This window comes from Amblyomma maculatum, chromosome 11 (assembly GCF_055883805.1).
Source record: "Amblyomma maculatum isolate TAMU_Amacu chromosome 11, ASM5588380v1, whole genome shotgun sequence".
Taxonomy (NCBI): domain Eukaryota; kingdom Metazoa; phylum Arthropoda; class Arachnida; order Ixodida; family Ixodidae; genus Amblyomma; species Amblyomma maculatum.
In genome coordinates, this window is record NC_139354.1 from 129,031,963 (window position 1) to 129,104,051 (window position 72,089).

Consider the following 72,089-nt stretch of genomic DNA (forward strand, 5'->3'; position numbering starts at 1 on the left):
AAGCATAGGGCAATGTCATGCAATAGTTTAATTTTTATCAAACCTTACCCGCTGTTCTAAATCACCTGTACCTTACTACTTGTTTATTATTTTCCTTCCTTGATTACGGCAAAATACGCGTGACTTCCTGGGAATGGACTTCCAAGAGAATAACGCCGGTAAAAACATCTATTTTTGTTAGTTCCGAAGCATTGGCACGAAACTCGCGATGCGCCCGAACTTCGCTAACTTGCCGCACAGTTTAGGGTTCAGCCGGAAAAACTGCAACGCGTTGCCCGAAAGTGTGATGCCGTCTCCGCGATAAAAACACAAAGAAATGCTTACCCAACGAGCACGCATGTACGCGACGATTGGGCACCGTCGAAAAATCAGTGAAAGCGATGTGCGCCCCAGCTATCGCAGTCGCCGTAAACGCACCGAGAGCATTTTCTCGCACCCGATGAATAACGCTTAGCTGCGCTAGAAGTAGCCAGGCGACGCTTTTCGTCATTCGTGCTACGTCTGGTGGTGGCTGTATAACTGAGGGCTACAGTGCAGTAGCAGCACGTACTATCATGAGCAATATGAGCAAGAACACACGAGCGCGAGGCAGATAGCCTCGAAACCCACTTGGGGCGATACGGTGCGGCCGCTGTGGGAAACAAAAGGGAAAGGGCGCTGCGGTTCCGTTAACTGTTGTCACTCCCGCCTTACTAGCATTACTGCGAAACGGCAGCTGATTGCGAGGCACCGGCCGCTAGCGATGATAATGCGGTTTTGAAGCGCATATTGTGAACCGTGGTATCTGTAGTTCTGCGCCAGATACCGCTGTTTACCTTTTCGTTTCTTACTTTTTCTTTCTGGGAGCATGCTGCAATGAGCTTTTTCTGGTCGACGTTTTTTTAATGGCCTATGATATGGCCAGTCACACGCAAACGTTCAAATCTGCGAAGAACGTAAAAATGCCTCATCACTTCCGACAGGGTGTCTTGCAATCAGCTGCCGTTTCGCAGTAATGCTAGTAAGGCGGGAGTGACAACAGTTAACGAAACCACGGCTCCCTTTCCACTTTGTTTCCCACAGCGGCCGCACAGTATCGCCCCAAGTGGGTTTCGAGGCTATCTGCCACGCGCTCGTGTGTTCTTGCTCATATTGCCTTTGATAGTACAAAGAAGAATACAGCCGGAGGCAAACACGGGCGCTAACAACATCGCTCATTGTCTTCAACTGGCCTATATAAACAGCAATTGTAGGACAACGAAATACAAAAAATGGAAAAATGGAAGGACAATGAATCCAAGAAGAGGACTTTGTCGTGCTGGCTGATGCATGTTGAATGGAACGAAGAAACAGCGCTAACAGACGGGACGAGTGGAAGACTGGAGACACATGCGCTGACTAACAAAGAAATGGTTTTATAGCAACAATGGGAGCAATAGAAAGCGGCTAGCTAAAGCGCAGATTAAAATAAACAATTGAGGTACAATAATGGTCGTAACATATATACCGAAGCTATAAAACTCGTCCTTGATTAACATAGGTAAGCTGTAGTGGGTATAGAGCCACCCACGGTTGGTTGACGCATGTCGCCAAATTCATTTGTTTGAAAAACCTATGATCACCTAAGGCGTGAAGTGTCATCTTTATATTTGGCGATGATTGTGGTCGCTTTAAAAAACGCCTCATAGTCCTTGCAGTCGGCAGAACGAATGAATATTGTTACGAAAGAGAAGATCGACAGTGACGCGATAGGGGCCCTCACGCTAGGCCAGCCATTAAATCATCTTTCATCATGTCGTATTTTTCTGCCGCCTTCTTGCTTGCCGCCACTTAGCTTTTGGTGGCAGGTTGCGGTGTACGTAATCCTAATCCCCGCCTTTGAACCTAGAAGCTATTCGTGTACCGGTACCATCGGCAGAGGGCCCGGGTATATCGCCGCGCAGCTTCACCCCAGACAATCCTGCCCAGACCCGGCCAGCCGCGACTACCTCCGCCCCACCCCCAGCCCGGATCTGAAAACAAGACGCACAAACGCACTGACAAGAGTCGAGACCAGAGTAAAGACCTGAAGGAACAGATGGACCCGAAGGACATGTACATGCAGCCCCCGCCCAGTCGCCCGACGCGACCACGAGCCATCGGTCCCATCGACTTTGGTGGCGGATGGTTGAAGAGCAACAAGGAAGGTGGATCCCCCAAGCATCATCGTGTCCATCGTCATCGTGCTGGAAAAGCACATCATTCTCTTTTGTCTGTTCTTCTACACCTCACCATCATGTCACCGACGCCTTCAACGAACCGCTCGGAACGATCGCGTGGTGGCCCTGCGAAGTGTTACAAAGAAGAAGATTGGCAGTGGCGCGAGAGGAGCCCTCGCGCTAAGCTAGCCGTTATATAATCTTTCATTCTGTCGCCATGTTCTGCCGTCTTCTTGCTTGCCGTCACGTGGCATTATGTTATTTCGGTGCGACTGGCTTTCTATGTCTGTTGCGTGTTCGCGTAACGTTTACTGACGCACCGTCTAGTCTCCTCGATGTAAAAGCGGCCGCATGACAGCGGAATCTTATATACAACAACCCAACAATATTTGACAAATTTTTTTTCAGTGTTTATTCTGACATGCGGTCTAATTTATTGATTAAAATTCCAGCTCAACCCTTTTGACTAATTCCTGGCAGAAACAAAACTGAGCTTCACGCTGGCTTTGCTCACATTCATTTTCAGGTTCTGCGAAACTTTGTTAATATACGGTATAAACGCCATGCCCTTATTATTTAGATCACCTGCAACCTTCCTAATTCTACTTTCTGCTAGTATCAACTCTACTACGCTTGAAAGTGTCTTCTTCCGGTACCATGCAATGGTAAGCCTAATGACCTACGCGTGAATGCTGGCTTCCAGTTTTATGTATGCATGGCCTATACAAATTGCCTTCCATGCAGCGTGTTGCTGTCCCGCGCTAAAGTATATATAAAGCACAGATCACTAGGCTGACCACTGCAGGATACCTGATGAAGATCCTTGCAAGCGTAGTTTTTCACTTTCAATTGTTTCTCACTAAATATCCAGGTAAGTAAGTTAAAATCCGATACCATCGATTAGCTTTGTTCAGTCTATGTGAGCGGCGTATTGTAACGTTCATGGAACCCTTAGTAAACATTATGCTGCACATAATGTATATTTGTTGGTATTTCTGTTCCTGTTCCAGTTAACGGGTTCGTTGACTGCCATGTAACGAACCCTACAATATATATATATATATTTCTTAGGCTTCCTGTAATGCACTGCCACGCTAACGATCTCGAGACTTGAATTGAATACGCAAAGAAACTGGTATGTAATATGTCAAAAACATTTTATTTTTTTTAAGTGCTAAAGGGCCAGGTTTACATTCTGAGGAATTTATTCGAAACCTTTCCGCCACGTGAGCCAGCAGCTCTTCTGTGCGTATTTATCTTCTGCGAGGAAGGAAATGGTAGCTACACGTGCTCATATTTTTTGCAGGAAATAGCAAAGGTACACAACCAACAGAGTTAGTAACCGCACGTGCGACATCGCGTATGGGTATCTGTCACATGTGGTGGAATCTCTTGAGTTATGGCCTCATATCTACTGCTGCTACTATTTAGGGACAATGGAGCTCATCGTATAAAAGTACGAGCCTTGTTATTCCAGCTTCAAACACTCTCAGTATGAAGCCAATACTCGTTTCTCTCATCGTGGTGGTTTTTGTGGCCGCCGCTGCGTGCGCCCAAGTTTGCCGTAAGATTATACTTCTGTAACGCATTATCTGTCAAGTTTTAGCCTGAAAGAAAATATCCGCCGTAAAAGCTCCGAAGTTATTATCATTTCAAAGCCTTAATGACAGATCAGCAGGATTTTAGAATGTTCATGGCTGCGAAACAAAAACTTATTCGCGATTCTCTCATATCTTGTCAGATTTTGGGGGGCAAAAAATAATTTTGCGAGAGGCTTGATTGGTGCTAAGTGCAGATGGGACGAGTACTAAAATTTGAATGTATACAAGTAAACCGTCGAGCATGCTCAAAGAAAATTTTGGTGGAATGAAAGTTGTAGTGATATTGGTAATCTATGACATTTAATAAAGTAAGTGCTACCATCAACCCGAAATGGTAGCTTCACCAAGTGAAACAACAAAATGTGGAAAAAAAGGTATTTAAAACGAAGTAATCATTTAGTTTGAGTGAAGTAATTGGTCCGACCTTTCAGCATGTTCTGTTCCTTAATTGGCCGGTATCGCGTTGCATAGTCGAACTACGTACAGTCGTGAGCAAAGGTGGTATACAACACTCAGCCAGTGGCAGAGCTCGAAAAAACTGCATTCCAAATTTATCCAGCAACAGCTATCTAAGATCGAGACAATAGAGGTGTTGCCCCATTTTATGCACGTGCATGTGTTGGTGTTGCTGTCCGTGTAGCTGTAGCTAGATGGCATTTCGACGCAGTTTTCCCAGCTCTGTCACTGCCCGAGTGTTGTATACCACTTTTTCTCACGACTCTACATTAAAATCGTTTGCACACGGTGCAAAATTCCGAGGTGACGAAGAGAAAACAAGTTGTAAAATTTTTAAACATGATTATAAGACAAGCATAAGATATAAGGTGTTATCCCATGGAGCTGAACTGTACACAAACCGTATACACGCAATATAGAAAAAATAAACAGTAGATAAGATAGGTGGTGCTGACAGTAATGTAGCGTTAGAGTTCTCGGATTCAAGGACACTCATTGCTCTCGTGGCTCCAATGCCTAAAAAGCATAAATGTTGAAGACAAGCGGTTCTAGTTGGTATACATGAGGACTAGGTGCGGTCTGTCAGGCAAAATAGCAACTTAATTTACAAGCATTTGGGCACTGTTTCAGCATGTTCAGAACAAGTATTCTGCTCCATCGTTGAAGTAAAGAGATATATCGCATCTAGGTTGGTGGTGTATTGTTTAGCATCAATTCCATTCAGAGTAGCCTTTGAAAATCACTTTTTATTTGCTTTTGTTTCAGCTGATCCACCGAAATGCATCTACCCAGATGGTATGTGTTCCAGTTTTAAATTACGGCCAGTGTTCATTCGTACAATGCATTTTATTTTATTAATACAAATGTAATCATGCTTTGTAGGGCTCCTAAGAATTCCTACTGAACAGTGGCTTGGGCCGAACTCAGAAAAATTACATTTACGACTTCTGACTGCATACTTGAAAAGAAAATATAGGATAACAGTTACCAGCACATTCAAATTATTAGGAGTTAAAGGGTATTGTACTCGCACAGACATAAGCGGCGTAAAAGCAAATTCTTCCTATCGTTTATAATAGGTCTTTACATAACTGAAGGCGTCACTTTGAAAGTTTCACTTTTTTTCTCGCGTAAGAATATTTTTGTAATCTCAGCAACTTGAAACTAAAGCGCTCTTGAACATTGATTTCTGCGTCAAGATTTTCACTGTCATTGATAACGGGAACACCTCAATACAAAATTCGTATTTGTAGTCAAGGCAAAGGACTGGAAGAAAACTTTCGTGCCGTTACAATGTGTTGTGCGCGGAACATTGGTAAAACCATGCATCGGAGACCACAGGTGTCTTGGTTATATGAACGTCTCCATTTTGCTTACCACTGGTATTCTTACTTTGCATTAAATTTTTGTCAACCACGAAAGAAAGATTATATTATCAAATTGTTTAGACTGGCTTTGTCTGTGAATATGCGCAGATATAAGCGGCATGAAGACTGGAATATCATTTCAAATGTGTAAGGAAGAGTAACACGCCGCTACAAAAAGACTCGCAGGCCACTGGAAATCAAATTAGTGGCGTGCTTCGCTATTATTATTCTAGGAGAAAGTCTATTATGGCATAAAAATATGGCAGTAGTGCAGTTTTTCTGAATAGGGCCACAAGGTGAAAAATTGTAATTGAAGGGGCTCAGATGCTACTTGGACAGGTTTAACTGCGTAGTTTTGCAGGTTGTTGGCAATAAATTGTTTTCCCGCGCAATATTTTCAGTCATTTTCAAACACAAATAGTCTATGTACTCGAAATAGGAGCCGAAAATCTAGGTTGCGTTATCTTCCAGGCTCTTTTATTGCAAACCTCTGAAGACATAAATATAAAATAAGTAAATGTGTAGAAAACTTCCCAACCAAACCAGAAGCCGACAAAAACAATTGAAAATGACAGAAAAGGAGCAGACGCAACTTTAAGTAAAAATTTAGGAAACACCTATTAGATAAAAAAGCAAACTAGCCCAAATTACAAGTGAGAAAAGTGTACAGAGAAGCTGCTAATGAAAGAAAAACACTACAAAATAAGGCTACATCCAGCCTGCACAGAAGCTTGACGTGTTCTTGTAGATGCCCAGGAGGAGGTAAGATGGGGAAACTGAGGGAAGGGAAAGACTCACAAAAATAAGACAGGCGGATTAAAAAACGGAGGGGGAGGATAAATCGGTCGAACAACACCGAACGTTATTAGAGCAAAAAAAAAAATAAAAAGAAATACAGGCTTGAGAAATATAAAAAGGGAAAGTAACAAGTAGGGACAGGGGAAATGATGCGCAACCAACGAAACAAAAAAAAAAAAAAAAACGGAAAGTTACCATCTCAAAAGCAAAAAAAATTAGACGATCTCTCAGAGGTCTCTTAAGAGGAGAATGGCGGAAGCCTACCCTTCCTATCCTATAATTTGCCTCCCATCGTTAGCCTCTTGTCGGCATTCGTTGCAGTGCTACATATAACTATAATTTGTTTACAAGAAAAGAAAGGCGCAGTATTTATCACGCTTTCTCCAGCAAGTGTGCGTTTGGACAGTACACCATCGCTCCTTTCGCGTGGCGTTCCTTGGAGCTCGTTCAAGTGTGACATTGCAGATGGCAGGGACGCGTCCCGCCTCGGCCAATCAGAACACCGCAAAAGCGGGGCATGCTTTGTCCATGACAACATGAGCCATTAAAATCATTCGACTTAAAATATCACTGAGGAGAAAAAATAAAGAAACCTGTCAATCTAACAGGTATTCGTAAAAGGTACATTAGCAGCAAGAATAAAAGAAAAAAAATTACTTTGGCTACATGAAGGGCGAGCAAATAGTAAAGCCCCATGTCCACATGTCATTGGAAGGACCGCGGCCCACGAAGATTGGCCATTTGAACCCACGACAACATAAGACATGAAGCAGACTGGCACGTAGGCCTATGAGCGGTCGGGGCTGGATTGGAGACGGTTGACAGGTAGGAGTAAAGATTAAACGCGAACAACAATGTGTTTATTCAGTGCACGAGAACGAGGGGAAGAAATTAAAGAGAGGAAGTCTTCACGAGAAACAAAGATTGGATAGCCAGGAAGCCCCTCTGCTATGACTGCGGTGAGCGGCTAGGCGTTACGTGATGGAAGACATCCCCCACAGCGCCACCGAATAGACAGAAAGGCGAAGAGCGAAGTGCGGAACGATGAAAGAATGAAGGAAATTGGGCGTAGCCTTCTTGAAAGGAAAATGAGAACGGATCCGTGTAGGAAAAGAGAGCGGGAGACGGCGGTTGGGGGGTCACCAAAACAGACTAGAGTGTGTTAGAGTTATCCTAGGTCCAGGTCCATACCGAGAGCCTGAGGACTGTGGAGGCCTGGATTTTCACAAATATTATTGACAGGAGGGGTGCCTAATTTTTCTCACGTGGTCGAGACAATGCCGAAGGCAGTGAATGAGGAGCCTGGAGTTGCGCTCAAATGGACACTTTATTTGACTGACGTGCGCTCGCAAAAAAATGTCTTCCCCTTCGGGGTGGCGCAGTTGTTTGGGCGCTCGACTAATGTGCCCAAGGAATGCGTGATAAAATCCCAGCTGAGACGGCCGCTTTTCCATGGGGTCGAAGGGAAAGGCGCCAGTGCGCTGTGCGATGTCAGTGCACGTTAAATAACCACAAGTGGCCGAAATTTCCTGCGTCTGTTACTACGGTGTCCCTCATAGCCTGAGTCGCCTTTGGATGTTGAACACCAGAAACCAAATCAAAGAGAAATCTGCGCCGTCTACAGCAGCAAGCCTGCTACGTGGTTGTCACTCTACGAATGCCTACTGCGCTGAATTTAAATTTGGAGCAGAAACATCGAGATAAAACAGCTAAATGATTGTCGAAAAAAGCCTGGCCTGATTCGGAAACTTTAGTGCTTGCCTACAGTCATTCCAGTCTAATCTTGGCATATATCGAGCTACAAAGAAAGTGAACTCATGTCTCGTGACACCGAGCGTGAACAAGCAATAGGGGCATGATTTTGCCGCGTGCTTTCAAAAACCGCTTGCATGCGTCTTCGATTGGCAGCAAACAATTTTTCGGCTTGGTGGCGATGAGATTTTCTTTATTCTAGCTTATTGCTCGTATGCCGAAGGCTTTGTGAAGATGATGATACTAGTTGCGAACATAGGATTTTATTAGGATATTTTCCGTGCGCACTGATTTCAGAACATTGTAGAAGTGACAAAAACACCTTCCTAGGATACTTGAATTCTAAATTACGCTTCATATATTTTTTTTATAATAAGAGGTATACCTCTTATTATCTGTACGGATGCTTCGTTAACAATTGTCGCTGCAATATACTTTCAGCTGTATTCGTTGCATATTCGTGGCTTATTTACCGGTAATCTCAGATTGCTACGTCTATATTGTCAATCACGTTTAGTGGGAGCACGGCTCCGCGTGGCTGCGCTCGCGCCGAGCACCACCGCACCAAAAATAGCGGACAGCACAAAGCCCCACTTCACGGTCATCGTACTCATGAGTAAAACTATACCAGTTTGTGACCTGATTATGTGCAATGGGGCAAAGCACGTTCCTCGCTACGCGGAGCCATGTTCACGCTAAGTGTGAATGATACAGTACAGCTTAGTACTGTGCACTAAGCTGTACCGACAATATCTAAACAACCCAGAATTTGGATCATTCGTCCCCGTTTCTTATCATGGGGGTCATAGGTATTTCCGGAACTGCTAATAATGAAGAGGTTTTGTGTGAGCAGTCAGCCTATAGCGCTGCTTTCGTAAGGACCAAACTGATACGCTGTTAACACTCAGCGTGTATCTAATATAATAGTATTTCTGTGCAGGTTGCAAGCAACCACAACAAGTTGGGCCTTGCAAGTCGATTGTGCCGAGGTATTGGTACAATCCTGCTACAGGGAAGTGTGAGCCGTTCAAATGGGGAGGATGCTGTCCCAACTGCAACAACTTTGGAACGATTGAGGAATGCCAAAGAACGTGTCTGATTACTGGATAACAGATAATTTAGAGCTGCATTCCAGCGAATAAATTTTCAAAGAGTAAGCAAGCAACGAAAATGGAGAAAACAAAATCAGGCTTGAAAGTTTGATATTTGTCGCATGCGCTGGTGCTACTTCAGCCGCGCACGTCACAACGCTCAAGACTGAATAAATCTGGCAATGTTATTATTATTTTACGAGCGCGGCGCTATGAAAATAATCTAAAGACGGTGGCGTTCCGCTAAGACTATCAGGTGAGCTTATAAAAGATTGTGATATCGTCGGCGTTTTTCACAGTACCTTGTTAATCTGTAGTACAACATGAAAAAGTTTAAACATTTATTTCACAAAAGAATAAAATAAATAAATAAATTAGTCAGTAAATAAATCTATCTTCTGTATTGACTAGATTCTCTGAGGAAGTGCACAGTTAAGCAGCATCAGACAGGAAATCTACTGATTAATATTTCTGAAATTTGCGGCATTTGCCTTTTAGATGAGTCCAGGAGAACAGGCTTCGCGCGGTTCTAATCACTACAATTTATTCCACGGTGGTTCCTTGTGTGGAAATGCTGTTAGTACTTTCATAAAGCGGTATCGGAAGTAGTTGGTTTTTCTATGGTTTTTCTACAATCTACGAGACAACAGTGTTTTCTACTTTGCCGCAGCTGATTCTCCAGTTAACCTAGTGAGTGAATGTGAAAGGCAAAAGGCAAAAGGACAAAAAGAGTGCCTGTGTTTCTACTGAATAGGGGAAATAATTTCAAGGTAGCGGGCGTTGTATTGTACTCACGCAAACTGCCTCTCTATACTCAGAATAAAATAAATATTTAACCTTGTATGAGCAGTGGTGGTGTAGATGTAAAGCAAAAGGGTCGTTGTTCGAATTCCGGTGCCGCGCAATTCTACAGCGGATAAAAAAATCAGCGTGACGATGGAATTGCATAAACAAGTTTAGGGTGCGACCTGATGCCCAGTGAACACCTCCAGTAAAGCCCTCCCTCATCAAAACAGGAGTTGGCCAACTTGGTGCAGTAAGTGGCCGCAAACTCCCATGATTAGTTTTTCGAAACCCCGGCCCTCAATCATCAGCGGCTGCGGAGCAACTGACCATGGCGGAGGTCACACCTTCGACGCAGCGGGGGGTGCTAAGAATATTTGGCTTCGTATAGGCCACCTTTGGAAACTGACCATGGCAACGTTTAACGCCAGTACCTTAGGTAGTGAAGTACTTTTAGCGCTGCTGATAAAGGAGCAAGAGGGAATGAAATGGGATGCCATAGGGATTAGTGAGGTTAAGAGGCCGAATGAGGCATATACTGGGCGGGCATATACTCTGTTATCGAGATTTACCGGAGAGGCGAGAACTAGGGGTACGGTTCCTTGTCAATACGTATATAGCTCGTAATATAAAGTTCTATAGCATTAATAAGAGGGTGACAGGCCTCGTTATTATGCTTAATAAGTGGTATGATCTGAAGGTTGTGCAGGCCGACGCCTCTTCATGTAGTCGTGATGACGAGGCAGTTGAAAGCTTCTACGAAGATGTAGAAATGGCAATAGGGAAAGGAGAGACGCAGATTACTGCACTAATGGGCGACTTTAATTCGAAGGTATGAAAAGAGCAGGCCGGAGAACAGCCAGTGGTTGACTATGGCATTGGTCAGACGTTCTTCCAGTCACGAAGGACGAAGTTAAGAGAACATTAGAGAGTACGAAAAGGGAGGAAAGCAGCTAGAGAAGATCGGCAACTATAGATTTGTTGAAGGACAAGGGAGATATCGTGCAAGGCTCAACTTTCCCCGTTAGAGGCTTTAGATGGAACTCGAAAACAGTCTCCACTGCAATACGAGTTGGTACTGTGTTACAGAGAGATTGAGGTGAGCACCGCGTCCAAAGGATACACGCCAAGCCAGAGTTCAGGAAGTATTCAATTGTTTACTGAGAAAACAGCTTGAGTGTAGTGTAGGCCTTCGACCATCGCATTCTAAATCTGGCCGAAATGTAAATACGTTGAAAAAAGTACGCTGGCACACGGTCATGAAGGCTTGAATGAACGCTCGGTTTGGGGGAGTGGGTAAGCGAGTGGTTTAAGCAACTGAGGGGGCGGATCTCAGGTGAAGATCAAGCAATACATGGCAGATGCGAATTACTTTTTGTTTTTCCTCACTGTTTCTTCACCTGCTCAGGATAGGCTATGCTCCTATCGCTGTTTAAGTTCGACCAGCCGTCCATTACATTTCTTCTTTTCTTCTGCCGTTTTCTGAGTCATGATCCGAAAAAAAAACGCAACTACATGTTTCGGGTGCGGAGGCGGTCGGACTGTACACCGGTGCGGATTGATGACACCATTACTTCATTTATTTCCCCTTGCCTTACGTGTTGTTCCAGGAGGCCACCTCAAGGCTTCAAAGGTGCAGCTCACACTGATACAGAAATTGAGTGAGCGCATGTTCAGTTCAAAGTAATGCGGAGTGTGACGGAACCACTTGCGCTACAGAATACCGCGACTAAAGCCTTATCACCAATTTCGGATTTAGCCTAAGTCCCTTTGGGGCGTTAAAACACACAAATTAACAAAATCTTTTTAAGCCTTGTGAAAAGTTGTCTCTAGACAACTTTTTCCTCTCCTGCCGGCGGTTGGCTTCTAGTCACCTACTTGAGTCAAGATTTGTCGCAACAATAACCCTATCATGGAAAGTGAATGAGATGTCTGTATCATGGTACGCAAATTAGATACCTATAATTCTAACCACCTCGAAACTGAACGTGACTGAGACTGCTTTACCATTCAGCTAACAAAAAGGAAAATTTCCTAGATTATTCCGCAGGCAGTGAAAGTAGGGCTTTCTATGCTCTCGGCTTTCAAAAGGTCCGCGTCAACTATGGTCGCAACTTCGTTGCCGTCGATGCCGGGGCCGTCCCCAACTGGCAGCCTTAGCTTGTGACAGAATCCAAGTCTTGCCTCTACGTCAAAAATAAAGAAACCAACGCAGACAAGGCAGTCTGCAAACTCCGACGAGCCGTCCTAGCATGCTTCGCGCCACCCTCCTCATAATTTCGCTGTGGTGCCATAGACCATGTCATCGCAACTTGCACGCTGTCTGGGCCGGCCATGAAAACGATGTAGACAGCAATGTAATCCTGGAAATATCCGGTGTATAACTACGCAGACAATTATGTGACAAATGAACCTCGCTACCAAAGATGGGCAGCAAGAGAATGTAGTGGCCTCACTACTTGCCTCCTCTCCTCAGAATATGTCCCATTGCGATGAGTGCCGTACAGCGGCCATCCAAAAGCCTCCTGCTGCCTATTAACAAAGAAGTGCCCCCGGCGGCCCTACCGGCAGCTAGCTCTCCTCATCCGTACAGCAAGAGCCTCCTTTGCCGATGTTCGTGTAGAAACCCACACCACCCACCCTTGGACCACGTAGAGCTCCTCCTGTTCACGACAGCAAAGACGTTGTCGCCATGGTCCAATCCGCCATAATTTGAAATTTGAAAAATTTTCTGCTCCTGAGATATGACGCACGCCAGCTATGCGACGCAACCCTGGCAGCTCAACTGTTGTTGCAACGTAGCTAACACCCGCATACCACGATCGCGGATATGAGAAAAAACAGCTATTTTCTGCACGGCCACCACGCGGATTACTGCAACTCCTACCACGCTACAGTTTAATTGTTCTTGTATTTCAAGAAACATACGCTCGCAAGCAGGAGCTGTCACTAATAGGCTTGGTTGGAGATAGCGGGCCTAATACTTGTGCCAACGAGGTATCCGACTCTGTCCCCTGTTGTGATGCGGTGCTCCGCATGGTCGCCATGCACCGTAATATACGTCTAGAACGATACTCCGCCACGTGTCTCGATCTGCTAGAAATGCGCATGTTTATTTTTCGGTGTCTCGAGCCTCTAAGCCACGTTTAAAGAATGCTGTGTCATCACTGTGACCATGAGTGATGTGGAAATTGCTGTACCAGAGTCTGTGCAACGCGACACGCCTCGGGACACTGCTTCATTTTCTCAGAGGTCTATCAGGAACACCTTGAGCAGGCTCCGGTAATATGTGGCGTCTTTGATGCGCACCGTACTCATTGCGTTGTAACTGCGACAGTCGTCGACGGAAGGAAGATTTAACTGAAGTTCAGAGCTCGGGTCTGCAAATCTGTAACTTAAGCGAGCCAACTCATATCCAACGAGTGGGTCAATATACCAGCATCGACTTCACGTTTACATCCGTCGGCTACACCTACCAATTGAAGCGTGACCTTGTCACGCAGGGATCACATCAATATCTCATAGTCCTCACCCCAGTGTGCTGTGTACCTACCCCATATACAACCTACAGTCTAGTCCGACAAGGATAATTCTTACTCCCTCTAACCACAAAAATTTTTTCCGCCACACACGCCCATGTGAGAAAAGTCGGATTGAGGTATTTAAAAGTCGGAATAAGACTAATAATTGAAGCAAAGGACGGCCCGTATCAGGGGGCTCCTACTCTGGCTATTCGAAATCAGCTCACTGCTAAAGAAGCTATCATTGGCCACCAAGTCTTTAGTCTGCTCCCTCGCAGCCAACACTGCAATAAGAACTCCTAAGGCACATATTTCGACAACAGCCTAATGACGTCAAGCGCAATTGCTGTCAATGCTTTTCTACTTCTGCCCATGTCGTATGGAAACGTCCAAAATATTGTAAGCTTTATCATCCCACTGCCATCCGCCAGGCCAAATACATCAACTAGGTTTTTCCAGCGTTCTTCGACAGCGCAGGCATGCGTATTATCGGATATTTTTGGATGCACGCCGAAGAGTCAAGATTTACGGCAGTCTACGCCATATGAACGAGCACCCGCCTAAGCCTACGTGACAGTTTTTCAGGCCAGATTCCCACACAGATGCCTAGAGCCTCTTTTTAAACACTCAGTTTGGATCGATAGCTGTGCCTAATCATTTCGTTCAGAACCCCTTATACATTGAATTAAGTTGTCATTTCCGGCTTAAGTAGCAATGATGTATCAACAAGCTTTCAACCAGCGTGATTATAAAAGTATAAATGTACAGGCTAATGGTGGTGCTTTAATATATGTTTTACGATAGACAATTTCTATTGTCAATTTGCGCATATGTGTTATTGCAATAATGAAGTTGTGAACAGGCCGCTGCGGTTGCACTTCAGTGCTGAAGAAGATAACCTCGTGGATAGGATATGGACATTGTAGGATTTCAGAATAACAGCTTGATGGGTGAGTTGGTGCCGCATGGTACCCAGAAATGAAGCGAAACACACACAAACACGTGAATAGAAACATAACACAAGCGCAGACTGCTAACTATACTATAAAACTGAACACGCAATTCCCCTTCACCACTCAGCCACATCTTCCTGTTCTGCACCTAACTACATCTCACTCGCACACCTCTTCTTTGCTAAGCAGTAGTTTATCCCATCACTCTAATCATACAAGCATGACAGTTATACATTCCACCACACAGACATACACTAGAAAAACCACACCACATCTGTAGCGGACCCATGTAATGTTCACGTTCACTCTTTCCCTTCATGGATGTCAATCTTTCGAAACGTCCTCAGTAAGAAAAGCCCGCACAAAAGCAACCCTAATTAAGACAAATCCCTCCAACACCTCAGGAGGATTCCACAAGAAAGGAAATTTCTTTTCTGTGCAAAGACAGTGAGGCATCACTTACACATGTGCAATCTTCTTTATTTGCCCAAAACACCTCTAAAATCTCCCGGCCATTCTTGCTTACTCTTCCCTAAAATCCTGGGCCTAATCAACAACGGCTCAAACGTACACTTTCAACAATGAAGGTGTAAATTTGACCCGTCCTATTCTCAATGAATTTCCCATGATGCTTTTTTCATTAATTTATGCACCTCCCAATCTGGCTTATATATACGTTTCCCACATCAGTGGACACTCATAAAATACTCCCACCACACAGCCTATGAAACGCTTGACATGCTTCATATCACAATGTGCTTGCTTACTCTTCCCTATTTTTTCACACAAACCACCCAGTTTTTTTTTTTTTTTTTGGCGCAGAAAACACTACCGGGACATCACGCCTGCCTGGAAATTTTTTCAGGCAATGCACCCTTCTATGAATGTAAGGAGCTACTTGTGGGAGTTTATTTCTCAACTCTCCTGCAAGCCTTCTCTTGCCTTTCATTCTCTGAAGAAGGGTCTCTGCCACCCCATAAATAACCGCAACTGGTATTCCGGCCACCTGAGGCAATATATTTGGTTAAAAAATTGGAGGCTTATCAAGGTTAAGCCCAGTGGATGCGAAGCATGTTAAGCAGCTGCCTCATTGTGGATGGGGCCAAGTAACGGAGACGTGGTTTTAGGTTAATCGTCGTATTTTATTCTTTGCAGCCCGACAAACACACTCTTATGGTCCCTAAATGCATGACTCTTGGTTTGCACGTCACTTACGCATACACGGCCGGCGCAAAGACGCTGGCGCGGTTGCGGGCACAGAGACTGACGCGACGGCGGGCGCACACCGCTTCATCCCTGGCGTGACGTCACATATCACGTGATGCAGCGATGGTGGCGCCGCCGCCGCGTCGCGTGCGACGGCGCGAACCGAGGCGTGGAGGCCTCCGCCGGGCGACGTCCGACTGCGCGATATGAGGCCCCATCCAACGTTACTAGACTAGCTTCAGTTGTCAAACTCGGCGGCGCCGCGCGGAACCGCCACTCGCCCGCAAGTTCATGGCGCTGCAGTCGCACACAGCTTCACTTCGTCGGTAGCCGTCTCCGCGGACTGGCGGGAAGTACGGGACGCGGTGCAGAGTTGTCTTGTTCTGTGGGTGTAATTTGACGGCGCGCTTCAACCCGCATGCCGTTCGCGAAGCGTTAGCCTTCGCTCTGTGTACTACCGACAGCAGGCGATGCCAACGTGCTGCGTTCCTGGCTGCACGAGCGGCTACCGGAACGATGTCAACAGTTCGGCGCGTCATTTCTTTTGTGCTCCCAGCAATGATACGCTTCGCTCGGCGTGGGACAGAGCGATTCCTCGGGCAGACCGGAAACTTTCTGCAAAATCCAAGGTTTGTGATTTGCACTTTCATGAGCAAGACATCCTAAAGAATTATGTGCACGTTATCAACGGGCAGACAGTTGAGGTACCACGAGGCAAATGGACGCTTGATGAGGGCGCGGTGCCGAAAGTGTTCCCGAACCTCCCTTCCTACCTGTCGAAGCCGCCGGAAAAGAAACGCAAACGAAGAGAACACAACACTGAACAAGCAGTAGGTATCACCCTTTCACCTTCAAGTGCGGGTCAATGTGAAAACGCACAAGAGCAAATCGCCTGTAACCCATGTTCGGGTCTGGAAGCGTTCAAGGAAGTTACTTTAAGCGACATGGAAGGCATCCGGCTACGGCATTTGTGGCGGACGCTTACTCTCGAGGACAACACTGGCCAATATATAGTCTTCTTCACTTTGAAAACGCAAAAAAGGCTCCCGCAAATCGAGAAATGCGTTGCGGTGGGTACTGAAAATACAGCCACTGCAAGTGCTCTCGGCCGCGTGGTCGCGGCCTTCAAGAGCGTAAGCATCCGCACATTGAATGACCTAGCCGTGCTAATAGACAGAGTTGACGAGCTCAATGTCTGTCACGGGATAGAAGCAGTGAATGGTACGAGCTTTGCACGCAGGTGCAAAGTACTCTCTTCTGAAGCGACGTGCAAGCCGTGCTAAAAAAAATGAAACAGCAGAAAATGCAAATGCTTCATAAGCAAACAAAGGCGTTGCAAAAACAGAAAAAGGTAAACAATCTTCACAAGAAAGCTATACGAGCTGCATCTGCTAGAGTTTCTTTTATGACTGAGGTTGAAAACCTAACGAAGCAGCTTGCAAGCCAAAAATCAGTTGCGATCGAGGAGGCACTGAGCTCTCTACCACCAGTGCAACAACTTGCCTTTCAGACATCACTAAAGCAGGTGAAGGCAAAGGGTCCTCGAGGTGTCTGATACACAAGAATGTGGGTTATGAACTGCCTCCTACTTCGCATCGCAAGCCCGAAAGCTTACAACCTTCTGCAAAACACGAAGCTGCTTCCCCTTCCAACGACCAGCCGCCTAAACCAGATTCTTTCAGGTGTACCTTGTGAGTATGGGTACAATGAGGTTTCACTTGAGTCCATCAAGGCCTTTTTCAAATATGTACGTCCTGTGGAGCGGTGGGGCACCCTTGTATTGGACGAGATCAAGCTGCGGGAGTCGGTCGATTTCAACAAATCAACGTTGAAGTTTGATGGATTTGTCAACTTTGGAGGTCATTCAGGAGAGCAAGTTGCGGCTGACCATGCCCTAGTGATTATGTTCGTGCCCCTCTTTCACAGGTGGGCGCAGCCAGTAGCCAGCTTTGCCACCAGAGGCTCTGCCCCAGGCTTTGAACTGGCCGAAATAGTTATGGAGTCCGTGCTGAAACTTGAGCGCTATGGTGCTACCATCATAGCTGTCGTGAGTTATGGTGCAGGAAACAACAAGTCAATGTGGACTCACGTTGGTGTGTCAGGCAAGCTGTCTCAGCCGGTCAACAAGATTCCGCACCCGACACTTGAAGAGGGACGTTCTCTTCACTTCTTGTGTGATGTGCCACACATTGTAAAATGTGTGGGGAATCATCTCTTGACCCACACGTATGGAAAGGTAATGTCTGTCCCCCTTCTCAAAAATTTCTAGCACCTGCGACAGTCACGATGTTTTCTAACCTAAATTCTTGCTTTTTGGTGAATCTTTTGTAGGCTGGTTCTGACTTGGTGGACTTTAAGCACTACAGGAAGCTTCATGACACTGAGGAGGAAGAAGAACTGAAGGTCGTTCCAAGGCTGACGGCATCTCATGTCAATCCGAAGAAGCTCGAGAAGATGAACGTCCGGCTTGCAACGCAAGTATGACAATAGTGTACCTTCTGCTTTGTATCGTTTTGTGAAGTTGCACTCTTGGCACGGAAACAGCAAAGCATATGCCTTCAATGTAGACTGTCTACTCCGATTATGGGCTTTAGCTGAAACATTTAATTGATATCGAACACTATTTTCAGCTATTCAGCAGGAGCGTCGCTGTGGGCTTGAAGTTCTACCGGGAGCAACGAAAGCCTGGCTTTGAAGGCACGGAGAACTTCACAAGGCGGATGAATGATCTCTTTGATGCTTTAAATGCGAAGTGCCCAGCCGAAGGAATACGCAAGAATTCGCCACAAATCAAGGTGCGAAAATGTTCTTACGTACTCAGCGTTTCTTACTACTTGAAGCAGACATGCAACATGCCATTTCACTTTGCAATCCAGGTGATCATTGACTTCCTCAACATGCTGAATTCAACAGAGAAGGAGAGTGTTAACAATAACACAAAGCTGTTTGCCTCCCAAATGACGACCGAATCACTTCGGGTGACACTAATGTCGGTCCTCGACATTATAACTTTGCTACATGACAAGGGCGTCAGATACGTGTTGACTGCGAAGCTTAACCAGGACCCGCTAGAGGTAACCCTTATTACACTTCTTTGTTTGGAAATTACCACTTTTTGGCTACTCTGTTCAAAGATACACCTCCCCTTTCTTTTTTGTAGCGCTTCTTTGGCGTGGTGAGAAGCTTCGGTGGGGACGAAGACCACCCTACAATTACACATTTTGGGCAGATCTTCAGGCTTCTAAGCCTGTACACGCCATTAAAAATGGCATTGAAAGGCAACTGCTCCGGTGATGCAGATCCAGTGCTTGTGACTGTGGAGGAGAGCCTAAGCAGAAGAAAGTTGGAGGCTCTGTCCCGAAAAGACGATCGTCAGCGGAAGCTGGCCGCAATTATCAACCAGATTGACCTGCAAGAGCAGGGAGACAGTGACTCACTCCAACGCAGCGACAGCCACCCTTCTGCATCTACAGCCGAATACACGACAGAATACGCTCTGTTGTGTTGGGTGCTCCTTGCACTATCAGGAACTCAGTGCGCGCATCATTCAATTTTATTTAGCCACGCGCATGCATTTCTATGCTAGGTTCCTGGAGCAGCGGCGGGGAGCCAGCATTGAAGTGAAGGCAGCGAGGAAACGTGCCAAGCTGCTGTAGGTGCGAATGGTTTCCTCATGAGATCAGATCATTTGGCCTAGATTATGTCTCGCGATAATTTTGGTCTTGGTTACATATGTGAGGCATACAGTTGTTTCTTTTACTTCATTTTTGTTTATTAAAACATTCGTTGCTTCACAACAAAGTTATGCTGTTATTTTTGTGGCGATAAATTTTTTGCTGGCTGGTTCATAACTGCCCACATCAACGTGATTAAGCAAAGGCACAACACGCAGAAATCGTCCTGCGACTTCTCAGCTCTCCATTCGCTCTGAACTGGAATCGCCATAAACAAGCGAACGACTGCTGGAAACCTGCTTCTGTCTCAAGGGCACGCGAGACCAGAACCCTAAAGCATGAATGGTGATTTGACGAAGAGAGCTTTAACGCTGTCAGAGAATATTCTCAGTCTTGTCGGGTGCTCCTTGCAATTTCAGGAACTGTGCGCGCATCATTAAAATTTATTGAGCGATATGTATGAATTTCTATGCTAGGTTCCTGGAGCAGCAGCGGGGATGCATTCTTAAAAAAAAAGCAGCGAGGAAGCGTCCCAACCTGCTGTAGATGGATATCGCTTTTGCATTGTATCAGAAATTCATCAAGGGATAACGCCAGCGAGCGTGAAACGCGCGCAAGCTACAAGTCCGCACGAGCTCTAAGCTGCGGCGGGGCGTCTGCTGCGGAGCTGGATGGAGCAGCACCGCCATCTGGTGGCGTGCAAAGGAATGGAGACAGCGCCGGTAATGGCGCGCGCGGAGAGTTTGACAACTGAAGCTAGTCTAGTAACGTTGGCCCCATCTGCAGCCGGTGTGACGTCATCACGTAACGTCACGTCATGTGATCTAACTTCAAGGTCAATGGTGACCACCGCCGGGCGTCGCGCGAAGGCCCGAAACCTACGTTAATATGCTTCGCATAAAAACAAGCATTAACAATATGATCACATGCCTTTAACAAAGCTGACTCCAGACAAAGGGAAGCTATTGCTTTTTTACGAGTTTTTCAATAAGTTTACATATACAGAAGTAAATCTTTTTTTAGGACGGGTAAAATACTTCTTACACGCTCTGACATCACAATTGTATATTTTTAAATCTAGGAACAGCAGCCTTTTATCGACATGTAGCTCGTGGGTTAGAACAATTCCTTTCCCTTTGTCCTAAAAATAGAAAGGACACTTTCCACTCCGTGCGTAAATGCAGAGCCCTTCCTTATTCATGATCAATAAGAAATCATCAACATAACTAAACATTTTATTATATGGACCATTAAGGGATGCATCAATTGCTTAGTCAACTGAAGCTAAAAGGATTCTGTATAAGACTGGGACAACACATGAACGAATACAAAGGTCCCTTCTCTGCACATATCTGTCCCGAAAGGTACAAATGTGGGCTTAAGGTAAAACTCAAGAAGGAAAGTAAAATTGCCAACATTAAGTCCAGCAAATTTCTGTAAAGCTACAGTGTCTTCTGGTGCCACGAATCACGTTCACTCACAATACATGAAAAAGGCGAGTCCGGCTTATGAGTAGTAACAGTAAAAAACACATCAAGGCAACCCTTCTTGGTTTCTCTAATCTGGCCAAACTGATAAGCTGCAGATCATTACTTAATGCGATAGCATGATATCTGCTATCTTCTTCATAATCACAGAATTCTTAATTGCAACTGTCGCTTTCTCTTCGTATAATCCAGCCGGAACCACAGCAAAGCTCCCTGCCTTGTCTCTTTCAAGTAGATAAAAATTATTCCTCTAAAGAAGAGTCGCTTCTGCAGTACATTCCATTGGTACCAGGTCCTGCTTCCGAGACGTCCTCAGGATACCATCCAGCCCATCCAGTAAGCATATTTCATGATCTTCACCAGCTTTATCTGCTATCTTTCTGCTCAGAAACAGAAGCTCATAAGCTGGAATCTTGGGCGTTACACTATATTTCGGGCCCTTCTTTAAGGTATCGGCAACCTTTCCTCGTATTGAGGTAACCCCGAGAACAATCAGCTTTCTAGGCTTTGCCTTATGCTTTTGCATCGTTCTCGTCAACAAAGCCACATTACGTAGCCACAAAAACGCCGTTGTCTGGGTCAATAGACGCCATATCGACCTTAAAGTTTTCTTCACAACCCACTCAGGGTGTAATGCATAGCATATAAGACAAATCCAGTCTTTAAAGATCCGAACCTACCTCCACGCCTCTGATTTCAAATGCGGCAAATCCTCTTGACATGACCAGCAGATGTGTTCATCCCACACACACAAACAAAAAGCACTCACTACTGCAGGAACCATTTCCTTACGTAAACAGGAAGAAAGGACTCTTGCCCGGCATGTCGAAGAAGTGATGAGAGCAATGAGCACATGTACTAGAGTGTAGGTAGGATCCAAACACCTAATGTTTGTCTATGTAGTGGAAGGGGTGACTGTCATGCTTGGACGATGTGACTGATGGACTTGGACGATTTTGCTGCTAACATTTATTGTTGGCTACACTTCTGCTTGGAAAACAAGAGGTGTGCGAGTGCGACTGTTTTGGGAATAGAAGAGGAAGTTGTGCCTGACTGGTGAAGAGGAAGTACTTGTTCATTTTCATATTACAGTTGGTATACTGCGCCTATGTTGTGTTTCTATTCACGTTTGTGTGCGTTAGGCCGGATTTCTGGATACTATTGTAGGAGTATACCTATAGCGCATTCTGTTTCAAAAGTGGTGGAGATATTTTTGCTAAAGATGTAGCGATTATCCGGTGAAGAGGCATGAATTACCACATTATCTTGATTCCAAGCGTAGCTACCTCAAATTTAAAGATGACAGTGTAAAGAATTTATGAAACACAGAGCAAGCCACTGGAGAAATTCGAGTGAATTTCATTTGCCTTTGACAGACATACAGAAATAATGTGGCAATGTTTGTATAATTTCTATTTTGAAGTAACCAAAAATCAAGTGCTCTGTATGCAAATATCTCTTCAGGATTTTAAGCTGGCAAAACTGGCCAATTGTTTTTTTCCACCTTGTACTGCTGGAAAACCTTTGTGAATAGTCTATATCTCTCCGATAAATGTTTTCGCATATCATGTTCCTACTTCATGGAAACTTGAGTATAAATGCATTGGTTGCGAAACACCCAAAATAATGGCGCATTCATTTCACCTCGTTTTCATTGATATTGGGGCATTAGAGCGCAAGCTTTGAGGAGTTCAAATCTGAAGGCCCCATGGTGTAAATAGGGTGAAAATTAAGTTGCTGAAGTTGTGCATCATCCTATTTTCTTATTTTGCCATTAAACATGACTATGCTTACCAAAAAACCACATAAGTGTAAAGAAAAACCGGATGTGTGGTTTTAAAACTCCTAATTGTATGTTCAATATTTCTCGTCACTTTTCGTTTTCTAACGAGTGATAGGAATGGTAAAAATTGTGTAATGTTTGAACAGTTCACTTGAAGCAAAACCTGTTAGAAAGAAAGTTGCAGATACCGTTAGGACAAGCAACTGGAGCGTTGGCAGCACATAACGCGACATTTGTTGTTCTCAGCGGAACTTTCGTCGTCTGACTTTAAGCACAATTGTCACCAGATAATGAATGAAATCTCTAACATAATAGTATTATTTGCGATATCAATGTTACTTGATAAAGGTGTACCATTCAAGTTTTTGCCACATGATGTAAATTCCTTGCATGTCGAAGCACATACATGAAACTATTTTACCGCTATTCTGTAAAACGGCACCATGAGCGAAAGCGTTTTTCAAAAAATTCGTATACAGGTCATGCCAGAGCCTTTATCTGTTGTGCGGAAAGCCCAGGGAATGTTAACGGAGGTGTTGTACTCTAGAGGTGAATTTAAGTAACTTTAAGAATGGGGAAATGCCCATATACGTTCTTGTTACTTATCATGCACTGCAACTGAGCCGTAATTGAGACTCGAATGGACTGAAGAGGAGGTCATTTTTGCTTTTATATCTGCTAAAGGCGAAGGCTTACTGGAAAAGTACTCGGACGACATTACCACAAAACGCGAGCCACGTGAAGGCTAGCTGCTCCATGTTATTCGTCCAGCTGCTGCGCGAAAACAAATACTGGCTAGAGATGTGTATTTTGTTGTTAAAAGTCTCAAGGCCAATGGGAAAAAACTGTGCCAGCATTTGCATCAGCGCACAGGCTGGTATAGCGCACGCAGTGGAAACATTTTAAATATATCCTTATATATACTTTTTCTACTGTTTACGTGGGTAAGCGCTAAGGGCATAAAAAGCTGAGCCTTTCGTTCCAGTGTAGTACTCCGTCATTAGCCGCCATGAATGCATCATTTCTTTCAGCCATCGCGTTGATTTTCTTCACCGCTGTTGCATCTGGTCTAGACTGCGGTAAGTTTGTACTACCAGAAATGGTACTTTTACCACGTCTATGATAAAACAGGCGCAAAAACAATGAGATGATTATCATTCGAACCCTTTTGATAAAGCTGAGCAGTGAATACCCTGTATCGCATGAAGTTTGCAACACATCGAAATGCAAGGACAGCTTGCGGAAATGTGGATGACATGATCATTCTGATCTTCTCTCTCAGTATGTAAAAACATGGTATTAGCTCAGTCAATGTATTCATGTCTTTTTGAATCGTCCGTACTGCCTTATGTTTCGTAATGCTGCAAAGTATTTGTGCAAAGAAATAAAGATTAATTATCGCTTGGAATTGGAGTAGTATATTTTCGGCTATAAGACGAAAGGATAAACATCGCGGAAAGTCAGGGAATTTTCACAGAGCGAATGTCAGAAAAAAATAACATTTTTTTGGATGTGGAACTAACAATTTCAGGCCTGATTTTTATTGTGTTCAAAATGTTAGTTGTCAATAGTAAATTCTGTACGCATAAAAAATATACTCGTCATAAGGCAAATAAAACATATTGTATATAGTATGTTATAGATACGTTTACGGTCTGTAACAAGGTCACTTTTAGTTGAACTGCAAATGTTTATAGATCATACCTTTGAGAGATACAGGCGCGGACGTAAGAAAACGGAGCACGAGTTTATACTCAAATTACAATCGCGGCTTCTGTATCAAAAATTATCCGCGTCAAAGCGCCCTGGCATATAAAAAGATTTTCGTCACACTACAACTGCTAGTTTCATTTATAGCACGCGTGGAAATTTTTAGAAGGAAATAGCTTGCCCCGTTTACATTAATCCACATCGGTACGCCTTTCAAGCGGTCATATTTAAAGCCACAATGCGGTCATCTAACGAAGAATATAAAGGAATATTTAAGTATTTAAAAGAATCTATTGGCGGTTTTATAGACCAACACCGATCTGTGACTTAAGTATGATGCGACGGCGCTTCTCTCGCCAGGCTGGGCCGACTTGGGGTGAAAATTAGGATAAGCGCCCATAGGAATATATGGAACCGAAAGATTTCAATACGGCTTTCTCATTCCACGAGGCACCCATGGTGTCGTTATTCGGCACAGAGCAACCATGAACATCTTAGAACAGATCGTGAAAGTATGAAATCTCATTAGCGAGGTGAAGTATTTTAAAACACTGCGGAAAGTATGGGGGTGCGAAATGGGAGGACGACGGATAGAAACACAAGTAAACAGAACTTGCCGCAACACTTTTCTCGTTTCGCAGAGCACCAGAAGTGATAGCCGGTCGTTAAACGTTGACCAGCGCTTTGAAGAAGTGAGAGACAAAATATGCTGCTTCATTGCGGAGGCAATCTACGTTTAAAAGCCCTCGTTGTCAAGAATCTGAGTTAAAAATATATTGCGGTAGCGCGGCTCATGCAAAATATGTATAAAGAACGGTTCTAAACGAAGCTGAATCAAAGAAGAAAGCAAAAGCAGTCGTTTGTTTAGAGCTGGTGCATTCTTTCAAGATCATGAATATACGTATGCAGCAACTGTTCGCGTCCGACATCTCTGTAAAGAATATTTACGGCGCTTGTCTTGTTGTAATTCTCTCTATGTACAAGTTCCGTCTGCGCCCTCTTATCCATCATGAACAGCTTTTAACTAGCCCACTTTCCATTCTGCTTTATCAATAAATATTGTGCTGCGCGTTTCCCGACGAACGTCCCCGTCTAGGAGGCGAGTCGACCGAGCGGCGTTTATTTTGGTGAACGTCTTGTGCCACGCACCGGCATCAGGTTGCATGGCGGAAGAAAAAAAAACATTCCAAGTACTGGCGACGCGCAAGAGGCGAGTGATGGTGCCGCCGTCACAGTTCATTTTGTAAATTGAGATGAATAAAACGCAAAATAACGGGCACGACGTAATTTGAAACTGCAAACATCGATCGTGGATAAGTAGAGGCGGTATTAAAATGAATGCATATGTAGTTGAGTCGCGATACAATAATGTGGTGGGTAAGTCATTAGGTAAATATTTTGAGAGGCTTTATATTCCGACGCATAAGGAAAGTAACGAAATTCCCATAAATAAAGTTGTTAGGCAAAGAGACACGATCTCCCCAGTACTATTCACAGCTTGCTTAGAGAAAGTATTCAGAGACTTGGAATGGGAGCAGTTAGGGATAAGGGTAGATGATGAATACCTCAGTAATCTGCTTTTTGCTGGTTACATGCCTTGCTAAGTAACTCGGGGGTGAACTGCAAATAATAATTGATCACCTAGACAGGAAAAGTAGAAAGGTAGTCTTGAAAATCAATATGCAGAAGACTAAGGTAATATTCAACAGCCTCGGAAAGGAACAGCAGTTTAACTTAGGTAGCGAAGCACTGGAAGTAGTAGGCGAATATGTATGTCTACTCAGGACAGGTAGTAACCGCAGATCCGGACCATGAAAAGGAAATAACAAGAAGAATAAGATTGGAATGGAGCGCATTTGGCAAGCACTCGCAGATTATGACTAGTAGCTTACCGGTATCCCTCAAGACGAAAGTATACAACAGGTGCATCTTACCTGTACTCACCTATAGGGCTGAAACGTGGAGGCTAACCAAGAGGGTTCTACTTAAGTTGAGGAGAATGCAGAGGGCTATGGAACGAAAAATGGTAGGGGTAACATTAAGAGATAGGAAGCGTGCAGATTGGGTCAGAGAAATAACTCAAGTTACCAACATTCTAGTGGAAATCAAGAAGAAGAAATGGGCATGGGCAGGACATGTGGTGCGATGAGAGGATAACCGATGGTCGCTTAGGGTAACAAACTGGATTCCAAGGGAAGGAAAGCGTAGCAGTGGGCACCAGAAAGTTAGGTGGGCGGATGAGGTTAAGAAGTTTGCAGGGGTCAAGTGGATGAAGCTAGCACACAACCTGGTTAATTGGAGAATTATGAGAGAGGCCTTCGCACTGCAGTGGGTCAGGCTGCTGATGATGATGATATTCCGACGCCGTGCACGCGCTAGATGGCCTGCCTCATATAGAAAGAAAATAAAGGAAAGACGAGGAAGCCGCACAGAAAGCGCAGAACGATATGAGAACCATCGAGAGACCACGGGGAAAAAGAAATTAAATGAAAAATTAGGTAACTAGCATATATGCCCGCTAATGATCGTGCGCGCACCCACCTGATTCAATATAATTGTAGGCCTCCAGGGACTTGTATGCCTGGACGAAATTTGCATTGAAACCACTCTCTACAAATACTCTACAATGTTTGCCATGCCGAATGGTGGCAGAGAGCGTGAGTAAGTTCAGAGGACTTCCCAAAGCGTTTCAGGCTAGCTAAGTGGCCCGGGTGCACAACGCCTCCAATGTAAAGGTTTTCATTGTAGCGCCGTTTAGCGAATTCCGGCAAGCTTTTCACGGCATCCGACATTGCAGCAGCGCTTAATACATTCCCTTGCAAGTACAGCAAGTCTGAAAATCTACGGGACTGTTCACAACACGATACATTGATCGCGCACAGTTGCAGACGGCCATACACCACCGGCGCCGTCCCTAGCAAACGCTCCGGAGCTGGAGGCGGCGGGTGCGTATCGCCTAGCCGCGCCCTCGTCTGCTGCAATGCGCGATTCACGTTCGGTCCATATTGTAGAATGGTGTTTGACATTTGTTTTTTAAACGTAATTTTGTCTAGGACGTATCTTTTCAGCGATCTGTTCTAGGTGTTCATGGTTGCTCTATGTTGACTAACGACATCATAGATGCCGTGCGAAAAAATAACACGGCTTTGAAATATTTCGGTTCCATGTATTCCTAAGGGCACTAACCCTACCTTTCACCCCCGGTGGGCTGCTGAGCCGCGAGCGCCGACTTTGTTTCTAAACACACTGCTGGTCTACAGGGGATATTGTACTGTATGGGTACAGTGCTTTGAACATATTGTTTATCAATAGTTTTTATAAATTAACCATTTCAAACACATTTTTTCCCTTTCAGTTGACCCTGCAAAATGCTTATATCCAGATGGTAAGGGCTTCAGTTGTGAAAATGCCCCTCTAATATTTTTATAACAAATTTGCTATCCACGCAGGAAGGATAATGTTGTCTGCAGCTTGACAGAATGTATATTCCGCATTGTTTTTTTAGCCGATTCAAATACGGGCACTTCTGTTTCCCTCATTTCAGAATAGCATGACAGAACAGTTACCTTTTTCAATTTATGCAATGGGATTAGTATATTGTTGGAACCAAAATGCATACTAACGAAAGCAAATTTGTTTTTGAGATAGATATGAATGCTTCAATACGTGCCTTAATTTCAGTACCTCCTTCGGCATATAAAATGTGTATATATATCACAAGTTTTCGATTACCAGATGAATAATAGAAAGACACTAGCAGATACATGATCCTTCAGCTTGCGCTATCCTGTAGAAAATTCTTTAAGTTTAATACTTCCTGAGGTCTCGGGGCTTAAGGCCCTTGTAGTCGGATGTGAATTAATCTGCGGTGAAAGTTAGCTAACGGAAGGTAGCTAACGGAAAAGTAGCACGTTGATGCAGGTGTAGAAAAAAACTATAACTAAAATCACGCACTAATTGAGAGGTTTAGAACAGCCCCTTTTCAGAGGGGACGCTCCCATTATCCAATCCTATCCAATCTAATTCATGCCTACCGAAATCCAAGATACTTCGTATGGGAGCCTAGAAAAACATGTCGTAGTATATTTATGTTTAGACAGACGAAATCAACCATTTTACGGGGGCAATACTCTCATTGAGTTTCTACCCTGAGACCCCCAAAGGTGTGGGATCGAATCCCGACGTCGGCAGCCGCTTTCGCTAGCGACGCAAATCTAGGCGCCCTTGTTTCATGGGATGCAAGTGCACGTTAAAAACCCCAGATGGTAGAAGTCTCCGGAGCCATTCACTACAGTATCTCTTATAGTACGAGTGGCATTGAGAAGTTAACCAATAAGCCAAACCAAGCCTTCTCCCTTGAGCGCAAGGCTTTTTTCACGCTGCAGTAAATTATTGAAAAGATCAATTTATTTCTAAAACACCGCTTCTTTATTGCTGCGTCTGTGTAATTACATAGAGTGTTGCGGGAGCAAAATGGTGGTATACATTTGCGAATCAGAAAACCAAACCACCGCATCACTGCTCATAAAAAGTCAACTTGTGACGGCAATCAGATATAGTCAAGTAGTGTCCCGTTTTAAAGACCATCCTCTTCGAAAACTAAGCTTTAAAGAGAGAGAGCGGAACAAGAAAAATGATGAAAGTAATCATGTAGGTATTCAAAAGAAAGCATTAAGGATTGCATTCCTGCTCGGAGTGGTGTACTCTAATATTGTGTCCGGATGGTACGTTAAATATTTGCGATCAGATATTTATATCGCTATGGAAACAATACGTCATCTGTCATGCACCGAATGAATTCTACAATTTGCGTGCGCAGTGCACACTAAGCGAGTATTAGAGCTGAAATCAAACACATTTTATACATTACACGCCTACCGAAACGTTCTAAGAGCCTTAGAGAAGGAACACCGGGCATGTGCCAAAAATTGTGGCTCTTTTGCTCAGGTTGCCAGCAGCCGCAATTGGTTGGACCATGCAGGGCACTTGTGAAGAAGTTTTGGTACAACCCTACTACGAAGAAATGTGAGAACTTCAACTGGGGAGGATGCAGCCCAAACTGTAACAACTTCTCAACGATTGAGGAATGCGAAAAAAATTGCCTGAACCAAATTTAACGTGTTCCTTGGAGATTCCTCTACGCGAATACGAACCGCCAGAGAGAGCCAGCTTGGAGAAATAAAAACCAAAATATCACATCTGAAATCTTTATTTTCTCTTCACGGAAAATGATACCACTTCTCGCTAAAGTGATGAAATAAATTCTCTATTCTATGCCCCAACAATATGTTACGCCTTCAAATTTGTTTAAAGCGTCGAATAACTTTGCCCTTTACTAAACATTTAGAAATTTCAAAGTGAGTGTTTGCACCTTTAATGACGGTGACGCCCTTTGTATTATGTCACTTATCTGCAGCTCTTTCGAACACTATAGTATATGTATGCATTCAATCATGTTCCGAGTTCACTGCATTGCCTAATAAACTGTATAACAGAATTGAAAGCTGCAGAGCTACGCATTAACAAGGTTAAAGAGTACTACAAAACTTCTCAGCACTCTGCAGAATTGGTAAATTGTGAGGTTGTTTTCTTTGAATCTTCTGGCCACCTTATTCTGTGGCTTATTCAGAAACAGCAATCTAAATAGACGACCAGACTGACCAAGCTAACAACGAATACTTTTATGTACAGACATGGACGGGACGAGAGTAGAACGAGCAAGTGGGACGATGGCAAAACACAAATATCTCAAACCGTCACCAAGTTGTTGGATGGAGAAGCCGGTGCAGACGATCCGGGTAGTCAGAGTTTAGAAGGGTCGGTGCAGTAGGGCCTCGGTAAGACCAGCGGAAGGCTAGGCCACCGGACGGGGCCCAGTAGGGGCAAGAGGCCTCGGGTTGCCTTTCCACGGCCGATGCGTCAGTCCTCCCCGACGTGCCTGGGCTCAGCACGGCGCCGAACGCTCGTGCCAGTGAAGAGCTGGCGCTGTGGCACTCCCGGGCCCGACCACCGTTCCGAGTTTTGTGGACGACAGGAGAACAGGACAGGATACGGCCGGAAGGCCCCAGGTCTGGATCCCCGGGTCAGGCCTGGCAGAAGACGCACAGCTACGAGCTCCTTGGACAGCCGATCGGCTCCGCTACTCGCCTGTTCTCCCTTGCTCGTGCCTCGCGCTCCTCAAGCCAACCTCCACGTTTTTCTCTTCTTCTTTCTCCAAACGTGGTTTTCTTCGTCTTTTATCCAATTATCACATGTTCTTCACATACATATAATAGTGCACATAAATGAAAAGAAATAACTCTGTACACGATTATAGCTTCTTTCCACTGTGTATGATTACGGCACTTTCTAAATATGGCAGCGGGTCAGTTCAGTTCAGTCGTTCAGTCGTGTCCGACTCTTCGTGACCCTATGAACCATGTCATGCCACGCTTTCCTGTCTCTCACTATCTTCCTAACATCACATGGCAGCGGGTAGTAAATGAAAAAAAAAAAAGCATTGCATACCCAAGGAGCAGTCTCATCTGCCGCAGCAATTAACTTTGCTGTGTTAGTGCCGCTAAAAGTGCTGACATCGATACTCGATTCTAATATCACCTTGTGTGCGGGCAATAAACGCTTTAAATCATACCAGTATGTACTGGGCAGCAAGTACGACCCCTAGAGACCACGCTCAAGCACATCTCGTCTACATTACAACCCCATATTGAGCTGGCTCATTTACGAGGGTGAAGATAAAAGCTGTCTTCGGAGCCCAGTGCTCTCTTTCCATCAGGGAGTATACTTTATGCGCCGCTGCTGTGAGCGAATGTGGTTAATAAAGAGACAGGAATAAACCATGCAGCCCTGTCCTCGAAACGTGAAACTGTTATATACATCTTCGTACATGTCATTGAACGCAACTCGACGTCTTGAGCTCCAGAATATCAACATCATGGCCGAGCCCCCTATGACACTTCCGAGCGCAGTACTATCCTTTGGCAGACCTAGGAGCGCGCCGCTAAATGAATGGTATGCAGAATATGGTAGACCTGCAAACGCAAGCACACGTTATCCGCGTAAAAACAATGTGATGCTGACGTCTTCTGCTGCCGACATTAGACTACATCTCATCTACTGTACCTACATAGAAATATCGATATTGTTGACGTATGTCGAGTTCCACTAGTTCACAAAGGCGTAAATGACTCCGCTAAATGCCACAATGTGAAGCAAGCTAACACAGGAAGGCAGCCATCCTAGCCTATAACCGCGGCATTCAGCCTCAACATTGCGACGGCATGGCTTGTAATTCCGAGTCAAACCTCACTGTAGTTCAAGGGCGTCATGAGGAACCCTGTCAACTGGGTCCTAGCTATGCTTACTGCCAACTGTTCTGTCAGACGCATGCTTTTGAGTCTTCGATCACGTATTGAACTTCAATGCGGACACCACATGTACAACAGAGTGGGCCTTCAGTGAAGTCGCCTTAAAAGAATAATTGTTTTGGGCTAGAAATATTGTGCAATAATACAATAATAAATGTGTCAGAAACTGAAGTTTAGATTAGCTGGCTCTGTTCTCGTTGCAGCTGTCACTGAAATCTGTGCCCGGTTTAAACACGGTGATTGCAGCCACTCATACGGAACTTATATGGAGGTTCATCTGGAATAGCTCATCTGGAATCCCTCATTTCGGCTACGGCCGCAAAGCTCAACCTGCGCTTTAATCGAGGCGGCCACACTGCAGTTGATAGGCACACCTCCCTCTCTCTCTCCATTCAGTAGAGTGGAGAGCTGGACCAGTTGGTACATTTTTGTAAAGATTTAAACCAGCAGAAAACCGGTGGTGTACCTCTCTGTGTCTAACTCCGTCCACTGGCTTCAATATTTACCTCTCTCTCTTTCCACACTGGTTCTGCAACACGATGGAAGCTACCTAAACCATTAGCTATTCACAACCCGCTCAAAAAATATGAATAAATTTTTGGGCCGTTATACGCATAAATATTCTTCCGCGGCATACGCAAGCAAGCTGTAAAATGCACCTTTCTACATTACGATTTTTAAACGAAACTTGCAAAACCTAGTCGCACCATCTCTTATCTCCGCGCCCTACAGCAATCAGAGCGCCACTTTGCTGAGCCGCTACAGAGCCCGGTCAATTCACTCTGTCATCACAAAGGCTGACACCAGGGTAATGCTCCGATCATCGAACCGAGGGAAAATTACCCCTTAGTTTTTCCGCCCTTTTCCGAACCGAACCCGTTTCTTCAATTAGAGCAGCTGAACTCCTCACGTAGAAGGCAGCGAGGCAGCTCGCAGTGGGGAGCTCCTAGGCAATGTACTGCGTTACGAATGCGACGTAAGTGGAGCAAGAATCCATTTTACCACCCTTCTCAGACCGCTTAGCTTCTATCGGCGACAATTCCAGAGGATCAATCACCCTTAGCAGCTTCAGTCGCTCCTAAAGGTGAGTCGAAACCTCGAACAAGGTGTGCACAGAACGCTCATCGGTAAAGTGGCAACCTCGGACATGTTCACGGGACAAGGACGCGCAGACTCTAGCATAACGTTACAGAAACATATCTGGCTCTACAGGTGTGTCACGGGTGAAATGTAGAAAAACTCAACAGCTGCGCCTCGGCACGCCTTTCAAATGGGTCGCTACGTACTGTGAAGCAAGGACTAAGCAAGAACATGCGCGGTAGTCTGCAAGATCTCCTGGACCACATTCTTTCTCATTATCGGCGTACCCCAAATCTGAACGGCAACGCCCAGGTTTCCACGCTTCTCAGTTACGAGCCGCGCTGTTTACTGCGCATTATCGTGTCACGACCTTTCCCCTGTGCAGGTGCATGCAACAACGGCAAACCGCTGCGCAAAGAAGTCTGGTTCAGGAACTACGGAGCAGGTGACAAGTGGAAACGAGGTGTGGTAGAGTCCACCGAGGACTCGCGCAAGGCAGCCTTAAAGGCTGCAGATGGGGAGCAACATCGCCGCCGCCTGTACCAGCTAAATACCAGGAGAACCAGTGTGGAAAGAGCGGAGGTTAAACCCGAGGCCCCCACGGAAGCATCAATGGCTGAAGACAACTCAAGCGTATCGGTAGAGCCGCAGTCTCAAGTGAACGGCAGCAGCGAGAGCCAATGTCAAGTGGGCGCTGACATACAAACGCTGTCAGGCGTACAAGCTGAGGACAGTACAAACAAGGCACCAGTGACTGGCGGCGCTGGAGTGACACTGCGCAGGTAAAAAGGAACACTGGACGCCCCGACCGCTTCACTCTTTAAGGGGGGAGAATTTTTGTGAAGCATGCACACGTGCTTATCTATCGAGATACCGTCCTAGCCACATGTTAACGACAGTAGGTGCGGTGAAGTGCCTAACCAAACAGCTATAAATACTATTACCCTTTAATAAAGCTAGTTCGTTCTTCGCCAACCACTTGTCGATTCACGTAACATAAAATAATAAAGTCTATGCCGTAAGTAGGGACTGTAGGTCTCGCACGTTTTCGTACCTTCTGTTTTTACTACAACTATTTTGTCCTTTCTAGCCATAACAGTGATTTTTGTAAAACGGTGACGTAAGAAATATTCGTCATTCCCTTGTTTGAATATTTATTACCGAAAACAATAACTTTATTGCAGATCAAATTGCCGATTTCTATTTTTAGTGCGGTTCTTTTCTTTATCATACAAAGTTAAAGATTGCGTTTTATTCTGGGTGTGAAACAGCCGTTCTTGGCATGAGTGCAATAACAACGCCCGCTATTTTGAATTGATTTTTGCTATTCAGTAGAAACACCGGAATTATTATTTTCTTCTCGCCTTTAAGAGCTTCTTCAGATTCACTGAAGAATCAGCAGCGGGAAAGCAAGAAATACAGTGGTCTCGTAGATAGTTCGACAGTACAAACCAATTATAATTATTTGTGATTCTGCTTTCAGAAACTGCTAACACTTCCACACAAGGAACCGCCGATAGATACATTGTAGCGATTCGAGCACCGCAAAGCCCGTTTTGAAGTCTTCCAAAAGGCAAATGCCGAAAAACTCGGAAATATAAAGTGATAGATTTCTAGACTGATGCTGCTTTAGCCGCACAGTTTTGCAATCCAGTGGACGCTTCGTCAGATAATAGAATATAGTTCTAGTTCTTTATTTTTTATTTACTTTATTCCTTTCCGAGAACAATTTTCGAACTCTTTTATAAAATACTAAAGATACCAAGATGTAGCCAACAACGCCACCATCATTGTAATATTTTCACAGCATGGCGCTCGTAAAATATTAAGAACAATGACACATTTATTCTGTCCCAAGCGTGGTGGCGTGTGCGGCAGGGACAGTACTAGGAAATCAAATGGTCAAGCCCGATTTTTTTTATTCCTTTTCCTTGCTTGCTTTCTCTTGGAAAATTATTTCGCTGGAACGCAACTCCAAATTATATGTTATCCTGCAATCAGACACGTTCTTTGGCATTCCTCAATTGTTCGAAAGTTGTTGCAGTTGGGACAGCATCCTCCCCACTTGAACGGCTCACACTTCCCTGTAGCAGGGTTGAACCAATACCGCGGCACAATCGCCTCGCAAGGCCCAACTTGTTGTGGTTGCTTGCAACCTGCACAGAGGAGCTACTATTAGCTACACGATGAGTGTTAACAGACTATCAGTTTGATCCTTACGTATGCAAACCTATGTGCTGACCGTTCACACAAGACTTCATTATTAGCAGTTCAGAAACTACCCATGGCTTACATGTATAAGAAACGGGGACCAATTTTCGAAATTCTTGGTTGTGCCAATATTAGCAGGGCCCAGTTCACAAAGCTGTGTTGTGTACCGTCTTATTTACACTTGAAGTGAGCTCTGCTCTGCGTGGCCAAGCACGTGCTTTCCGCCATAGCACATAACCCGATCGCAATTCAACACAGTTCGGCTCATGGGTACGATGACCTCAAAGGGATGCTTTGTTCTGCTATTTGAGGTACGGTGAGGCTCAGCGCGAGCACAGCTACGAAGAGCCGTGTTCCCACTAAGTGTGATTGACACTGTACAAGTTATAATCTGAGATTATCGGCAAATAAGAATGCAACAAATGCAGCTGCAAATATGTTGCAGTGAAAATTGTTAGGCGAAGCATCCGTACAGCTAATAAGAGGTAACAAAAATACACATGAACGCAATTTAGAATACAAGAACCCTCGCAAAGAGTTTTTTGTCACTTCTGCAATGCTTAAGACGGAAAATATTCCTAATAAAAAGTAGATGACTACTACTAGTATCACTGTCACAAATTTCTCAGCGAAAAAGCAATAAGCACGAACATAGCGAGACTGTAGCGCAAAGCAGACAGTCTCGCTATGTTCACGCACCAACAAGCCCAAAAAGCCATCCTTTTGAATAAGCACGAATAAATAAAATCTTATATTATTGCCGCCAAGCCTACAAATTGTTTGCTTTCGGAAGCTGCTGGCGTGCGGCCTTATCCCTGTAATAATACCACACCGCTAAAGTTATTGCAATTTTCTTGTTCCTGCTCGGTGTACGAAACTTGGGTTTATCACTTTCTTTACAGCCCGAGATGTGCGCAGATTAGGCTGGAATGATTGCAGGCCACCAAAGTTTCAGAATCATGCCACACGTTTCGGGTATCATTTATGCGTTTTATCTAAATGTTTCTGTTCCGAATTTAAATCGACCACAGCGGGCATCAGTAGAGTGATAACCGCGTGGCAGGCTTGTAGCTACCGCCGCCGTAGGTTTCTATTGGTTTTGTTTTACGGAGTTTAACGTCCCAAAGCGGCCGAGGCTAGGAGAGACGTCACAGTGGAGGACGCCCGATATTTCGACACCTTGTGCACTGACATCACATAGCGCACGAGCGCCTTGCTTTTCGACCCCATCGAAAAGCGGCCGCTGTGGCCGGAATTTTATCCCGCATTTTTGGGAATAGTACTCGAGCGCCCTAAACGTTGCACCACCCCGGTGGCGATGGTTTCTTTAAAAAGCGCATATTATCCCCATAAAGAGTTCATATGAGCGCAACTCCAAGTTCCTCATTCGCTATCTTAGGCACTGTCTCGACCACGTGAGAATATTTATGCGCATCCATCTGGCGTTTAATGTTTATGGAAACCCAGGCTTCCACAGCCCTCAGGCTCTCAGCATCCACCGAAACCGTGGATAACTCTGACACACTCTTTTCTGTTCTTGGGCCCCCCCCATTCTCCGTCTCCCAATCTATTTTTTTCCCATCCCATACACTTTTTCTTTTCCTAAAAGACCACTGCCGACTTCTTTCAATTTTTCATCGTTCCGAACTTCGCTCTTCGCCTTCCTGTCCATGCGGGGACGCTGTGGGGAACGTCCTCCATTACCTAATCGAATGTCCGCTAACCGCAGACATATCAGAGCGGCTTCCTGGCAATCCAGACTTTGTTTCTTCTGAAGATCTCCCGTCGTTATGGTCTTCCCCTCTTTCTTGTCCTCTGCTCAATGGCATTGCTGTTCACGTTTCGCCTTTACTCCACCTGTCAGTCGCCTCCAATCCCGCCCCGACGGCTCGTATAAAGGCCTAGGTGACAGTCTGCTCCATGTCTTCGTTGCGGAGGCCCCAAGTGGCCAATCTTGGTCGCCGCGGCCCTTACCATGACATGTGGACATGGGACTTTCCTGCTTGATCGCCCTTCGTGCGCTCATAGTAATATTTTCCTTTCATTGCTATAGCTAATATACTAGTTATTACTAATGGCTGTAAATGGACATGTTGCTTCTGCGATGGTAACTTTTTGTTTTGCTTTCTTTTGTTTCACTGGTAGGCGCATATTTTCCAATGTCTCTCTGTTACTTTCCTCTTTACTTTGGCCCAATTTTTATTTTCCTTTAAATTTTCTCTCTCTAATACCATTCTGCTTTCTTCTACTAACGTTTCATCTCCCTAAGTTAGTTTAATTCGCTTCGTGTCATTTTCTTGGCTCTTTTTCCTTCCTCCAGTTATCCGCACCTTCCCTCCTACTGACTACCTGCCGGAATATGTCAAGCGCCCTGGCATGCTGGCGGTAGCCTTGTTTTTCCTTTTGCACTTTTCTTTCATAAGGACCTCTCTGTTTACTTTTTCCGCTGGTAGTTGGTCCCAGTTTCGCTTTTTGTCTAATTGCTTTTTTACTAAAAGTTTTGTTGCAGTTGGGTCAGCTCATTTATTTTATTTTCAATTTTTTTTTGCCGGCGTTAGCCTCTGCTTTCGTGCGTGATTTCTAGGACAATTGTTTATTTTATTTTGAACTCTTCATATTTTTACAATAAAGGACGCTGGATGATAATGCGACCTAGCTTTTCGGCTGCTATGCTGAGTACTTGAAATAGTTTTATCCAGATTGACTAAAATATCACGCCAAAATGTTTGTTATCACCGCGAACATATAAAGTACACCATTAGAGCATTCCAAGCAACACCAGAGCCTCTAGTATTGGAATTTTCTCAACTTCAGCCCTCGCTTTGTAATCTACCTCACTGGAATATTATTCTGCTTATATGAATGTTTTGCTGAAAAAAAAATTATTAGCGAAGAAAACCACTAATTCAAATTGTAGTGGCTTGCGAGTCTTTTGTGTAGCGGTATGGTGCTCTTCCTTAAAAAATATCATTTATAATTCCAGTCTTCATTGCCGCTTATCCCTGCGCAATTTCACATACCATGCTAGGCTAAACAATCCGATAATATAAATGTCTTGCTTGACTGACAAAAATTTAGTGAAAGCAACCATACCACTTCTGAGCAAAAGGAGAAGTTCATATAACCGAGTCACCACTGGTCTCCGAGGCATAGTTTGATCAATGTTTCGCGCACAAAACATAAGAATCTTAAAGTCAGAATCTCCCATTTTCACTGGCAGTCAAACAGTAGAGGAGCGATTTGATTTCAAGACGCGGAGATGACAAAAATATTTAGCTTCATTTCGCGAGAATAGAAGTGAAACTGTCTAAGTGACAACTTAATGTGCTGTTAGTTGTTACTATGTACTATTCATTCAATAATGAGGTCAGAAATCATAAATTTATTTTTTCTGAGCTCGGCCCGAGCCCCTTTTTAATAAGAATACTGTGGAGCCCAAGAAAGCATGATTCCATCTGTATTATTAGTATAATGCATTGTAGGAATGAACACTGGCAGTAATGTATATCTGGAATACATACCATCTGGGTAGATACATTTCGGTGGATCAGCTGAAATAAAGAAAATTAAAAAAGCGTTTTTCAAAGCCTACACTAGAATTATTTGATACTAAATCACCACCAAACTAGATGGCTTATGCCACTCTGCTTGTAAAATAAGTTATATGAACATTTATTCATCGTAGGCACTGAAGCCAAGAGAACAATAGGTGTCCACGAATCCAAGAACCCCAAAGGTAGTTCACTGGCAGCAACTACCTATGTTATCCAGTGCTTATTTATCTATTCCTATAGGCTTTTCGTAAAGCAGATATGCAGGTCGACGTAAGGGATACCTTATATCTTATGCTTGTCCTATCGTCATGTTTTAAAATTTTAGTACTTGTTTTCGCTTCGTCAGCACGAAATCGCCACAGTGTGTAAGCAATTTTATTGTAGTTTGAGGACTAGTGAAATAGGGAACAGAGCATGGGGGAAAGTAGGACAAAGTTCTTCACACACTTCATAATGAGTACTTCTTTCTCGATAACCGCCTTTGCATATTTTGTTAAATTATTTAATGAAGCTACCTTATCGCGTTGATGACAGCACACAATCTAATAAATTTCCTAAATTATCTATATCCTTACAACTTTCATTTCACGAAATTTTCCTTTTTATTTGTGTGATATTGCGCTTGTCTATATCCAGTTTTTAGTAGTCATCCCATCTGCACTTAGCACCGATTACCTTCAGGTATATTACACAGAATAGCCTTATTTCTTCGCCCCAAAAAATCTGGCCTAATGTTTGAGGATCATAAATGTGCTTTTGTTTCAAATCCATGAATATTCTGTTATCCCGGTGATACGTCATTAAGGCACTGCAAGGATGATAATTTCAGAGCTTTTCGGCCACAAATTTTCTTTCAATTTAATACTTCACAGACAATGAGGTATGAAAGAATAATCTTACGGCAATCTTGGGCGCAGGCTGCGGCGGCCAGGGAAACCACCACGATGAGAAAAGCAAGTATTGGCTTCATGCTGAAAGGCTTCGAAGCTGGAACGACAAGGCTCATACTTTTATATGATGAGCGCCGTTGGCCGTAAATAGTAGGAGCAGTAGATATGAGGCCATAACTCAAGAGTTTCCACCACATGTGACAGATACACATACGCGTTGTCGCACGCGCTGTTACTATCTCTGTGCTGGCTATGTACCTTTGCATTTTTTGCTAAAAATAAGGGCACGTGGAGCCGCTATTTCTTCCTCCCAGAAATGAAATACGTAAAAAAACAACTGCTAGGCACACGTGGAGGAAAGGTTTGGAATAAACTAATCAGAATATTTATATTACAAACACGGTTCGTTCAACTAGTAAAAAACAAATGTTTTTGACATATGACATATCACTTTCTTTGTTTAAGCTATTTCAGTCTTGGCTTCGTTAACATAAAAGTTAGTGAACCCGTTAACTGGAACAGGAGTCTAACGAATATGCAACGCCAGATTTCAACTCGTCCCGTTTGCCGTGGCCGCCGCCCCGAATGACCTTCAACAGCAGCGAAGAAGACGAAGAAGAAGAAGAGGAAGAAGAAGAGGAAGAAGAAGAAGCAGTAGAGGATGAATAAGAAGAGGAAGAAGAAGAAGGAGAAAAAGAAACAGAAAAAGGAGAAAAACGCTTGGTCACCGGCCGCGAATGCTTTCTCTCCACATTCGGGTTCAGCAGCATTGAACGCTGCTCATTTTTTAGTAGAGGTTCCATAACCGCTGTCATTTCCTAAGGGTTCTATGAACCCAAGATAATCGATGGTATCCCCTTTTAATTTACTTCACGAGACAATTAGTGAAAAACCGTCATCAACTGAAAGTTGTTTGAAGGTGCTGCTCGTCCCTTGCTCGCGATTAAACATAAGGAATGAATGATAGACGTTTTTTCTATAAAAACAATGATTAATTTATAAACGCGCTTAGATACATCTTTATGTGATCCCTGGATGAAAAATGTTATTCCGTTAATATATAGAATCAAAGTCAGCAGATACACTAAGTAGCAGGATTCATCTGTTTATTTCGCGAAGGTTTTATAAACATATTAAGGCTTGTCTAACCTATATACTTTGCAACAAGTCGCCAAAGTGATTTCATGAATTGTTGCTTATCTACCTAGTCGGAGGCAGTGCGTTGTCATGCAAGGTTGCGTATCGAATGATGTAGATGTATTCTCAGGCGTCAAACAAGGATCAGCGCTTGCTCCGATTCTGTTCTTCGTTAGTTAGCTTCGGACCCTTCGCAAATGATTGTGGAATAATACACACGTAAGCAAAACACAGGACCAAATAAAACTTAATGATTCACTAGCATCCATTTCTTCATGGTGGACACAATTGGGAACAAAATAACTGCAACCATAACCACCACCTTAAACTACCAAGACGAATGTGGTAAAATGCTCCTACCCCTTAGGCGCAACTGAAATATGAGAGTGCTATCAAATCAAAACTTTGGGCGACCTTATAATTAGCAACTTAAGCTGGCATCCTAATGTAGAGTATATCTGTCTCAAGGCAGGCAGGCAACTATGATTATTCCGATGAAAGTCGCGTAAAGCCCCATCGGAAGTCAAATTACAAGATTATTGAAAGCTTTTGTGTCCGTCATTAGAATATGCCCATGCAATCTGGATCCCTTATTATAAGCACCTAAATAATATTGTAGAGTGCATTAAAACTTTAGCACTACGGTACATATATTCATCATATTCATGTTAATCTAGCGTCACTGATATGCGAAACCGAGCTGGTTTAAGAACATTGTCACGAGGCAAACAGTGGGCGGCGGTTGATTCGCACGGATCGCAACCACCGGAGGAGCGTACGTCGATGGAGCAGAAAATGGCGCAGGACGGCGCAGCATGTCCGCATAGGTCGCCGGCTGAACGGTGCTAGTGGACTGATTGGAACGACTGGTGCTCTGCGTGCGTTCTGGACTTCTTCGCGGATTACGCTACTCAGGGAATCCACAGAAGGGGAAAACGATCCTTGAAGCTTTTGGATCTATTTGGTTGGTCCAAGATGGACACTGCGACCGTTGGACGGGCGTACTGGCTGGATAGCTGCTGCAGCATTTTTTCCATAAGAACGGCGTCAGTCAAGAACGCCGCGACGGTGGTAGGTGGGTTTTGTTTTCGTGCGGTTTAGGCGCCGTAGTGGAGGACTCCGGAAATTTCTACCACCTGGGGTTCTTTAACGTGCACTGACACCGCACAGCACACGGGCGCCTTGCTTTTCGTCTCCACGGAAAAGCGGCCGCTGAGGCCGGAATTCGATCCCGCGTCCTTGGAAACAGTAGTCGAGCGCCGTAACCACTGCGTCACCCCGGCGGAGTACGGTGGTAGGTGGTAGCCCGTAAAACAAGTGTTCTTTCACACCACGCATCAGGTACCGCAAGTTCTTGTCTTCTGGCATGGAAGGGTCTGCCCGATAGCAGAGACGCGTTACATCCTCGACCTACATTGCGACTCTCTCGTTTGGTAGTGGGATGTACGATTTCATAGCCTGCTCTGCCTTCTCCTGGCGGTCGCTGCTGGCATAAGTGCTGAGCAGCTGACTTCAGAAACCCAGCCAGGTCGACGGTGTTGCCTCGCGGTTTTAGAAACACGTCCGGGCCGCCTCCTGAAAGCTGAAATAAACGTTGCGGAGTTTTGCCGAGCCGTCCCAGTTGTTAAATGCGGCGACCCGTTCGAACTGAGCCAGTCAGTCTTCGGCATCTGCATCAGTATAGAATGGTTTTGGAGGCGAGGGGTCTGCAAGGTGACGTTGGCGGAAGCGTTGGCGGTGCCGTTGCCATATCAGCTGGAGGGTTCTGCAGGAAGTTCCCTCTTGAGGAAATAGCTATGGTGACAAACCTCGAAGCCTACGGCTTGTACGATGCACTGGGGTGGTCACAAAAGGTAGGAGGTTTGCGTTTTCTTCCCCGGCAAGAACCATTGAAGGCACCTGGATCAGTGTCACGACCCAAGGACCTTCACTCGAGAGGATACAGAGCGACGTGCAGGCAGACCCACGAAACGTTTTCCAAGCCTTCGCGAAGCGTTCTTCGAACCAGGTGCGGCGCGAGCACTCCCTACGCGCCAATAACCACTTCGTCGTCGTTGCGGCCCAGTGCCGAGCCCGTGCGATGCTAGGTACGTAACAATATATATATTTAGATAAATGCACTTATATAAATTAAGTTCACAAATAAAGAGCAAATGAGGGGTTCACACGAATTACGTTTGTAATTTTATGGCGTTTCATCACACTGTTAGAGATTATTGATTAAAAACTTGAAAAACAACGCACCGCTGTTCATATGTATATGCCCGACTTGTAAAGTTCGCGACTGGTGCTCTTATCATAATAGGCAGTGACCACTGCTCGATATTCAAATTTATCGGGCTCTAATGCTGTTTATTACTGAGCCTCTACAGCGTAATTCTCCGGCCTAAATAACGTAGGCTTGTTAACTATTTGGAACCACGCAACAAACCCATTAACTCGCCAGTATTCAGTTTTGTAGGATTGTTAAAGCCCCCCCTATCTTCCTTCCATTTTCTCTCTCTCTCTCTTTATATTTTTGTACTAGGTGTTTCAGCGAACACTCAAAAATTTCTAGCAATGGCAACTTATAATTAGAAAAAAAATGTTTTCAAGAACGTACTCTCTTCTGCGGCGAACAAAATTTACCATAAGGAATACTATATTATATAGCTAAATAACTAAAATCCACTAATTACCTTTGTATTTACACAGTTGGGTATTTCGTACTAATGGGGAGCTTGAAGCCATGGACAAGACCACGTTATATCAGTTTTTGAAACGAAAAAAAAAAGTTGTTCTCTAAAGCTCTGCAAGCGCGAGGAAAACCGGCAATTTATTCCGCATAAAACCAAAACTCATCTCAAAAGGCGCGCAGGAAACTTGGTGCAAGCGCAACGGCGCAACCTCCGCTGGTGACGCGTCGTATGCGTGTCCTGTACATAAAAATGTTGAGTAGTTTCTTTTGTCAATATATGTCGAATGATAATAGAGGCATAACTTTATGCAAATGGTAATGTATATATTCTGTGGACGTATTTCTTTTGTGCTTGCGAGTGCGCTCTTCCACTGCTGTTGTGATCAGCTGCTGGACTATGTACGCCGGCAGAGGGTGCAGGGTGGCTCTCAAGCTGCAACAATGTAGCTTTTTGCCTTGCGTCCTCTCTCCTTTGTTACTCATGTAACCTTGTGCGAGTTAATAAAGATATCATTCATATCATTCAAATGAATGCGGTGCCCAATTTGAAACGTCTGCACTTTTTTCGCTGGTTAAGGGTCCTCGACGCTACGATTAGACCACGGCCGGCGGTATCTTTTGCTTCGTCGTTCGGCGCATAAAATAATAGTCATTACCAACTACACGTAGCACGTCAATTTTGAGAACCCAGATTGGCACTGGTCTTGTGCCCTGTCTGTGGAGTCACCTCGAGATGCAGCTTTTTTTTCTCTCATCAATGTAGCTTTGTTAAAGAAAAAAAGCCATGCTTTAGTGACAGCGTACAGAGTTCTCTTTACCGGAGCCGGTATCTTGATATGCATAGTGTAATTTTATATCAAGCGTTCAATTATTTTATCCTTTGTAGCCTTGACATCTACCATCTACGAGAATGCCTTCATAAATGAAAAATTTTTGGCATTCCAGCGGGACGTTGGTTCGCGCCTGCCGCCTCAATACAGTTGCCGTGTGCCCGAGTAGACATGTTGCATGATTTGTAAGAAACACTGTGTGATTATGAAACGTTTACCTCAGATGTTAATCAGTTTCAAATCATACAACAAACACGAATGAACAAAATTTGAATATAGTTTTGTTTTAGTTGGTTGCAGCCACATGTGGGCAGATAAAAGCATCTCTCTGAGATATTTTCAAGTGATAGCTTTACACGTTGCTTCATGTCTTCGAGGTTGGCCGGTTCCATCTTGAAAACTTGATTTGTTACTTATCACCACAGCAAGAAATCCATGGATGATAATTCTGGCGACCTAGAAGGCCAATGTGTTGTTCTACCACGCCCAATCTATTGGTTGGGAAAGAAGCCGTCCATGTAGTGCCGATCGGATGAAGAAAAATGCGGCGGGGGTACGTCATCCTGAAACCACATATTTTTGTTAACACGGCCAGTGGTAGCTCTGAGGCAGATTCAGAGACAACGCCCTTTAGAACGCATTCTGTCTACTTCTTTGCAGTTAGATGTTCGCCGATGAAGTAAGAACCGACCATACGACCGCTATAAATGCCACAACATTTGCTGACCATCATGCCTGGTGCTTGTGTTGACGTAGCCAATGTGGGTTTTGATCGCACGAATATAGGGTGTTGTGCAAATTGACATTCCAATCACTACATAATTGGGCATCGTCAGTACAAAGCACTCTGTAGAGAAATACCGGGGCTTCGTCGCACTGAATCAGGCACCAGTTTCAAAAATTAAGCTGTTTTTGACAGTTATTTCGCGTCAGTTCCTGATGAAGACTCACATGATATGCTCGGTAGCTGTGTCCTGAAAGTGACCTCCAAACTCAAGCCGGACTCTCTCCACATGCGCCTTGTTATTTCCCTGACACATGCTTCTGGCATGACAGAGACGTAAGTGAGGACATCGATGTCAAAATCGTCGGTTCCACTGGCTTGTGTTTTCGTTTTCTGAACATAGACTGATCCAGTGGTCCTAAATCGATTGAATATGGATGTAACTGTGGGACGAGTCGATACGCGATGACCGCAATGTTAAACAGCATACAGTGTGGGTGCCAGCTCCGCGTTCATTTGCGCGGTGACATAAGTGAGCACAATGTCACTTTCTCGGCAACGGAGTACTGGAGCTGTGCTAGCGCGGCCATTCCCATAATCCACACGCTGGGGTGTTGAAGTTTTAACCCGAGGCGACACTTCTGCACATTCAAGTAATCTGCAACAGTATAACGACAATGACTCTGTAGTACGCGCGTCTCCGAAACAAGCACCTCAATCAGAAATGTTAACGGTTTTTGTGAAATTGGAACTGCAGACTGCAAGGACAACTGCCTAATGGCATGAGCAACCGTCGAGCTAGCCCTTCTTGCTACGCGGACAAAACTTATGTCTGAGGCCGCTCCTAAACGCAGCGATTATAGAGCAGCAGCACAGCATAGTGAATGAATGAAATGAACGTGATGTCTCACATCTCGCCCGTCCGGTAGCAAGATCAGAAGTGGCCGAAAAAGAAGAAAAAAGAAAGAAAACTTCAGGCAGTGCTTAACAGTAATCTAAACATCGACGTTCGCGTAGATGGCGATGACGATAATCATTCTTGCGCCGAAAGACCAAGTAAAAGGTAATGCCGTTCGCTGTCCAGGCTGAGCGCCGAGGCTACCTAGCCTGAGAAATTAGCACAGACGTTTCGAATTGGGCGCCAAAATCATTACAACATGTCACCAGCGCACATTGCGTTTGCACTAGACTTCCGGCGCTCCTCGTGGGCTGAAATTTCGTTTCAAAACCATGCGGAAAAAATGCCAGATTTGCTCGCGCTGCAGGGCTTTAAAGAATTAATTTCTCTTCGTTTTCAAAACTGATATAACATCGTTGAGTCCGTGGCTTCGAACTCCCCATTGGTACTAACCACCCAACTGTGTTAATACAAAGATAATATGCATATTTTGTAGGGGTGTTCGAATATTCGAAATTTTCGAATATTGAATCGAATATCATAATATTCGATTCGTTAAACGAATCAAATAGTGGAAATTGAAAATTATTCGAAACTGTTCGAATATCTTCGCAAATTTTCGAATAATTTTTGAATACTTTTCGAATAACTGGCACGAATTAACGTCTCGGTTACCTCCGACAATTCTCGCGAAGGCAGCGTCAGCTCCGAGCAGGCTGCCGCAATAAACCTACGCGAGAAGCAGAGATCACCGTTTTAGGGAGCCTACATGCTTCAGCGTGACCGCGACACGGTCCATTCGCATGGAAACAGTCTTAAAGATTGGACATATCACGAATCGCGGAGGCAACTTCTCGTAGCCGTGTCATAGTTCACACGTCTCTAATCTGCCGAGAAGTAACGCTACATGTTTATTCCCTGAAAATTTCATTCACTTTCATCATCAATAGTTGAGGTTAAGTTTATTATGCGAGTGGCGTATGATATGAGAGTTGCATGAATGTTGTCAGCTCATGCTTATACATCTGTCCACTATATATCTCAGGTCGCCTAGCGCCAGTTGTAATCGTCTAGCGCCAGCTGGAGGGGAGCACGCGAGCTAATTGAGAAAGAACGAAAGCAACGAAAGTCACTGAAAAGAAGAGGACGATGAGGAGATCGCTCGCTCGGCGATAACTAGTTCGAAAAATCAAGTATGGAGCTCTTGCAACCATGGCCAGAAAGTACCTTGCCATTCCGGCTACTCAGGTGGCAAGCGAGAGACTCTTCTCAACTTGCTCCAACACAGTAACTTGTCGGCGGGAATCACTTTCATCGGACAGTGTGGAGCACCTTGTTTTCTTGCACGGCAACTCAGTGCGGTCTAAGCTTCCATAACATTTCCCAACAGACCTGCTGTGCAATTTTACAGTCCAGAACCATTTGTTGGTGAATATCCCTAGTTACATTATGATGCACAAGACTGCCTTAATTTTGTTCCCATAGTTAAAACACTTTTTTTACGTACAGTGCTGCCATTGCAACATGCCCAGTGTTCCATATACTCGTTTAAATCTTTGTGAAATGCGTTTTGTTTCACTGCATCTGCACTACTTCTAATGTTTCACCTTTTGGGATATCAAATTTTATCTTTGTGAATGGATTTCTCATAACTGTTGCAACAAGTTTCAGTCCTAGTCATTAAAGCCTCAAATAAAAACTGCAGAATAATCTAGACATGTATCTGCATTTTCTGTGTGATTTCCCCGCAGTGTTAGAGCCTTAATCTAGTCAGCATTTTTAAAATTTTTGATGACTAGTCTGAGAAAGTCTTGTCTTAGTTGATGTGATGTTGTTTGACTGATGCCATGTTGACAGTACTCAATTTCTAGTTGTGCATTCTAGTAGTGCCAGGCTGTACTTCTAGCCAAGTTGCATCTTGTAATTTTATTAACTCCTGCCAACTCCACTTGACTTTACTGAGTGCTATTTTCTTTTGCTTATGGCTCTGTGTAATCTTTTTGCTTTAATATATTTAGGCTTTATCTCGCCTGTAGTCAAGGTTGACGCAGCTGTACATTGTTGTGAACTATATATCAAACAGCATTTTGAATAAAATTTAATTTCAGGCACTTTTTAATTTTTTGTAATCAACGTACAAATGATATAAACATAACGTGCAGAGTATTCGATTCGTATTCGATTCGCGGCTTTCACTATTCGATTCGTATTCGATTCGCTTTTTAGCTACATTATTCGTATTCGATTTGATAGCAAGAGTGCACTATTCGTATTCGATTCGGTTTGGAAAAAGTACTATTCGCACACCCCTAATATTTTGAGTTATTAATGGAATTATTACAGTATTTTTATGGTACATTTTGCCAACGTAGCACAGAGAATGTTCCTGAAATTATATTTTCTATTCCTAATTTCTTATTTTTAGAAATTTTTCAGTGTTCGCTAAAACACCCTATCTATCTATCTATATATATATATATATATATATATATATATATATATATATATATATATATATATATATATATATATATATATATATATATTGTGAAAGAAGGAAAGGTCCAGACGGCAAGGTCGTGAAGGCAAAGCAAGGTATAGCGTGTCAGCGTTTAATCTGATGGAGAACACCCAAGCGCGCGCCGGAGCCGGCGCCGCTGGACGATGATGATGGTATGTACAAGAGGAAGATCATGGTATGTACAAATGAAAGAAGATCCTTGGAGGGCCCACAATGTGTATATATATATATATATATATATATATATATATATATATATATATATATATATATATATATATATATATATATATATATATATATATATATATATATATATATATATATATTGCCGCGAACAACCAGGTCAAGTCGACCCTGTTCATCCTTGTGTACGGAAGGGAGCCCACGACGACGCTTGACGCAATGCAGCCACACGTAACCGTGAGGATAACCTGGACGTCTCCGCCTACCTTCAACGTGCAGAGGAAGCCCGAAGACTCACCCAAATGCGCATTAAAGATCAGCAACGAACCGACGCGCGACGTTAACACTTACGACGACGCGATGCTGAGTACAAGCCGGGAGATCGCGGCTGGGTTTGGACGCCGATTTGCCGCCGCGGACTGAGCGAAAGGCTTTTGCGACGTCATCTAGATTGTTCTGAGCAGCCTTTAAAATGAGCGTTGACGAATGTGACGGGATTCTTTGTTCGACGATCGACGAGCACGATTGTTGCTATAGCCGCCGCCGAGTTGCTTAGTTCTTTTTCAGTAGCAAGTCAGCCCAATAAAGAGTTCATCAAGCCTGTGTCTTCTTTTGGTGTCTATGGCCTTGTCATGACTATGTGACAATATATATATATATATAAGAGCACTGGAAGCGACATTCGGTGGTCGTAGCTTTGACTCCCACCATCTGCGCGTTGTTTTTCCTTCCCCTTTGAATTTATTGTACTTTATCCTAATAATTATCATAAGACTAATTCCTGTAATTTCCAACAGTATATAAAGAAAAAAGAAACCTAACGTTCGCCCTGCACTCGTTGACTGGCCGCTCCTTTAAATTCTGTAATAACGAGCCCCTCATTTCCCCTTCAATTGTCAGCTTAATAGCTTGCGAGGGTCTCGGTTCTGGCAGTCTGAAGGTCGCAAAGGTAGCGTAAGAGGGCTGCAGCTCAGCCGCCGCCCCCCTGTAAGGTCGTCAATAGTGCATGCTTACTCGGGCTTTCCTTTTTGTGTGTGTTTGTGTTTCCTCAGGTTTCGGAGAGCCGGCCCGCGAGGCGCGCGGGTGGAGCGGCGCCCGTACCCAGGGAGGGGGGACCTTTTTCTTGTTTTTGTTTACAGGGGGAAGTGTCCCTGCGTGTGCGCGTTGTCAGTTTTATGTTTTTCGTGAGGGGCGGGGGGTATCGCGCATTGAAAGGCGCTCGGCCGTTCGGTGTTTACCCTGGTCGTTAGCGCGCGAGGCTCTGAACGCCGTTGGCGGACCCTGTCGAGCGCCCGTTGGGTGTTGTTTTTTTTCTTTGGTATGTGTAGCAGGCAGCCGTAAACCTCGTGCGCGTCCTCGAGAGTGGAGTGCCAGTGGTGGAAAGGCAGGGGTCGGGACGCTTCGGCGCACTGGACCTCAGCTACAATTTTCCACGAATCTGTGTGAACAAGGGCAACACCGAGGACGTTTTCACGGAAACGTGGGACCGCGCGAAAACGACGAGGTGCGAGGGGTAGCCCGGGGAGTTGCGGCACGAGCGAAAGAGAAGGCGGATGTTCTCCTGTATGCTCGCGTGGGACGACGGACTGTCGGAAGCCGGAGGGCGACTCAACTCAGTGTCTTATTTGTTCTTTATTCCGACTGTGCTGTGCTTGTTTATCTAACCAACCCATTATCTTAATTAAATTAGTGTGATAATTTAATTCGGCCCATTGCAATTCTTTCGGCGAAGCAAGGAGACGGGACCTTCAACAACAAAGAAGAAGAAAAAAAAAAAAGAACTTCAAGAAACATCAAAAAGAAGTTTACTCCCCCCTAATGATCACGTGCTATGGACGCTTGCGGTATAACAGGATGTTTCACATCCGCTGCTACACTCTTTATCTTGTTCTACATATGTTGCGCTTATAAGTGGAACTTTTTTAAAAGTTCCACTTATCCCCTCAATTCCCTTTCAATAGTCTGCATATATATATATATATATATATATATATATATATATATATATATATATATATATATATATATATATATATATATATAGAGAGAGAGAGAGAGAGTGGCTGCCCTGGATAAATGTAACAAAGTTTTAGAAACGTGACACAGCGTTCCGTATGAAAATCTGCGGACGGCTATTGGGCACCGCCTGGCCTAGACTGATCAATTTCACCTCATTTTCGTTGGCCTAAGTAGATACAGGCTAATCAACTTTTACGTATTGTCTTAAAGGAAAAAATTTTAAATATTGTGGGACAGTACTTGCATAAACGTCTGCTCTTTTCCAGAACCAGCTGGCATAAGCGCGCGACGCTCCGAGCAGCAGTCAGCGATGATGATGATGATGTTGATGATGGATCTATACGGACGAAAGAGGTGAAAGTTCACGCACTGCGCTCACACAAATCCCCCCGACAAGAGAGCGGCCACCCTGGTCGCTGATTACAGGGATGAGGGACGACGGGCATAAGGCTTCATGCGCGAGACGTGGACAATCTCATTGGAGCGACGACGTCGATCTGCGACGGTGCGCGAGGGAATAACGTGATAGTTCGCCGGAGACGTTTGTTGGAGTACTGTATGAAGGCCAATGTAACGATGAAGAAACTTCTCATACAGGCCAGGAATGCGGATTTGTGTCCACAGGAGAACGTCATCACCGGAGTAATAGGAGGGAGTTCGATGGCATTGGTCATACAGGGCTTTGCGTTCTTGTTGAGCATCTTCAGTGTTCAAACGGGCAAGTTGGCGACACTGGGCCATACGAGTGGCAAACTCTTCGCCCAGAGATCCAGACGTAGAGGGAGCAGAGAAGAACGTAGTGTCGAATACTGACGATGGTTGACGGCCATAAACTAAAAAGGGCTATAACAGTAGTGCGCTGAACAGAGGAATTGTAGGCGTAGGTGACGAAAGGTAAAACGTTGTCCCAGTTCCGCTGATCAGGAGCGATGTACATGAATATCATGTCGGACAAAGTGCGATTAAACCGCTCGATGAGTCCGTTGTTCTGAGGGTGGTAGCTAGAAAAAGTCTTATGAATGCTGTTGGCTGCGCGCAGTACTTCGTCAAGGACTTGAGAAAGAAATGTCTTTCCACGGTCGCTAATGCGAATACGAGGAGCACCATGACGCAAAACTATCGCACGCAGGAAAAAATTGTCGACTACAAAGGCGGCACCGGAGCGAAGAGGTGCGGTTTCAGCGTACCGCGTAAGATGGTCGATGGCAGTGACAACAAAACGGTTGCCGTCTGACGTGAAAGGGAGAGGACCAAACAAGTCAATGGCGACCGTTTCAAAAGGCACAGAGGGACAAGGCAGAGGTTGCAGTAGTCCAGCAGGAGGGGATGTTGAACTCTTGCGATGCTGGAAAGACGGACATGATGAAATGTATTTGGTGACGCTGGCGGAAAGCCCAGGCCAGACGTAGCGGCTCTTGATACGGTCGTAAGTTTTAAAGTGCCTAAATGTCCAGCAGTGGGGTCCTCGTGGTAAGCCTCCATAATTTTAAAACGAAGGGAGCGAGGGACAACGAGTACCCAGCATTGACCCGTAGGGTGATAAACGTCGCGGTAAAGTGTTCCATGGTGAAATCGGAACCGATGAAGCTGACGGCGCAAGCGACTGTTTGGGACAACTGATTCTCCACGGAGGCGAGCGATGATTGTGCGGTAGTAAGGGTCCGTCAACTGCAGGGACGAGAAATCAGCATTGTTCTCGAGTGGAGCTATAGCGATGGGTGCAACATTCAAGTGGGCGCAGAAGGCTGACTCGGATGGTAGGACGGAGAGGAGACCATATGTGGGCCGCGTCAGCAGGTTTCAATGGGCAGCGAGAGAGGGCGTCAGCGCCGAGGCGTTTTCGCCCAGATTTATAAGTGATGGTGAAGGTGTATTCTTGGAGACGTAGTACCCAGCAATCCAGTCGACCCGATAAGTTCTTCAGCGATGACAGCCAACAGAGTGCGTGATGGTCTGTGACAATGGTGAAGTGGCGGCTATACAAATAAGGTCGAAAATTTTGAACCGACCAAACAACGGCGAGGCACTCTTGCTCGATAATGGTATAGCTACGCTCAGCTGCAGTAAGCGTATGACTGGCGTATGCGACGACTTGCTCTCAAGACACTGCGTTGCGTTGCAAGAGAACCGCGCCAATACCGTGTCCACTGGCGTCTGTGTGAAGTATGTTGGGCGCGTCAGCATCAAAATGGCGAAGCACAGGAGTAGAAGTGAGGGCGTGCTTGAGAGCTTTGAAGCCGTCTTCACATTCAGTGGACCAGGTGTAAAACACTTGGGAAGACATGAGTTTGTGTAACGGGACCGCAATTGTTGCAAAGTTCCGAATAAAACGGCGGAAGTAGGAGGCTAAGCCAATGAAGCCGCGAAGATCTTTCTGACGTTGGGGCCGAAGAAAATTACCGACAGCCGCAATTTTTTTGGGATCAGGCTGGATTCCTGCCTTACTGACGACATGGCCGAGTACTTTGGTGGTCTTACTGGCAAAGGGGCATTTCTTGGTATTCAGCTGAAGCCCCGCTTGGGCAAGAGACGTGAGGACTTCAGTGAGACACTGTAAGGGCTGAGCGAAGTTTGACGCGAAGACAATGATGTCGTCGAAATAACATAGGCATGTTTTCCATTTCATGCCGCGAAGTACGGTATCAATCATGCGCTCAATGGTGGCCGGCGCATTGCAGAGTCCTAAAGGCATCACGTTAAATTCGTAGAGACCGTCGGTGGTAGAAAATGCAGTCTTGTCCTTGTCTGCATCGTGCTTAGGAATTTGCCAGTATCCCGAGCGGAGGTCATGTAGAAATACCCAGAGCCTTGGAGACAGTCTACTGCGTCATCAATACGAAGCAAAAGGTAAACATCCTTGCGCGCGATCTTGTAAGTGCCCGGTAATCCACGCAGAAGCGGACTGAACCATCGTTTTTCCGAACAAGAACCACAGGTAAGGACCAAGAGCTCATGGATGACCGGATGGCATTTCGAGCAAGCGTGTCAGCAACCTGCTCATCAATGACTTTGCGTTCTGCTGCTGAAACGCGAAACGGCCGTCGTCGAGCAATAGCAGAGCCGTCCGTCTCTATGCGATGAGAGGTGACGGAGGTCTTCCCCAACGCTGAGGCGCACACATCAAAAGACTCTCGGTGCTGCAAGAGGACGTCTAGCAGAGCTGTGGACTGCTCGCATGTAAGGTCAGGGCTGATGGCGGCTGCGAGAGCAGAGGATGTCGGAAAACGAGGCTTGGTAGCAGGCGGTGGTGCGCTGGAAAGTGTGTTGAGGGGAACGAGATCGCAGTCAAAATAAACCCAACTGTGGCTCCTCTGGGCAGTAAGAACGGCTGGAGAGTTGTATTGAGGGCCGCAACCACCGCGCAACCACGGGTGAAGGAGGTGAGGCACGAGGCAAGAGCTAGGCCGTCGGAGGTCCACCGAGGAGCGGGCATAACGAAGGCCTTGCCATCAAGAGGGTTGTCCAATGAAACGATGATCAGCTGCTCGCGTCCTGGGGGCAAAACGAAATCAACTGCTGCGAACACGTGTGGTGATGAACAAACAGAAGGCGGTAATATATCGGGGTCCGCAAGATAAATAAGGCGCTCACGGCAAGAGATGAGGGCGGACCCCGACGATAAGAAATCCCACCCCAAGATCATGAGATGAACGCACGTTGCGAGCACAATAAATTCAATATGATGTCGCTGGTTATCAATGAGGACATGTGCTGTGCATTGGCCGGTGGGTTTCATAAGAGTTCCATTAGCTCCACGAAGTGGCGGACCGATGTATGGAGTTAGAACTTTGCGCAGATGAGAACGGAGAGAAATGCATGACGGAATAAGCGGCGCGGCCTCAACGTACAATCCTTCAACAATCACTACTAACATATTCGACGGTCGCCCAGGAGGAATTGTAGATTTCGAACTCGAAGCAGCTTTCCCTCCAAAAACTGCTTCGGTTATAGTTTTTTGTTATAGGTTGGAAGGGTTTCGAGGCAGGACAAGGCGGTGACGTGCGGCTAAAAGGCGAAGAGGATCGGCGTCGGGAAGGACGCGAGGGCCGTGAAACGTCGGTGGAATTCGGAGGAGAGGAAGAATGCCTGTAAAAGTCTGAGTAGGGCAGTGTAGAATCATCAGGCTGGCGCACGCTGGCACGTTCAAAGGGAGCATAACCCCGTTGCTCGTCTTGCTGGCGGCAGCGACAGACACGGGCAATGTGGCCACGTATCCCACAATAGTAGCACACAGGACGGGAGGGGCGCCAGGCTGTAACAGGACGGTGCACTGTAGGATATGGTGCCATGGCAGCGACGTGACCGCACACGGGTTCCGAACAAGTCGGGGAAGGCGAGGTGGGTTGACGTGAAGTAATCTCGGCATAGGTTGGCAAGGAATTTTGGGAGGCGATGGGAGGCACCGAGGGAGGTTGGGAGGCAATGGGAGTGGGGGCAGGTGCCACAGTGCAGTAGAAATCCGTCAGTTCATCATTGATGATGCTGCGGAAATTCACCGTTGCTGCCGGAAGAGTTGGAGATACAGCAGAGGTGTTGGTGAAGCCGTAGAGCTCCTCACGGATCATGGTGATCCGTAGAGATCTTCCCGGACAATATAAACTTAAAAATGCATAATTTCTTCGCATTGTGATGCAGCCGCTCTTGCCTGGGTATCTTCAACTACGATAACAAAAAGAGAAATGTTGACAGCTATAAACTTCTGCATCGCACAATGGCGCGGTAGATGAAATCCAGAAAGAGACAGACGAATTATGGGGTGGATTTTAACCCCTTCACGTTCTTAATAAAGAAAATAAGGTGGAAAGTTTGAGAGCGGACATCTAAAAGAAGAGACGTGCTAGGATGATTGCACCAAAATGAACTGATACGAATCAGACTTCTGGCATAGTAGTAATATAAACGAAATCCTGCGGTATAATAGCGTTTGATTCAAAATGTTAATTATTTTCGTGACTGACACGGACCAAATATTAACTGCCTTCGTTTCCCTCTAACTCTAAAACTTATGTAGCCGACTCGTTGCAATGAAGGTCTCCACGTCTATTGATGTAATCACTGAAGCTTATATTTGTAAGCCTTGTAGAGCGCATTTGTAGTCATCTTGACTTATTTCGTATTTTGAAAAACCCAAATTTCGAGGAAGCAATATGCCAGACAATCCATCTCTTGAAGGAAACCTTTTATAGTTTATGCAAAGCTTGACTGCATTTCGACACCCCAAGACGAGATTTCGAACTAGAAGTTCGATATCTCACTCATATGTTTTGCTTTTGCTAATGAGCTGTTGCGAATTTATCGAGCTCAGAATATATAGGCGGCTCGCTTGGGTATGTGCGCAGTGACTTTGTTCTGAAGTCGAACATTTTTATAGGCTTGTTGGCTCATTGCATATAAAAAAATAAACCTTTTATGGACGGTTTTCGTGCGCTGAAATTGCTGCGCTTATTTGCTGTTTACCTTATAGATTGATAGATAGGAATGAGGATGGAAGGCAGGCATGTTAACCAGGAAGGCCTCCGGTTGGCTACCCTGCAATGGAGAAAATGGATAACTTGATTAAAGAGGGGGAGAGAAAGGGGACGTGGAGCACAGTCAGTGTGTCACACAACCCGGTGGCTGCTGGAAAACTAAGCAGTACCCTGCATGCCTTAAATGCGATCGACCTTATGAATCAAACTGAAATATATACGAGATGCTTTTTCCTAGTTATGTATGTGCCCACTAAACCAACGCGCAATGTTACTTAGAGGATGACGAAAAACGCCGCTGAATAGATAGCGTCGCCGAAGACAAAATAGAGAAGACTGAAATTTGAACATATACAACCAATAAAGAGATTGTAAGAAGAGAAATGTGGTGAAATCAATGTCGAACTAGCTCAAAAAGTTTCCGTATCGTTGCTGAGATGATGTTCGCGAGTGGTCATATTTCCAAAACATACAAAAAAAACTGCTTCTAAAAAAACTACTACTAACGACTGAGACGCTGGCGTTAATAGATAGTATCTAATGCGCAATGCTCTGAGCCTATATTTTCCAAAAGACATGTTGTCACCAGTTAATAATTATATTTATTAACTATGCGCCACTCGTTCATGCATATACGAAGTTGATCCCGCCCGGCATCCGATACAGGCCTCCGTGCGTCGCCTTTCATTTGCCGGGTCATTCACATAAGTCTAAGCAGCGGCGTGAAATTGAGCTCACTGGGTTGGCTAACAATAAAAAAAAATGAGACGCATAAACACTTGCCACATCCGCACGACAAACCTATTAATATTTACAGCGAGCAGTGCTAAAACAGGGAATGTGCGCTACTTTTTGCTGACTGAAGCTTTCATCTTTCGAAAAAAGAAAGGACTGTCATTGCATTTATCGCACAGCTGGCAGAGGGAGACTGCATACATATTTGGTACTGTGCTCTCAATTACATTACTCTGACTGCCTGAAGTCGAGACGACTGTCATGTGTATATGTCTGTACAAGCGGCACAGGCAGCGGCAAACACGTCCTGCCATTGAACTGTTCAAACTGGCAAGACCTGCAGGCTGGCGCTGCACGGATGACCAGAGGAAGAGGAAAGGTACTGGCTGCAGAAAAGCATTACCCTCGAATGGATATCGAATTTTCTCACAGCCATCCCCAGTAAGGCCAGTGGGTGGCCTTAAAGCATTCGCGGCCAACTGCTGCAACGACGACGATGAAAGGGTAGCTAGAAAAACAGAAGTCGGCTCCAGAGACAATTTAGAACTCATTAAAAGGGAGCAACCAAGAGCCTGTGGGAAAGTCGCTCAGAGAGGAGGGAATGGCTCCAACCGGCACAGAAAAGAGGAGACGGGAATTGCAGTGCCGAGAGTGATGACATTCTGTGATGGCAGTGGCGACGAAGTTGTTGGCACATTTACGGGGTTTTCCACTCTTACTGCGAAAAAACATGCTTCCTTCGAAGCTCCACTGCGTGCGAGGCAGCCGCATGTCGAAGCAAAGCGGCACAGGCTCAATGCGACTTGAAAGTTGGCGACTGCGTCAATACGTGGCCGAACTGGAGGCAATGGCACTCTGAAGAGCGCTGCTTGTGGGTGACCTTATACACAGATGTAATTAATATCCTGTGCAATCTGAAATTGCTAAGTGTGATATGGCTGCATTGGGAGATTCAAGACAAGAGAAGGAAGGAACCTGGCTGAATCTGGATGGTATAGAAACCACTTGTAAGAATTCCTAGACATATGGAGTTCAAAACATATGAAGACGTATGGAGTTCGTGCCAGGTATAGGTAGCAAGAGTGGTTTGAAGGGGATGCCTTTGCTATACGCACTGTACAATTCTGAAAAAGGGTTTCCAACTAAAGGACACGGACTTCTCGATCGGGGAAGATTCCTCGCCAAAAATAAGCAATACGCAAAAAGTTCTAGGAAAAATCTAAACCTCACCGTGATAAAAAAGCAAAGGTATCACTAGCATTTGACAACTTTATATCAATAGCTGCATATATGTATGGGATGATGAAAGAGGCGACATAGTTCCATTAGAAAAAAACGAGGCCGTGAGCGGACCACTCCCCCGTCGCAAGGCACATTCAAAGATGTAAGCATATTAAATGTAAATTCCTGAAGCATCCTCAACAAAACTGATCATCTCGAAAACTTGCTTCTAGTATACGAACCTGATATTGTAGGCATCACTGAAACTTGGCTGTCGACAGATATCTCGAACCGAGAAATCGCCCCTCCAAACTATTCCGTAATTCGTAAAGATAGACAGACACGTGGTGGTGGTGTAGCATTACTAATAAAAAGTATATTTATTTCGTCGTATTGCCAGAAGTTGAGGATGCTGAGGCCATATTTTGTAAGGTGTCAACCAATGGTGGTCTTATTTTTGTAGGATGTGTTTATCGCAGCCCTTCATCGGGGCACGAAAGCATATGTTTTGTTCATGACTTCATGCAACGCCACATTCGCAGTAGAAATTCACGTGTGATACTAATGGGTGATTTTCACCTTCCTGAAATGGATTGGACTAACATGAATCCCTCATCCCCTGCATCTCATGCAATAGTCGATTTAATGCTAAGCTTCAGCCTTAATGACATGTCCAACGCGAACACAGGATACATCGAAAAGTGTGCTTGACCTAATATTACTCAGTGAAAATTTTCCCTTGGACAAGACAGAGAATGACATCATCAAAGGTATCTGCGACCATGACATTCCGATTTGTATTTTACCCTTGGGAATTACCGACATACCTCGAACTGCGTTAACAATATTACCGAAGTTTAACAGAGCTGACGATGCAAGCATTCTTACCTATCGAGAACACGAACTTAACTCCTTTTCCGCATTTTCCTTTAGTATAGATACTGATATCAACGCTCTTTGGCTCATGTTTAAAAAGATTGTAACTCACTGCATATCTCATTTTGTCCCTCTGTTGACAAAAAGGTCTACAACAAAAAATATCCCTGGATTACCCGTGAGGTCATTCAAGCCAAACGTCGTGTTAAGAGGCTTCGACAAAAGATTAAATCAAAAGGAACAACAGCTCTTAAAAAAACTAAACTAACAAACGTTATTTCAGACTTTAAACAAAAAGCAAAAAAAAAGCCAAACAACACTACTTCTAGGTTACACTTCCAGATTTCCTGACCAATAACCCACAACGGTTCTGGAAACATTTTGGCGGGGATAAAAGCGATGCCTCTCATCTACCAGTGGGGGACAGGGTGGAAGTGGCAAATGCGCATAATGATTTCTTTCGCTCAGTGTTTACAGTCGATAACTGTTCTGTACCCGTTTTACAAATATACGATGTTCCAAAAATTGATCCTCTGGTCATTACCGACGCTGGCATTTTAATCTTCTTCTTGGCCTGGACGATAAAAACGCAACCCGTCCCGATGAAATTCCGAACGCCTTTTTAAAACTATACGCCGAACCATGCAGCAAGTTCCTAGGTCTCATCTACAGTAAATCCCTTAGTACCTGCAAACTGCTAGATGACTGGAAAATAGCCAAGGTATTACCAATTCATAAATCAGGCCGCACTTCTTTAGTATCGAATTTTAGGCCAATATCACTGACTAGCACTGCATGTAAATTGTTGGAACATATAATTTCTAAACACCTAACTAAGTATCTAGAACGCTTTAACTTCTTATCACGTCATCAGCATGGTTTCCGCCGCAGCCTGTCTACCATTACTCAATTAACGGAAGTTGTTCACGACCTCGCTTTAAATATTGATAACTGCAGCCAAACTAACACTATATTACTCGATTTCGCTAAAGCATTTGACTGCGTGTGCCATTCGAAACTAATCGCAAAGTTGCGGGGCTACATTGGTGATAGCGACATATTGGCTTGGATAGAGGACTTCTTGCATCAACGGTCACAGTTCGTATTCTACCACCAAGTGCAATCCAGATCGGTAGCAGTCACATCCGGAGTTACTCAAGGCTCTGTTCTGGGACCCCTGTTATTTCTTATCTTTATTAACGATATTAGTGCCAATATTAATTGTAAGATCAAACTGTTTTCTGACGACTGCATAATATAGAGAGAAATAAGATGCCACGAAGATCATGTCATTCTTAACAGGTCATTAGAAAAAATTGCTGAAGGTGCAATAACTGGCAGATCACAATCAACATAAAGAAATCCGTAGCAATGGCAGTAACCAGGAAAGAACAGCCTTCTAATTTCTTATGGATGGCATTCCACTTACCTTTGTAACCAGGCACAAATATTTATGTGTAACACTTACTTCAGATCTTAGATGGAACGAACACATTAGTAATATCACTGCTACAGCATTGCCCAAGTTATTTTTTCTTAGAAAATGCATTCGCCTACCCCTGAAAAAACCAAATTTTTAGCTTATAAGACTATTATTATACCAGTACTAGAATATGCTAACACCGTTTGGTTTCCCCAGTCTCTTACTAACACTTCGAGGCTTGAAATAATACAGCGTAAAGCACTAAGATTCTTTCATAACAAATACAAGCAAACAGATTCACCAACCGAACTAGCCGTAATATCCGGGCTCGAAGCGCTATCAGCAAGAGCAAAGTTGGCGCGATTAAAATTCTTATATCAGCTACTACATAACGCCTTTAACATCGACTTATCACAATACGTTTCATTATCACATAATCGAGAGTTAAGAAACCATCATGCGTTCACGCTAAACGAATTTTCATGTCACAGTGATGCATTTAAACATTCTTTTTTTCTCGTTGGCAACAAGCGAATAGAATTGTTTGCACTCGTCTGTTACTAACGGTGATTCATTTTCAAGTTTTTGGTCCAAACTACAGGCCACGGTGTGAGCTGACATTATTCGGTTACAAATTTCGCTTTCTTTTTTTGTTCGTTTGTTTAGCGCAGTCGACAGCCTGTTATCGCATTGTTTCGTTTTTGAAGTTGTATGTGTTCTTTGTTTGTGAGCTGTTTGTGCGAATTTGATAACACATTTTAAGTTTTTCTTCTTTAGGAAGTGCCTAATAGTGTATTTTTGTAGAGCTGCTGTAATTCTTGTCATCATCATTTTGTCGATATTATGAATGTAATGCCCACCTGCAATGGTCGCAACTAGAGACTGGCAGTATTGCAAATAAATAAATAAAAACAAACGCAATTTTCTATTTGTCTGGCACAGCGAGACAATAGTACGACACTCACGAGGACGAATTGCTGAATTGGTCTGCAAATAAAAGCTTAGCCCTCTCTTCGGATCACCATACGCTTTGAAGCTGTCTCCAACTGAAAGCTACGTCACCTACATTCAAGGCTTGAGCGCATTATGCCACCACGTCGACACTACCATGATGGAATCTGCAAAGGTGGGCCACATCTTAAAACACATCGCGAGCGACGCTTTCCATTTGCTCGTCTGCAAGGGCTCTGATACCGTGGGGGCCTTATCAGGGAGTGACGTCTTTTCGAGCAGTTAATGAGCCGGCATATATTTTCACAATTTCAAAGACTTCCCCTTACGGCCGCCACAACATGTGTTGCGCAGCTGCCATCAATTAGCACACATGCCGCGCCGCCCGTTAACATCACCGACGCTGTCGACGGAATCGTTCGCCGCAAAATGAAGACTAGCGCACTTCACTACCTCAGCCAACCGTCCCCAGTCACCACTTGGCCGATGTCTCTCTTATTTCATCCCTTGTGCGCGAAGATCTTGAGAACTTGTACCTCTCGCCTGCTGTTTATTTATCGCACTCCCCAGCGTCCGGCCACCATGTATGACTATTTTCCACCCCCGAGCCCCGTATTTTTGTCGCTGTCAAAACCCAGCAGAGTGGGGGACATCTGATAATCGCCCAATATGCTTCAACTGCTCTTGTGTCGCCAATATTTCCCGTCATTGCCGCAATATCCGGTCTCCGACTCCGCGCAACTAGTTTTCCCATAAATATCGTCAAGACATGACGCCCCGTTTTACGCCCCAACCATAGCCTGACCTTTCAGATTCGGCCAACGATTTTGCCTGCTCCTGCCCACGTCGCTCTTCTCGCTCCTCTTCCCCACGAGCCCGTCGTTTTCGATCCCCGCAGCCCCCTCGATCATCGGCTGCAGCCTCAGACGCCCGATCTGACAGGGAAAACTAGATGATGCAGTTCTCGAAGGTGACGCTGCATCCATGACAGCCCACAAAGGCTCTACAAAACTTCCGTTTGAAACAACTAGATGTTTGTATTGATGGCGTTCTCGTGCGTGCGCTTGTAGACACTGAAGCGCATATCTCCGTCATGAGTACGAACCTTCGTCATCGTTTACTCAAATTTCTCACGCCGGCTCGGTCTCGGGTGCGTGTAGCAGATGGCGGAACAGTTTGTGTTGACGGACCCTGCACCGCTCGCGTTAGTGTTGCTGGCCATAACCTCCCGGTCCAATCCACTGTTTTGAACACTTGTGCCCATAACCTCACCCTCGGCCTCGACTTCCGATTAGAGTACTCTGCCATGATCGACTGCTCGCATGATGCCCTACACCTAGATCTTTCAAATGTCAATCCTAAACCCTTGCTGAACAGTATCTCTGCCCTCACTAGCCGCCTCATTTGTTACCTTGCGTCCTGCCTCATCTGTCCCAGATGATGACTATTTTAGTTGCGCTTAATGGCAATATCTTGTTCCGCCACCACGTCGCAGTTCCCCGTACATCATTGCTACGGGCAAGGGGAATTCTATGTCACTGCCGCTGATCAATTTCAGCTATTCAGCCCAAGTGCTTCCCCCTTTCATAATCGTGGGAACATTTTCACTTCTTGGTGCCTGTCAAGTTGCCCCATTGGACAGAGAGCATGCACCAGCTTCTGCAAACCCTCCCGACGGCCCTTCTCCGACTTACGCGATCATGCTATTGATGCCCTTCTATTTGCTCCCTGCCCAATCATCTCAAGTGCGTGCGCTTCTCGAGTCCTAATCCGACATGTTCGACCTTCATAACAGAGCCCTCGATCAAGCTCATACTGTCACCCACCGCATCGACAACGGCGACGCTACTCCAATCTACCGCCGACTATATCAGGTCTCCCATGCAGAACGATAGGTAATCCAGGCGGTAATTCCAAAAATGCTGGAGAAAAGAGTTATTGAGCCTTCTCAACGTCCCTGGGCTTCGACCGCCGTCCGGGTCAAGAAGAAAGATGGGTGGTGCGCTTCTGTGTAGATTAATTATACCTCAATAAGATCAGTAAAAAAGATTACTATCCGTTTCCACGAATTGACCATGCTCTGGATTTCCGCTACAGGGCCACAATCTTCTCCCCCATAGACCTACGATCTGACTATTGGGAAATTGCAGTGGATGACCAGGACCGTGAAACGACTGCTTTGTTCACTCCGAATGGGCTACATTAGTTTAAGTTTATATCTTTAGGCTTATATAACGCCCCAGCTACATCCGAACGCATGATAGGCTCCTTGCCGCAAGGATTTAATCAGTCCCCTTGCCTGTGCTACTTAGACGATGCTATTATGTTTTCACCTGCGTTTGCATCCATCATGACTGATTTCTCTAAAGTGCTGCTACTCTTTTTTCATGCCGGGCGACAGCCTAACTCTTCAAAATGCTGCTTCGCCTGTCATCAGCTCGATATAGTAGGACATGTATTTGATGGTAAGGGGTTTGTCCCGAACCAGACAAAGATCCGAGATGTGGAGGAATTCCCGATGCCCATTTCGACAATGTCGCCCGAAGTTTTTCAGGTCGTTGTTCCTGCCTTCCTAGGTTCATTCACGGTTTGCCGACATTTCCCAACTGCTCACAGATCTTCTTAAAGATGATATAAGGTTTTTACTGGGGGTCTTCCCAAAGTCAAGCTTTTTTCCTGGTTATAAGAAAGCTTACCACTGCACCGGTCTTGGCACACTTTGATGTGCCAGCTGCTATAAAAGTCCATACTGATTCCAGTGCCATGGCATCGGAGCGATCCTTTCCCAGCGCCAATCCAGAACTCATCGTGTAATTGTCTATGCCACGCACATCCTATCGCATTCATAGAACTACTCCATTACAGAACTAGAGTGCTTGGCCCTAGTCTGGACTGTTGGAAAATTTTGATCCTACCTATAAGGCAGGCCATTCACAGTAGTCACCGATCATCACGCACTGTGCTGGCTTTCTTCTCTGAATCTATTGGTCGCCTCGGCCGTTGGGCGTTACGACTCAAAGAATATCACTATGCTGTGCTCTACAAGTCCGGTTGGTTTTCACAAAGATGCTGAGTGCCTCTCTCGATACCCTGTTGCCCAGACTGATACACCCACGAGCGCATGCGCCATTTACCTGGTATCTCTGTCACTGTTTACAACCATTGGCGAAGAACAGCGTCTGGATGGAGAGCTTCTATCATAGATCACCTCACGTACGCCTTGGCCAACCCTTCACTGAACCGCTTTGCTCTCGCGGACAGCCGTTTATACCGGCGGACTCTTCAGCCAACTGGTTCTGATCTTAGCTTAATAGCCAAGCACTTACAAAGTGTCGTTCTCCACCAACTCCATGATCTCCCGACTGCTGGCCATCCATGCGTTACTCGCACGTGCTATCGCATTCGTCGTCGGTTGTTCTGGCCTGGCCTCTACAGCTCAGTCCACCGTTACTTTGGTGCTTTCAATGAGTGTCAGCGTCGAAAGCGGCCCGTGTATGCTCCCGTTGGATTTCTTCAGCCCATCGACATCTCTCCGGAGCCACTTTACCATGCCGGCTTGGACCTCCTCGGACCTTTTTCTGAGTCCACTGCTGACAATAGACGGGTTGAAGTAGCCTCAGATTATGCCACGCGGTACGCGATAACGCACACGCTCCGACGAGTACTGCCGCTGATGTCGCCAACTTTGTTCTTCACGACCTGATTCTTCATCGTAGAGCTCCCAGCCAACTGCTCACTGCCTGTGGCCGCACGTTCCTTTCAGCAGTTGCGGACATTCTTCGCGCGTGCGCAACAAAATATTAGCTGACGACCGCTTACCACCCACCAACTAATGGCCTCAGAGAGCGGCTCAATCACACTCTCACTGCATTGCTCGCCATTTACGTCCCCTTTGATCACCGTGACTAGAATGTTGACCTCCAAGACGTTACATTTGCACATAACTCATCTAGTTACGATAGTGCCGGCTACTGTCGGTTTTACCTCTCGTACGGCAATAAACGTCAACTGCCGCTTGAAACTTTGTTTCAAATATCTGGTTTCAAATACGCCCGTGACGACATTGCCCGTGCCGACCATGATCGCACAGTCGCCCGTTCCCGCTTGCAAGCTTCCCAAGCTATCTGAAAGAGCACTACAAAGCCGCCACCTCGACAGCGCCTTCTCACTTGTGTCCCTTATGTTTCTCTGGGTGCCATCTCGCCGGAATGGGCTCTAGGAAAATATTATTGCTCGATATATGGGCCTGGAGCGTGGGCTGCGCCAACAGCCGTCATCTTCTAGATTGAATCCTGCCACGTAACAATATCTTTGTAATAGAAGTCTCCAACCAACCAGAGGCATCACTTCCAAATCTGGAAAAACAAACGGACAGAAAATGATGGCCTGCTCAGTTTGGCAGCACTTTCTGCACCAGTTCAGGTTGTGCATCACTTTCATAGTCTATTTGTCAAGTTCTGCTTGTACCACCTGCTTTGAGATACTACATGGGACATGATTCTGCGCTAGTGCTGCTGCATGTCTGCACTTGCCTTGCTGTAAGTTTTTAATGCAGTAGAATTAAAGGCGTCGTTCTCCAGAAAGTCCAGTGTCGGCGTGAGCAAGAGTCACGGGCATGGATTCGGCAAGTGGTAGTAGGAGATGACCTGGCAATCGTTTACGCGTCGGCTGTCTGCCCTTATGACACCAAATGATAGGACAAAGTAGATGGCAGCTGCCATCCTGTGTAGCTCATCTTAGGTGTGAGAGTGGGATGGGAATCACGCGTCCAAGAACCTTGGCGTCACAGCCAGGCATACAGCATGGACATTCGTATGGCTTGGTAAAAGCAGGGATTCAACAAGAATCCAACCGCCCAAGCAGATAAGCCACCCGCTGCCTCCCATCCTTTTTGAATATAGCTAATCACAGGGAGTGTATCAGATGGATGAACACTTTTTTTTAGATAGTGACCTGCATGCGAGAATCTCGTGTACTGCATGCCTGACCTGCTCTAAGTAGGCATAATCACCTACCACTTGCACCGCTTCATTACCTATTTCATACTGCTGTTCCTTTCCCAGACTGTTCAACATTACCTTAGAGTTCTGGATATTATTCTTCAGGCCTACATTTCTGATTCTCCTGCTTAGATCAATAATCATTAGTTGCGATTGGTCCCTTGAGTTACTAACAAGACAATGAGATCAGCATTTCCCTGAAGCTGAATGCATTCTCCACTGACGCTGATGCCTAACCTCTCCCGTTTCATCTCTTTGAATACGCCCTCTAAGCAAGCCACTATAGATATACTCCCAGTACATTCACATATGGCTCACTTACACCCTGATTTTGCAATGCCTGTATGACCGCTGAGGTGTCGATCTAGTCAATTTCTTTATTCTAGTCAATGAATGCCATGTGTAGGGGCTCGTTATATTCCGAGCACTTTTCTTTTCCCTGGTTTATGGCGCCGTTGTCATCGACGGTAGAGTACTCTTTCCGAAATCCCGCTTGATCCTTTGGTTGATTAAAGTATAAGGTTGTCTTTATCCTATTTCGATTGACCTGGCATATACATTTTATGTAACTGACAGTACGCTGATTGGTCTGTCATTTTAAAAGTTGTTAGCCTCTGCTTCCTAATTATTATGATGATGTTAGCATTCTTCCTTGATTTCGGCACCTTCGACGTAATCAGGTACTAGGTTTACAGGGTGGCCAGTTTTTCTAGCATGCGCGATATCTCTTCGGTCCTTTAACAAATATGTAGTTACCTCACCCTCCCCAGCTAATTGACCCCTTTTAATAGCTTCTTAGGATTTCTTAACCTCGTCGTTCGTTACAGGCGGAACGCCTGCTGACTCATCTCTGCAACTAATCTCAATTTTTCCGGACCACTTTAGCTAGTGTAAATGTCCACATAGAACTCCTCGTCTACACCTCCCGGCAGGTACCTCCACGGACAGGCTAATGATGCTGGGAATACACAACACCTTACATGAAATAATTGAGGCAACACTATCTACACAACGTTGAAGACTAAAGAAAACTAAAGGTGGAAGGAATATATTGAAGGAAATAGGTATACAACCGAAGGAATACTGGGGCACGACAGAGGAAATGAGAGTGGAGGTCCGAAAACGGATCAATATCCCCCCATTACCAAAGAACATGCACCCTGAATATAATAAGCAAAGACGGGAGAAAAAGGCCGAAACACAGACACGGAGATTCGAGACGGAAAATTCAGGTAGAATTGCATATGTAGACGCTGCATACTGCGGCATAGGAAAAATGAATGCAGTCGTACTCAATGGCAAGCGAGAAATGGTTACAGCAGCTTCTATAAAAACAAAATTGATACAGACAGCGGAAGAGGCTGCAATAGCACTGGCTCTTGCTCAGACCGAGGCAAAATACATAGTCAGTGACAGCAAAAGCGCAATCAGGAGCTACACCGCTGGAGTAATAGCAAAGATCGCGGGTAGAATCCTCGATCAAAAGCGAATAGAAAGAGACGTCACGCTTGTTTGGACGCCAGCCCACGCAGGCGTGCCCGGAAACGAGGCGGCACACAAACTAGCCCGAGATCTCACACACCGGGCTAGAGGAGTGCCACCGGAGCAAGGCAAACAAGAGGACCTGATTAACTATAGCGAAATAACAATGCACTACAGACTCAGCAGGAGGGTCCTACCACCACCAGACTCCACGTTAGGCAAAATGGAAGCAGTAGCATCGAGAAAGCTACAAACAAATACATACCCGAACCCAGTTCTTGTCAACCATATATGGCCAGCAATACGATCAGACCTATGTTTACTATGTAAGGAAAGGGTATCTCTAGATCACATAATATTGGAATGTGCAAAGTCACCAAGCAAGGCTAAAAATATAACTAAAGACGCCTGGGAGACCCTTCTGTGAAGCTCAGACCCAAGAGCCCAAAGAGAAATTGTTCGACTGGCCGAAGATGCCGCCGGAGTCCAAGAACTACCGGCCTGCAACTATGGCGACTGTCCCACCTCCCGGGTCTAACCCCCGAAGAGCGGGATAGTCACTCTGTTGGACGAATAAACGTTCTCTCTCTCTATCCCTCTCTCCTCGTCTACCTCGATTATGCTGTCCATGTCAGTAATGACATTGCCTGTCATTTTCCTCAGTCCATACATCTGATTTCGCCTATGGCTGATTTCCTCTTTACCGTTTACAGGCTACGACCGTTCTTAAGAGCGCGCTAACTTTTTCCCAAGTTATACTTCTTCCTGTTAGCCGCCTTGCCCTTATTTGTCACTTTTAATATCTCTGCCAGTTCTATCCTGTCTGCGGGGTTGGCTACTTTCATACTTTGGCGCTTAAATCAAATATGTCTGCTTAGATAGCTTACCGGCAGCCTCTCCAAGAGTTCTGCTGCCTACTTCTAATGCGCACTATTTAACGATATCTCTGAAAATTATTGTTTACTGCTTCTAGGCTAAGGTCGGCTTCCTCGATTAGCAGTGAATATTCTGTAACGTGATCCTGAATTTCTCTGCCCTCCCCTTCACTGTTAATTCTTTGATGGATTTCCTTACTAATCTGTTCAGTTCCGTCTTCAGGTCTAGTCTAATTCGATACCTTACCATCCGTGGTCACTGCATCCAAGATTTCCTCTTCCCTCTGCATCCTGTACAGTTCAAGATTTAGAACCGAGTATAAAGTCAATGTCATTCTTAGTCTCGCCGTTAGGGCTCTTCCGTGTCCACTTCTAGTTTTTCGTTTTGGGGAAGAAGGTATTCATGAAATGTAAGTGATTACGTTCAGCAAACTCAACTAATACCTCCCCCCCCCCCTTCCGCTATTCCTTACCCCAAGCCATAGTTGCTCACTGCCCGGTCTCCAACTTGTTTTCTGCCTACCTTGGCATTAAATCACTCATGAGTACAGTATACGGTGTTTTTACTTCACTCATTGTTGGTCCTGCACGTCCGTCGAAGCTTTCGACTGCTTGGTTACAATGACTACATGTAGGCGCGTATGCTTGTACAGCCACCCACAGACTAAGCTGGAATGACGCAAAGCGTGGCCTGAACTGCCGCCAGTGCCGTAAAGTGACAGGCATCGTGTACGAGTAATACGTTTGGTACGTTTAAGATGGCTGACGATAGCTAGTGCACAGCTCGCTTTGACTGCTCTTTAGGCTGTGCGCGATGGCCGCTCAGAAAGCACGCTCGTTACGTAAGCGTTTCTCCGCACTTGCTTGCCTTGCGGCCTCACACCCACTGTCAACGCGTTGCAGTTTCCTCACCACGGGAACCTGAAAGCCCTGAAAGTGCACGCTAAGCTGCCGCAGCGGTGCGCTCTCGAGAAGCATAGGGCAATAGTTTAATTGTTATCAAACCTTACCCGCTGTTCGAAATCACCTGTACCTTACTGCTTGTTTATTATTTTCCTTCCTTGATTACGGCAAAATACGCGTGACTTCCTGCGGAATAGGTTTCCAAGAAAATGACGCTGGTCAAAACGTCTATTTTTGGTAGTTCTGGCACGAAACTCGCGATGCGCGTGAACTTCGGTAATTTGCTGCACAATTTAGGGTTTAGTCGGTAAAACTTCAACGCGTTGACCGAAAGTGTGATTCCGTCTCCGCGACAAAAACAAAAATTTATTTATTTATTCAATATACCCCTAAAGGCCCTCATTCGAGGGTATTACAGGGGGGGGGGGGGGGCATGGATTCCGTGTAAAAAAACAGACATGTAACAGAAACATTATTAAAAGCAAATGATCAACAAACAGGCTAGTGCCTGTTTATTGCTTACGTAACGAGCACCGATGTACGCGGCGATTGGTCACCGTCAAAAAATCTGTGAAAGCGATATGCGCCCCAGCTATCGTCAGTCACCGTAAACGTACCGAGAGCATTTTCTCGTACCCGGTAAATAACGCTTAGCTGCGCTGGAAGTAGCTAAGCGACGCTTTTCGTCATTCGTGCTACGTCTGGTGGTGGCTGTACAACTGAGGGCTACAGTGCAGTAGCAGCACGTACAAAGAAGAATACAACCGGACGCAAACACGGGCGCTGACTAACAACATCGCTCATTGTCTTCAACTGGCCTATATAAACAGCAATTGTATGACAACGAAATACAAAAAATGGAAAAATGGAAGGACAATGAATCCAAGAAGACTTTGTCGGGCTGGTTGATGCATGTTGAATGGAACGAAGAAACAGCGCTAACAGACGGGACGAGTGGAAGACTGGAGACACATGCGCTGACTAACAAGCAAATAGTTTATAGCAAAAATGGGAGCAATATAAAGCGGCTAGCTAAAACGCAGATGGAAAATAAACAATTGAGGCACAATAATGGTCGTAACATATATACGGAAGCTATAAAAATCGTCCCTGATTAACATAGGTAAGGTCTTGTGGGAATAGAGCCACCCACGATTGGCTGACGCATGTCACCAAATTCGTTTGTTTGAAAAGCTTATGATCACCTAAGGTGTGAAGTGTCATCTTTATATTTGGCGATTATTGTGGTCGGTTTTAAAAACGCCTCATAGTCCTTGCAATAGGCAGAATGAATGAATATTGTAACGAAAAACAAGATTGACAGTGGCGAGATAGGGGCCCTCGCGCTAGGCCTGCCATTAAATCATCTTTCATCATGTCGGTTCTGCCGCCTTCTTGCTTGCCGCCACTTAGCTTTTGGTTGCAGGTGCGGTGTACGTAATCCTAATCCTCACCAGCCGCAACTACCTCCGCCCGACCCTTAGCCCGGATGTGAAGACAAGGCGCACACACGCACCGACAAAAGTCGAGACCAGAGTAAAGACCCGAAGGAACCGATGGAACCGAAGGACATGTACATGCAGCCCCCGCCAAGTCGCCCGACGCGACCACGAGCCATCGGTCCCATCGACTTTGGTGGCGGAAAGAGCTACAGGGAAGATGGATCCCCCAAGCATCATCGTGTTCATCGTCATCGTGGTAGCAAGCACATCATTCTCTTCTATCTTTTCTTCTACACCTCACCATCATGTCACCACCGCCTTCAACGAACCGCTCGGAACGATCGCGTGGTGGCCCTGCTAAGTGTTACGAAGAAGATTGGCAGTGGCGCGAGAGGAGACCTCGCGCTAAGCTAGCCGTTATATAATCTTTCATTCTGTCGCCATGTTCTGCCACCTTCTTGCTTGCCGCCACGTCACATTATGTTATTTCGGTGCGACTGGTTTTCTATATCTGTTTCGTGTTCGCGTGTTTGTTTACTGACGCACCGTCCAGTCTCCCCGATGTAAAAGCGGCCACATGAGTGCGGACTCTTATATACAACACCTCAACAATAGTTGACAAATTTTTTTCAATGTTTCTTCTGACATGCTGTCTAATTTATTGATTAAAATTCCAGCTCAACATTCCTGACCTATTCCTGGCAGAAACAAAACTGAGCTTCACGCTGCCTTTGCTCACATTCATTTTCAGGTTGTGCGAAACTTTGTAAATATACGGTATAAACGCCATGTCCTTTTTTTAGATCACCTGCAACCTTCCTAATTCAACCTTCTGCTAGTATCAACTCTGCTATGCTTGAAAGTGTCTTCTTCCGGTACCCTGCAATGGTAAGCCTAATGACCTACGCGTGAAAGCTGGCTTAGAGTTTTATGTATGCATGGCCTATACAAATTGCCTTCCATGCAGTGTTTTGCTGTCCCGCGCTAAAGTATATATAAATCACAGATCACTAGGCTGACCACTGCAGGATACCCGATGAAGATCCTTGCAAGCGTAGTTTTTCACTTTCAATTGTTTCTCACTAAATATCCAGGTAAGTAAGTTAAAAGCCGATAACATCGATTAGCTTTGTTCAGTCTATGTTAACGGCGCATTGTAACGTTCATGGAACCCTTAGTAAACATTATGCTGCACATAATGTATATTCGCTGGTATTTCTGTTCCTGTTCCAGTTAATGGGTTCGTTGACTGCCATGTAA

The 72,089-nt window shown here is 45.1% G+C and overlaps 1 protein-coding gene across 1 annotated transcript; it reads left to right on the plus strand.

The window, feature by feature from the left end:
* Nucleotides 1–18,144: 18,144 nt before the first annotated feature.
* LOC146174952 (uncharacterized) lies at nucleotides 18,145–33,592 on the plus strand. The gene is made up of 6 exons (XM_084585490.1): nucleotides 18,145–18,183; nucleotides 18,336–18,500; nucleotides 18,582–18,779; nucleotides 18,866–19,133; nucleotides 29,307–29,384; nucleotides 33,192–33,592. The coding sequence occupies exons 1-6, from the start codon at nucleotides 18,160–18,162 to the stop codon at nucleotides 33,590–33,592; spliced, it is 1,134 nt and encodes a 377-aa protein (XP_084441616.1). The 5' UTR covers nucleotides 18,145–18,159.
* The last annotated feature ends 38,497 nt before the right edge of the window (nucleotides 33,593–72,089 follow it).

Bases quoted from the DNA above. Each gene is read 5' to 3' on its own strand.
- LOC146174952 (XM_084585490.1), top strand. From the start codon at position 18,160: ATGAACGTCCGGCTTGCAACGCAA. The intron at 18,501-18,581 runs GTGCGAAAATGT...TTTGCAATCCAG, and splicing joins AGAATTCGCCACAAATCAAG to GTGATCATTGACTTCCTCAA. The intron at 29,385-33,191 runs GTGAGAACTTCA...TCCCCTGTGCAG, and splicing joins CAACCCTACTACGAAGAAAT to GTGCATGCAACAACGGCAAA.